We start from the raw sequence: 72089 nt of genomic DNA on the forward strand, positions 1-72089 counted from the left end.
AATGAATAATACACCTTGAAGTTGTACTTTTTTCAAAACCCTCACTAAAAGGATCCAAAGGAACTTCTCTCTGTCCTTATATAAAGCCATCTTTCTGTTTCTTCTCCTTTTCCTCCCACCTTCCTTCTCCTTCTGCTTTTCTTTTTCACCATCCTTCATCTCGTCTCTGTTTTATATGCTCTCTTTCTCTCCTTTTTTTGTTCCTAGAAGTTTATTTTTAAGAAGCTGGCAATGGTGATCGCAAGTTGGCAAATCAAATGAGAGGAAGATTATGGAGAAATCGGTGCAATCTAGGCTATGACTATATGAGGAAAATATTTCTTACTTGGTTTTATTTTTCTGTGTTTCAAAATGCATTTCTTTGTTTTTGTCTAGGTGATATTGTCACATAGACCAAAATCCAAAACCAGAGAAGGGAATATAGAGAAAAATCTTCCTCCCACATCTACCCTTTAGCTATTCAGTTTCCTCTGGTCAGAAAGGCAAGATCAAGTTTCCCCTGTGTCCTTCCAAAGATATTTTCTGCCTATACATATAAACACTCACTCATACACTCACACACATATATTCTTTTTCTCTTATTTTACATACATGGAAACACATATATTGCACCTTAATTTTTCTGCATGTTGGTTATTTTAATTTTTTGATGGCTGTAAGGCATTCCATCATGTGAATATATTCTAATGCATTTAGCTAGTTGCTTAAGATTTTATTTATTTATTTATTTATTTATTTATTTATTTATTTATTTAAGAGAGAGAGAGAGCATGAGTGTGGAGCCCAATGTAGGGCTTGATCCCATGACCCCCAGATTATGACCTGAGCTGAAACCAAGAGTTGGACACTTAACACACTGAGCCACCTAGGTGCCCCCAGCTAGTTACTTATTGATGGACATTTAGGTTATTTCTAATATCATGTTGTTACAAGTTATGCTAAATAAATTACCTTGTCCATATGCTATTTCACGCATGTTCAGGTATTTCCATATTCAAAGATAAAGAACTTTTGATCAAAAGAAATGTATGTTAATAATTTTCATAGATGCCAAAGTGCCCTCTGCTCTCCCTATCTTACAGTAGACTTTTAAACTTTTTGATAACTCCTACTCTGACTCATGGGGTTTCTATAAAGCATAATTATTTTTTTATTAAATATTCCATTACCTAATTCTTAAGATAAAAAGCATTTGCTTTTAGTGCTTTTATAATGTTTAAATTTTAATAAAGTAATCAAATGAAAGAACTGAATCTATATTGGAGACCGTGTCCAAAGAACTCATTGAAAAGTAAAAAAGATAGGATTCAACGAGTTATTTTGTTTACATAATCCTGAACCATTAATGTGAGGCTTTTGTTTTACTGACTTGGCAAACTTAACTGACCATTTAGGCTTAGACTGAAGTTCTTAATTTCACAGTAGTCCCAAAAAAATATCATTTTATATCTATTTATTTTCACAGTTATTTTCTATTTAATTCAATAAATATTTACTATCTAAAATGTGTTAGACAAGATTGGGAGATTCAGGACAAATATGACGGTCTGCCAATTCAGGGGTTCAGAGTCTAATAAGTGACATTGAAATAGACTTCCAAAACTTACTGTAGTCAGGAAATACTGAAAGCACTTGCTTGTAATTTTAAAAATGGCTATTAAGGAAACCACTGTTATAAGGAGGTGAAAAAAAATCTCAACCAGAAAATCATCTCCATTTCAATTGACCAATTGATAAGTATTCATGATTCTCTTCCTGATGCTGAGGCAAATTGCATCACTTCTTGCCACAGAGCAACATGAAATAAAAGCTATAAAATGCTTCACCCCTTTTGACCTGGTAATTGCTATAATTAGGCAATTTTCTTATAGTTTGGAAGTAGTTGGTCAATCTAGCCCGGTCAATGCAATTATCTACTTTTAAAGGACAAAACAACCAATTGAAAGATCAATGTTTGCAATTTTCATGGGGTAGCCTTGCACTGACCCTGCACCATCTTATCCTTGAGTTAATATTTATTGTATGATTAGATTATAAACAGAATCATGAACACTTGAAATTTACATATTACACAACACAAATTGTATGATGTTGGTCTACTTAATGAAGTTTTTGTGAAATTCCTGTTTCTTGATTAAGCAACATTAGATCTTATGCAATGAACAATTTGTTCCATCTTGCTTGGTAACAGTTTTGTCCCATGACTATGTTTTAAGTAGAAATTACAATCGGTTTAATTATTGTTGTCTGCCATTGTTAATGTTGTGCAACTTTGATCTTAGTACTGTGATCTAATAGGGCCAGTTCAGCCTTATTTCAAAACTCATGCATTGAACAAATACTAATTAGCACTTATTATATGCCAAAATGATACCTGGATATTAAGATAATAGCTGGGTTTTAGGATGTAGAACTTTTGGCATGGCAGAGAAGACAAAATAAACAGCTGGATGAATAAGATAATTACAAATTTGGATAACTATTTTGAAGCCAACAGCTAAGAGATGAGAGAGAAAGTACTTGAAGTAACCAGTAGCAGTCAGAGAAGGCCTCTGAGGAGTTCACAGTTGACCATGGACCACAAGTTCGAGAATGAATGGGTTCTACAATTTTGGGAAGAGTAGTCTAGGCAGAGATAATAAATGTTAAGCCAAGAAAGAGAGCTTGACCTTTTCTGGGAGAAAGATGACAGTACATGACTTTTCTGGAAACACTCAACTAGTTAGTGCTAGAAGACATAGGGCTCACTTTGTGTAACATCATCAAACATATCTGATAGAAGGTAGAAGAGATTCATCATTCACCCCTTCATTTATTTAATATGTTCCACTGGAAATACAAAAATCAAAACAGCAAAACCACTGCCTTGACATCCGATATTTTCAGGAGTTAAATTACCTTTTAATAAGTTTATATTCTTACTGTTTTCTTCATATTGAAATATTCACTTTTTGAAGTATAAAGCACACGATGAAATCTTTAAGTTTTGCATGATATTAATCCTGGGTACAAAGAAGATTCCAATTGCTAATAGGTCATAAACTCCGACTTTTTAAAAGATTAATATGAAAAAATTTAAAGATTAATATGTAAATTGGACATCACTCTACAAATTATGCTTTTCTTAGCCCCAGCTGAACCAGAGGTGGACATCTCATCCATGATGGGCCAGGCAGACTATCACATGATGAATGGAACCTAAACTGAAAGATTCAGTAGAGGGGGTGAGAGCCTTTGCATGCCAAAGCCACAAACCATGTAAAATTTAGGTAGAACCATATAAAGCACAGAGAGCCAGTTTGAAGAAAGTGGCAAGAAAATATGGCAAGGGATCCCTGGGTGGCGCAGCGGTTTAGCGCCTGCCTTTGGACCAGGGCGCGATCCTGGAGACCCGGGATCGAATCCCACGTCTGGCTCCTGGCATGGAGCCTGCTTCTCCCTCTGCCTGTGTCTCTGCCTCTCTCTCTCTCTCTGTGTGACTATCATAAATTAAAAAAAAAAAAAAAAAGAAAGAAAATATGGCAAAAATGCAAAGAAGCAGCACTAAGACCATGTGCCTCATTGAGAAATAGAGTTGTGTGCTTCCAGATCTTCCAAACTTCATGTGTAGGATTGCTGTAAGATTGACAGAAAAGGTCAATAAAAGGTCCTGCCATGGACCATTTAAAGTATGTGGGGTCCACATATTACAAACTCACACAAGGAAAATTACGTCACTAGAGAACTCAAGGGCACTTCTAAAATTCAGTAGCCAATACTCCACATTGGCACAGCAAGACCCTAAATTCTGAACATTCAGTCTTGTGACTAACACAACTAATGCTTCAGTCCTAATAGAAATGCTTCTCTGTATCTTCTGCCCTGTGTCTTTGAAAACAAAAGCAGTGGTACCAGTTGTTGTGTCTCTTTGATGTCAGAGACAGGCATTGCTTCAAAATACAGGGCATCCTGGGGCAGGTAGAGGCTTTTGAGTAAGAGAAAAGACTGGCTTACTTGTCAAATGTTTGTCTAAACCAGCATGAGTGCAATAGGATTGTTGCACAAGAAAATGTCATTTACAATAGTGCAGGATGTATATTTTTTTGTTTTTTTCAAATGTTCCAATTTGTGACTCCAGAGGAATTCACAAATTAGCATAGTATTAGAATAGTTGTACATGGTGGAAAAGGATCATTTTATAATATTAAACAATTCATATCATTTATAAATGTATATAAATGTGTTGTAACATACATAATACTATTTTTTTATATAACTAAGAGGTTCTAGATATTGTAAAAAGAGTTGAAATATAAATTTTACAGATTGATATGAAATTAGTATATTTTGTAGTATTTTTTGTGGAGTAATAATTTTCATATGCAATCTTAAATTTTAAGTTATGGGATATAAAATCCTTGGTTTACTTCTGAGTTATTGACAATTCCCGTTGCCACTGCCTCATAAGAACAATGGTTGTCCAAGTTGAAACAAACAAATATATTATTTAAGAACTACAGTGACTCAAGTGTGGTTTGTCTAATTAAGCATTACCATCGATAAAACATATTAAGTGAATATTTAATAATAATAATAAAAAACAAAACTGCTGATTGTGTTGTCATAAAGTTGACAACATAATCAGCAGTTTTGCTGGAACAAAAGCAAGAATTAATTTTTTAGAGTAAATGTTATTTATTGTTTATATACATTTTAGTAGTCATCCAAACATCTGCTGACCAGCAATAAACCCAGATATGTATAATAATAATTAAATTCATTTATATGTGATATCTTGCTAACTTTCAGTCATAATAGACCATAGGTTTACATTTAAAAAGTTATCAGGTTTGTCTACTAGAAAGAGCAAATATATCTTACTTAACAAATATATTAGTATTTTGACTTACCACTTTTAAATATTTGCTCATATGGTGTATAAATCTTCATTGTACTCTTGTGCCATGTGCTACAGATATCAGGGGTGGGCCTGCTTCTGACCAACTTTTACTTTTATTCTGTTTGAGATCCCTGTTGTGTCATTTCTATGAGACTCCTTTGTATCCTTTTAACAACACTGCAAGTTTTTGACTTGGGCTAGTTTGAGTAGGTTTCGGTTTTTTGCATGAGAGTTCTATCTAAGCAATCATAGAGGCCCATTTCATTTCTCATGGAGGTGAAAAATGGTTCTCACATGAATAAAAATCATAATCTGATCTTTATTTAATTTGATCTTATCAAATTATGATCTTTATCTTGAGCCTTTTTAAGAAATCAGGACTTTTGAAAAAGACCAATGATTCTGCCAAATTTATTAGTACATGTACTTCAGTTTCTCTGGATATTTGGATTGATTTTAAGTGTACTATAGAAATGAAACAGGCAAAAAAATAACAATTTTATTTTTAATTAAGCTCCATTATTTTATTTTTTATTTTCTTAAAGATTTTATTTATTTATTCATGAGAGACAGACAGAGAGAGAGGCAGAGACATAGGCAGAGGGAGAAGCAGGCTCCATGCAGGGAGCCTGATGTGGGACCTGATCCTGGAACTCCAGGATCCTGCCCTGAGCCCAAGGCAGACGCTCAACCACTGAGCCACCCAGGCACCCCAAGCTCCATTATTTTAATAGAGAAAACAGCTTGATGTATTATAAAATATATTAAAGAGCAAAATGATATTAATGGTATTTGACTTCAGACAGAAAACTAAACAATAATAGAGAAGAACTTTGTGTAAAATATAAACACTATTCAAAAAGAAATCTAAAACAAGAAAAGAAATCTAACTCTGTTTTATTTTGTTTTGTTTGTTTGTTTTAATTTAAGCACAAATTTCAAAGTGAAAATCCAAGAGAAACATTTCCTCTATTTATTTTCCTGGTTAAAACCAAATTGTTCACTGTTTGGAAAATGTTCTCTAATTTAGAGTCAGAGAATTCTTAGATCTGAAAAGATCTTTATACAGTTCTCTAAGTCCACCCTGAGCTTAGAATGCTATACTGATTTGGCCAATGTTACCCAGACCATAAAGGGAAACTTAAAATATGTTTGTATTTGGATTATTAAGTATACTCTTTGTACTTTGGTTAAATTTTAAAAAAAAAGTGATTATTAGAGAGAAGAAAGAGGGTTAATGACCAATTTTAGAATCCATTTCTGCTCTTGTTACTCATGAGGGCACTGCTGTGATATTGAGAAGGGAAAGTTTAAAGAAAGGAAAGATACATGGCATTAAATTTAGATTTAAATATATTTTGATTCCACCTAGTTCTGTGCATTCATTCAGATGTGATGCCGATATTCAGATCCTGTCATTTGGTGCCTGAATGCATGGAGAGCTAATCTTGGTATGAAAAGGGGTAGAATTGTTGATGTTCTATGAAGCTTTATTTTTTGTAGAGTCACTATTTCAACTCCTTTCTTTTCCCTTCCTCCTCAATGGAGTTAACCATTTTAATGAACTATTTTATTACTTCCTTCCTTCTAAGGTGAATCCTTGCTCTTATATTCTGAAATCCCTCCATGTGTAACTTTTCAGGGACCTCTCTTTTTACATACTTTCTTCTTATCTCTCTCTAGAAGGTCTTTCCCATCAATATTTAAATGTCTTTATATTTCTCCCATCATTAAACGTAAGCAAGCAATCAACCTCCTCTATCTCACCAAATGGATATTCCCTTCCCTCCAATTCCCTTCCCTTCTTCTCAGGGCCATGCTAACCACTTGCTCATGCCCCATTCATTCCTTAATGAATTTCATCTCAGCTTGACACTCCCTGACTCACCTAACTCTTACTCCTTATCCCAAATTCCTTCACAGAAATTGCTCTCTAATGAATTACCACTGGCTGCCTACCTGCTAAATCCCAAGGATATTTTTCAGTCCTTACCTGTCTTGGTCTCTAGTGTTTCCTAGAGTGTTACATCTAGGAAAAATCTTCTACATCATCTCCTCTAGCCCCCTCCAATCAATCATACAAAAACTGGAGATGTGAGTCAAGACATCCTCCTTCCCCATCACTCTCAGCAGTGCTTCTATAGTGAAGGGAAAGAAATGAAATGTCATGTTGCCAAAAGACTTCACTATTCATCTGCCCATCTCCCTACCAGGAGAAATAAGTGAAAATTCATGATAGTGAAAGTGAAATGCTTTCAACAGGAGGTCAGGGAGAAAATGACTTTGGTCTGCCTGTCTAATGAGTCTCATTTATGAACTTTATGGGAGCTAGGTTTTTTTAAAAAGTGTGTACTTCTATAATTTTGAAATTAATTTATTTTTACAAAGAAAAATAGATATTAAAGAATCAAGAAAGATCTTGGGATCTGGAGAGTGGCTGGGGGGGCCGAGCAGGCAGCCGTGGACACCAGGTCTGTTCTCAGAGCGATGGGCCTTGGAGACTGAGCTGCTGCCATGATTGGAGGCTTATTCATCTATAATCACAAGGGGGAGGTGCTCCTCTCCCAGGTCTACCGAGATGACACCGGGAGGAATGCAGTGGATGCCTTTCGGGTCAATGTTATCCACGCCTGGCAGCAGGTGTGCAGCCCCATCACCAACATCGCTCGCACCAGTTTCTTCCATGTTAACCGGTCCAACATCTGGTTGGCAGCTGTCACCAAGCAGAATGTCAATGCTGCCATGGTCTTCGAATTCCTCTATAAGATGTATGATGTAATGGCTGCCTACTTTGGCAAGATCAGTGAGGAGAACATCAAGAACAATTTTGGGCTCATATATGAGCTGCTGGATGAGAATCTGGACTTTGGCTATCCACAGAATTCAGAGACAGGAGCACTGAAAATCTTCATCACTCAGCAGGGTATCAAGAGCCAGCATCAGACAAAAGAGCAATCCCAGATCACCAGCCAGGTGACTGGGCAGATTGGCTGGCAGCGGGAGGGCATCAAGTATCGCCGGAATGAGCTCTTCTTGGATGTGCTGGAAAGTGTGAACCTCCTCATGTCCCCACAGGGGCAGGTGCTAAGTGCCCATGTGTCAGGCCGGGTGGTGATGAAGAGCTACCTGAGTGGCATGCCTGAATGCAAGTTTGGGATGAATGACAAGATTGTCATTGAGAAACAAGGCAAAGTCACAGCTGATGAAACAAGCAAGAGCGGAAAGCAATCAATTGCCATCGATGACTGCACCTTCCACCAGTGTGTGCGACTCAGCAAGTTTGACTCTGAACGCAGCATCAGCTTCATCCCACCAGATGGAGAGTTTGAGCTAATAAGGTATTGCACCCCCAAGGACATCATCCTTCCTTTCCGGGTGATCCCACTAGTGCGAGAACTGGGACACACCAAGCTGGAGGTCAAGGTGGTCATCAAATCCAATTTCAAACCTTCTTTACTGGTTCAGAAGATTGAGGTGAGGATCCCAACTCTACTGAATACAAGCGGGGTACAGGTGATCTGCATGAAGGGGAAGGCCAAGTGCAAGGCCAGCGAGAACGCCATCGTGTAGAAGATAAAGCGCATGGCAGGCTTGAAGGAATCGCAGATCAACGCAGAGATTGAACTTCTGCCCGCCAATGACAAGAAGAAATGGGCTCGACCCCCCATTTCCATGAACTTTGAGGTGCCATTCGCACTCTCTGGCCTCAAGGTGCGCTACTTGAAGGTGTTTGAACCGAAGCTGAACTACAGCTACCATGATGTCATCAAATGGGTGCACTACATTGGCCACAGCGGCATTTATGAGACCCGCTGCTAGCTGCCTAGTAGCAGTGAGCCTGCCTCCCTACCCGCCCTTTTCCACAGGTCTGGGTGCCCTGGGCCACCACACTTCAGTGTCTCCTACCTCCTGCTTTGCTGCCTTCCCTTTGCACCAGCCCTTGAGTCTAGGTCTGGACCAATCACGTTGCAAGAGGGACTGGTGGAACAGTCCCTGGGCTCCCTGGGCTCACTGGGCTCCCTGGGCTCCCTGGGCTCCCTGGGCAGGGTGGTTTCTGGGGCTCCTACTCCACCATCCATCTGTCAGCCCGGGCCCAGTGCCAGGCTCTGTGTTCTGTGACCAAAGCCAGGTGGGCTCCCTCTCCTCCTCTCCCCTGTGGCCACATCTCTCTGGAGCAGGAGGGTTGGCTGCCCCTCACCTCAGAGCTCCCCCAAAGGCCAGTAACGGATCCCCAGCCCTCAATCCCTATTCTGCTTTGGGATAGTGTGAGCTTCATTTTGTACATGTGTGACTTTGTCCAGTTATAAACCCAATAAACTCTGTAGAGCAGGAAAAAAAAAAGAACCAAGAAAGATTTGACACCAGTAAAATCCCTTTTTTAGTACCAATGAATGTCTAAAGTTGGCAATGCTGATATGTCTGCATGTATGAATTGTAATTACTTACACAGTAAAGAAGTAAAAGATGCCTCTTGTTGCAGATGTGATCTATCAGCCAGCTAGATAGCTTTGTGCTGGAAGAAGGAGCTGTCTTGTCTGCTTCCTTCCTCTCTCCTCATACAGATGCTATTTTTGAACTTTTACTCTGGCCAGCCTGGATCTCCTCCTGTTCCAACTCAAGTACTTTTAATTTTCACTCATCTGGTGTTTCTCAGCTTCAGGAATTAGGTCAGCATTTAAATATAGAGCAACTCCTTATTTAAAAAGTTGGGAAGCTTTGGAATCATGTCAAGCCTTGACTCCATGAAGCATTCTGACTAGTTGTTACTAGCACTATTTGATTAATATTATTTGAAATGTCCTTAGCACTTGTGTAATCATTTTGTACCACAGGTCAGATGTCTGCTCATATGTTGTCTTGGAACTCTTATGTAGTTTTTTTTTTTCTCTCTCTCTCTCTTTTTTTTTCGTATGTTTCCTTGTCCACTCAGCTGGTCATTCCCACAAAGAATTTGGAGTCTACCCAAATAGATGAACTAATACAGGCAATTTACTTATCTTTCCTAAATCTTATCTCCTCATCTCTCCAATGGGAGTACTATTACCTGCTTCACAGAATTGTTGTGAAGATTTCATGTTCCTAGTGTGCTTGGCACATGGCAGGAATCTAACACATATTGATTTCTTATCATCCTCATTTCTTCTCTTCTCTCTCTTTCTTCTTTGCACCACCTCTTGCCAAATCACCTGTTAAAAGATGCTTCTTTTTACATTCTCATTAAGCAAATGGGTATTACCATGGGCAGGTGAAAGTGGGGACTTATTTTGCATGGTTAACACCGAACACTATATGTGTAACTTGGGATGTGTTATTCTTTATGGTTCAGCTGACTAGGTATATTATGCAACCTTTTCAAATAATACAATAAATTATTAATCCAAATTATAGAGTGGTAGACTGGAGCCCTGGATTCATTCCCAGAGAAGGCTCTGCCTTCTGCTCTGACCACATTATAGGCATGTGGTCAGAATACATGGCTGGGACGATGACTTTTTGTACATGTGCCAACTAAAATTTTAAAATGTCTGTTGACATTCTGTCCTTCCTTTGTTTCTCTATTATTGGATGACTTTACTGTTCTATCTTTGTGTGTTTGTGTGTGTATGTATATATTTTATCCTAGCCAAGTAAAACATTGCTGAGAAAATAAGCAAGATAAAGGAGCAGGTGTACCTTGTTAGATGATTTTGTTAATGTTAAAGCTGAATCCCTCTATGTGCTGTCCATGAATAGAGATTCACAACCTTTTAGTGAGGGCCCAGTTTTGTTTCCACTGATGTTTACAGAATATCAAATAATCATCGAGGCAGAATCTGTGCATATGTGGAATGTATTTTCGGGGGTTCAGGAAGATACTGTCAGCCCTCCCATGCAATAAATATCTGCCACTCAGCTGCCAGAAGGCTGCCTTCCTTATATATCTGGTTTAGAATTCCTGGTACTGAAATCCTCAGTAGATTGCTAGTGATAAGTAATATGTATTTATAATAATGTGTATTCATCAGCCCTATAAATAGATCACATGGCTAATGATCTAATTTCTGGACAAAAGATTAGAAGGATGAATGAATCTTCTCAAATATGCCCATACATTAATATTTTTGGTTAAAATTGATGCTACTGGGCAGCCCAGGTGGCTCAGCGGTTTAGCGCCGCCTTCTGCCAGGGCCTGATCCTGGAGATCCAGGATCGAGTCCCACATCAGGCTCCCTGCATGGAGCCTGCTTCTCCCTCTGCCTGTGTCTCTGCCTCTCTCTCTCCCTCCCTCTCTCTCTCTCTCTGTCTCTCATGAATAAATAAATGAAATATTTAAAAAATTGATGCTATTTTCTTAAAAATACTTTTCTACTTAATAAAGTATATAATGTGGTCTAAATTATAAGAGCATATATTTTGACTACTGAAGTTAATTCAGTTATTTTCAGACGAACTGGAAAAATAAAAGGAGTCTATAAACATTTTTTTGTTTTCTCAAATAAACCTTCATGCCAGTTGCTTACCATGTAGTACACCACTTTATGAAGGCCACACTGAAGCAGATATATGGGGGAAATTTTATTTTTTAAATCTCTTTCTGGACACATTTACCTGGTTAATGGAACAGACAAGTGAGCTGCCACTTTGGACTCCTTAGGGGGATCAGATAAAAGGAATGATGAGCTTCAGCAGAGAAGGAATGAGCAGGGTCACAGCAGGAAAGGTTTTGTGAGGGCCTGGAAAGGGCAACTGAAACAAGGAGAGACAAACAAGATCGGCTTTGCTCAGGCACAGTTATATGAGGGGACTGTTCCCTGCATCAGAGGAGCCCATCTCCTGGAAACTGGCATATGGTGGTATAATAGTAGAATGGAAAGGAAACTTATCCAAAACGCAGGATTTATGGCTTGATTTGGGCTTTGCCTTAATCGGCTCTGATTTTGGGTAAGCCATTATTTTGGATAAGGACTCTATCCTCATTACAACATAATGGACTCAGACCACTTAGGCCAACCTTTGTACTCTTAACATTCTGTGATTCTAAGATTAGCTAATTCTTATACCTATCCTTTATATAAAACAATCATTTCCCAAATCCCTATGTAGAGCTGCGGAAATATCCACAGTTGTTTTTTGAAGATTGATGAACTTTACTTTCAATTTCTGATTTTGTATTTCCAAGCTGACTAGTAGCTCTCTGTCAACTAACTTGTATATACCTCTGCACTGATGAGACATGATATGAGGGCATCAAATGTGATTTATAAATATATTCAGAAACATACTACATAACCCTAAAATACCTCTAGTTTGATAAATAGAAAATGTATATAGGTCACTATTAACAATGATAAATTCTGACCTCAATATTCTTAAAAAAAAGATTGCTAAGTTATTCTTACTATATATTACATTATACTTTCTTTTAACCTCTTAACTCTTGTTTTCCCAAAAGTGCTGATAGAATAATATGGTTATACTATAACAAAATTTTGAAACAAACTTTTTTTCTTGTCTTATGGTTATTATGTTGCTTGTTTCTTCTGTTTCTTTGGTTTTATTAAATAAGTATTGCTCGGAGGAGGGGAAGATGGCGAAAGAGTAGAGTCCCCAAATCACCTGTCCCCACCAAATTACCTAGATAACCTTCAAATCATCCTGAAAGTCTATGAATTTGGCCTAAGATTTAAAGATAGAACAGCTGGAATGCTACAGTGAGAAGAGTTCCCACTTCTATCAAGGTAGGACGAGGGGTGGGGAGAATTAAAGAAACAAAGGCATCCAAGGGGGAGGAGTCCCGCGAGGAGCCGGGCTAAGGGGGGGCGAGTGCCCCCAGGACAGGAAAGCTCAGTCCCAGAGAAGCAGGAGCTTCACCAACCTTCCCGGATGGAAAGGCGCTCACAGGGAGGTGGAGCAGGACCCCAGGAGGGTGGGGATGCCCTCAGGCTCCCGGGGACACTAACAGAGCAACTACGCACCAGGGAGAGTGCACCGAGCTCCCTAAAGGACTGCAGCACGCATTGACCCGGGAGGAACTCGGAGGGGCTCAGGCGGTGGCTCTGCAAGAGGGGGCTGCTCGGCTGGGAGCGCAAATCCAACAGCGCAGGCCCGGGAGCACAGGGCGCTGGAACACAGCCCAGGATCCGGCGTCCCCGCGGGACAGGCAGAGGCCGGGAGGGCCCAGGACAGCAAGGACGCTCCTGCCCCGAGCTGAGCAGATCAGCGGCCCCGCCCCGGAGCCTCCAGGCCCTGCAGACCAGAGCTCTGGAGTTACTGCGGGGGCTGACTCCAGGGCTCCAGAGCTGGCCCCGCCACTGCGGTTGTTCCTCCTGGAGCCTCACGGGGTAAACAACCCCCACTGAGCCCTGCACCAGGCAGGGGCACAGCAGCTCCCCCAAGTGCTAACACCTGAAAATCAGCACAACAGGCCCCTCCCCGAGAAGACCAGCTAGACTGAAAAGTTCCAGGGGAAATCAAGGGACTTAAAGTACACAGAAGCAGAAGATACTCCCCCGTGTTTGTTTGTTTGTTTGGTTGGTTTTTCTTTTTTGTTTTTTTTGCTTTTTGATTTCTGTTTGCTTCCCCCACCCTTTTTTTCTTTTTCTTTCTCTTTTTCTTTGCTTTTTTCTTTTTTCTTCTTTTTTTCTTTTTCTCTTTTCTTTCCTTCTTTCTCTCCTCTCTTTTCTCCTTTTCCCAATACAACTTGTTTTTGGCCACTCTGCACTGAGCAAAATGACTAGAAGGAAAACCTCACCTCCAAAGAAAGAATCAGAAACAGTCCTCTCTCCCACAGAGCTACAAAATCTGGATTACAATTCAATGTCAGAAAGCCAATTCAGAAGCACTATTATACAGCTACTGGTGGCTCTAGAAAAAAGCATAAAGGACTCAATAGACTCATGACTGCAGAATTTAGATCCAATCAGGCAGAAAGTAAAAATCAATTGAATGAGATGCAATCCAAACTAGAAGTCCTAACGACAAGGGTTAATGAGGTGGAAGAACGAGTGAGTGACATAGAAGACAAGTTGGTGGCAAAGAGGGAAACTGAGGAAAAAAGAGACAAACAATTAAAAGACCATGAGGATAGATTAAGGGAAATAAACGACGGCCTGAGGAAGAAAAACCTACTTTTAATTGGGGTTCCCGAGGGCACTGAAAGGGCCAGAGGGCCAGAATATGTATTTGAACAAATTCTAGCTGAAAACTTTCCTAATCTGGGAAGGGAAACAGGCATTCAAATCCAGGAAATAGAGAGATCCCCCCGCTAAAATCAATAAAAACCGTTCAACACCTCGACATTTAATAGCTAAGCTTGCAAATTTCAAAGATAAAGAGAAGATCCTTAAAGCAGCAAGACACAAGAAATCCCTGACTTTTATGGGGAGGAGTATTAGGGTAACAGCAGACCTCTCCACAGAGACCTGGCAGGCCAGAAAGGGCTGACAGGATATATTTAGGGTCCTAAATGAGAAGAACATGCAACCAAGAATACTTTATCCAGCAAGGCTCTCATTCAAAATGGAAGGAGAGATAAAGAGCTTCCAAGACAGGCAGGAACTGAAAGAATATGTGACCTCCAAACCAGCTCTGCAAGATATTTTAAGGGGGACTCTTAAAATTCCCCTTTAAGAAGAGGTTCAGTGGAAAAATCCACAAAAACAAGGACTGAATAGATATCATGATGACACTAAACTCATATCTGTCGATAGTAACTCTGAACGTGAACGGGCTTAATGACCCCCTCAAAAGGCGCAGGGTGTCAGACTGGATAAAAAAGCAGGACCCATCTATTTGCTGTCTACAAGAGGCTCATTTTAGACAAAAGGACCCCTAGAGCCTGAAAATAAAAGGTTGGAGAACCATTTACCATTCAAATGGTACAAATGATACAATCAACAAAACTAAAAGACATCCTACAGAATGGGAGAAGATATTTGCAAATGACGTATCAGATAAAGGGCTAGTTTCCAAGATCTATAAAGAACTTTTTAAACTCAACACCAAAGAAATAAACAATCCAATCATGAAATGGGCAAAAGACATGAACAGAAATCTCACAGAGGAAGACATAGACATGGCCAACATGCACATGAGAAAATGCTCTGCATCACTTGCCATCAGGTAAATACAAATCCAAACCACAATGAGATCCCACCTCACACCAGTGAGAATGGGGAAAATTAACAAGGCAAGAAACCACAAATGTTGGAGAGGATGTGGAGAAAGGGGAACCCTCCTGCACTGTTGGTGGGAATGTGAACTGGTGCAGCCTCTCTGGAAAACTGTGTGGAGGTTCCACAAAGAGTTAAAAATAGACCTGCCCTACGACCCAGCAATTGCACTGTTGGGGATTTACCCCAAAGATACAGATGCAGTGATACAGATGCCGGGACACCTGCACCCCGATGTTTCTAGCAGCAATGGCCACAATAGCCAAACTGTGGAAGGAGCCTCGGTGTGCATCAAAAGATGAATGGATAAAGAAGATGTGGTTTATGTATACAATGGAATATTACTCAGTCATTAGAAATGACAAATACCCACCATTTGCTTCAATGTGGATGGAACTGGAGGGTATTATGCTGAGTGAAATAAGTCAATCAGATAAGGACAAACATTATATGTTCTCATTCATTTGGGGAATATAAATAATAGTAAAGGGAATAGAAGGGAAGGGAGAAGAAATGAGTAGGAAATATCAGAAAGGGAGACAGAACATGAAGACTCCTAACTCTGGGAACCAAAGAGGGGTGATGGAAGGGGACGAGGACAGGGGGTGGGGGTGAATGGATGACGGGCACTGAGAGGGGCTCTTGACGGGATTAGCACTGGGTGTTATTCTGTATGTTGGCAAATTGAACACCAATAAAAATAAATTTATTATAATAGATAAATAAATAAATAAATAAATAAATAAATCTCACCTGAAAAAGTAAAATAAAAAATAAAATAAATAAAAATAAAAATAAATAAATAAATTAAAAAAAACTGTTCTCTTGTATCAAAGATCAATTGACTCTCTCTGTGGGAGTCTATTTCAGGGCTCTGTATTTGGCTCCATTAATCTATTTGTCTCCTGTTTCATCAACACCACACTGCCTGCATTACTGTAGCTTTATACAGAGTTTTAAAGTTGGGTAGAATCAGTGCTTAGATTTTGTTGTTCTTCAGTATTCTGTTAGCTATTGAGTCTTTTTGCCTTTCCTTTTTTTAAAAAAGATTGATTGATTGATGACACAGAGAGAGAGAGAGAAGCAGAGACACAGGTGGAGGGAGAAGCAGGCTCCCTGCAGGGACCTGATGAGGAGTCCATCCCAGGACACCGGGGTCATGTTGGGGGCCGAAGGCAGGCGCTGCACGGCTGAGCCACCCGGGCGTCCCTCTTTTGCCTTTCCTTAACAAACTTTGGAATCTGTTTGTTGATATCTACACATTTTGACAACTTGGATATTAACCTCTATTTAGTTAAAACATTTAAGAGTTTTTCTTGAGATGTTCTTTTAACCATTTGTCCTTTACATGTGTATTGTTTAATCTCCAAATATTTTGGGATTATCTAACTTTCTGTTATTGATGTCTAGCTTAATTTCACTGTGATTTGAGACCATGTTTTGTATTATTTCTATCCTTTTAAAGTTGCTGAGATGTGTTCTATGGCTCAGAATGTGGTTTATTTTGATGACTGTTCCATGAGAGCTTGAGAAGATTATAGGTTAATATATAGCATGTTTGCAACCGTTTTTCATTCATTGCATTTGTTCCTTTAAAAAAAAAATCTTTTCCAGGGTGCCTGACTGACTCAGTCTGGAGAGCACGGGACTTTGGATCTCAGGGTGATGAATTCAAGCCCCACATTGGTCGTGGAGCCTACTTTAAGAAAGAGAAGAAAAAAGAAAAGAAAAGAAAAGAAAAGAAAAGAAAAGAAAAGAAAAGAAAGGAAAGGAAAGGAAAGGAAAGGAAAGGAAAGAAAAGAAAAGAAAAGAAAAGAAAAGAAAAGAGAAAAGAAAAGAAAAAAAGTCTTTCCCTGTTTCTGCCTTCTCTAGTTTAACTGAACATCTTATTTAATTTCAATTTCTATTTAGCATATCATTTATACTTCCTTGAAAAATATTTTAGCAGTTGCAATATATATTTACAGCTAGCCTGAGCCCCTTTCAAGTAACTCTGCTTCATAGGAAGTGCGGATGCTTACAACCAGCGTCCCTGGTCGTCTCCCCAGCCCCCGACACCGCTGTCATTCATGTTATTCATCCATGTGCTGTAACAACCCGACATACTATTGCTGTTGTTACTTTGAAAAACAATAATCTTTTGGATTAGTTAGAAATAAGAAAAATAAAAGATTTTGTTTCACTCTCTCTTTAAAAAAAAAAAACCAAAAAAACCAAAAAACCAAAACCAAAACAAAAACAAAACTCTTGTTTGTTAGCTGAAGAAGAATAAGAAAAACTTTTATTCCCTTATTCATTCTTTGATGCTCTTCCTTTCTTTAAATCAAGTTTTGACCTATATCATTTCACCTCTCCTAAAGATCTTTAAGATTTCTTGCAAGGCAGGCTTACTGGCAACAAATTCCCTCCTTTTTTTTTTTTTTTTTTTTTTGTTGTTGTTTGACAAGGTCTTTATTTTTCCTTCACTTTCAAAGGATAATGTCACAGAGTATAGAATTCTAGGCTAGTAAGGGGGTTTCTTCTCAATATTTTCATATTTCACTACACTCTCTTCTTGCTTGCATGTTTTCTAAGTAAATATCTGATATAATTCTCATCTTGGTTCCTTTGTAGGTAAGGTATTTTTCTCCCTGTAGCTTCTCTCAAGATTTTTTTTTCCTTACCCTTGATTTTCTGTAGTTTGAGTATAATATTCCTAAATGTAGCTTTTATTACTGTTATTATTTTTACATTTATTGTTTGGTGTTCTCTGAGATTCCTGGATTTGTGGCTGGATGTCTAATATTAATATGGAGAAATTCATTATTATTTCAAATATTTCATTTGTTTCTTTCTCCCTTCTTCTCCTTCTGGTATTCTCATTACTTGAACATTACACCTTTGTACTTGTCCCACAGCCCTTGGATATTCTGTTTTATCTCTTTACAGTCTTTATTTTCTTTGGTTTGAAGTTTTGAAGGTTCCTATAAAGATATCCTTAAGCTCAGAAAGGAGGGGAAATGAGTGGGAAAAAATAGAGAGGGAGACAAACCATAAGAGACTCCTAACTCTGGGAAATGAACAAAAGGTTGTGGAAGGGGAGGCAGGAGGGGGAATGGGATAACTGGGTGACAGGCACTGAGGAGGACACTTGATGGGATGAGCACTGGGTATTAAACTATATGTTGGCAAATCAAACTTCAATTAAAAGAAAAAAAGATATCCTTAAGCTCAGAGATTCTTTCTTCAGCCATGTCCAATCTGTTTATAAGTCCACCAAAGGCACTCTTCATTTCTCTTTCAGTGTTTTTTGTTTTGTTTTGTTTTTTAACCTCTAGCAATTCTTTTTGGTTCTTTCTCAAGATTTCCATCTCTTATAGTGCCATCTGTTCTTGCATGCTGTCTCCTTTGTTCATTAGAGCCTTTAGTATTTTAATAATGGTTGTTTTAAATTCCCATACTTGTTTTAGATTCCCATAGTTGCTTTAATTCCATGACTGGTTCTAATGCTTGCTCTTTCTCTTGAAACTGTATTTTTTGCCTTTTGATTGTCTTATATTTTTAAAAAAAGATTTTATTTATTAGTTTGAGAAAGAGAGAGAGAGAGCATGAGGTGGGGGTTAGCAAGAGAGAGAGAGAGAAGCAGACTCCCTGATGAACAGGAAGCCAGACATGGAGCTTGATCCCAGGACCCTCAGATTATGACCTAAGTTGAAAGCAGATGCTTAACTGATTGAGCCACCCAGGAGCCCATGTAGTTATTTCCTAATAGCTGGATATGTGTACCGAATAAAAGGAACTACTATAAATAGTCCTTTAGTATTGTGGTAGAAAAGTGTGGGGGAAAAGGAGGCATTCTATACTCCTATGATTAAGTCTCAATCTTTTAGTGAGCCTATAACCTCTGGACTATGAACTTCACAAGTATTTTTCAGAGTTTCCCCCCCCCCCCTTTTAGGTGGAAGAGGCTGACTGGAGTAGGCTGGAGTATTTTCCTTCCCCCACATTAGTTAGTCTCTGATAACATCCCAGCAAGATAGCCTCCGGTTAACTAGTTTCTCCTGAGGGCAGGGCTTGTTAAGAAAACTTAGTGTCATGAGTCTGTTCCAGTGAGCTAGGACTCCTTGTATTCACCTGTCTTTTCAGTTTGGGGATTTGACCTGTGTCCTCACTTCTCTTAAGAATTCAAGAATTGATTTTTCAGCCTGTTCAGCTTTTACTTGTTAGGACGGGGTGGCAATTTCCAAGCTCCTTACATGCAAAAGCCTCAGTTGTCCTTTAATTTGTTAGAGGTATTCTTTGCATGCAAATAATTTTATTTTTGTGTAGTCAAATGTATCAACTTATTTATTTCCTCTAGATTCTGAATATTTTTAAAAGGCTTTCCCAATACTGAGGTTAACAGAATAATCTACCTGTGTTTGCTTCTATTATTTGTATGGTTATCTATTATTATCCCTGTTCCATTTATTCTTGTGTACAGTATGTTTAGATTAGTATAGCAGCTTATTCTTGTGTATAGCATAAAGTCTAAAATCTGATTTTGTTCTTTATTTTGTTACCCAATTGTCTCAACACCATTTACTATAAAATCCATCTTTCCTGTGGTAATTTGAGATGCCACTTTTATCTTATACTAATTTCATATGTGCTATGTCTAGTTTTGGATTTTTTTTCTAGTTCTATTCCTTTAGTCTGCTTGTCTATTCAAGAGGCAGTACCGGATTGATTTAATTATGGTGACTTTGGAGTGTGTGTGTGTGTGTGTGTGTTTTATGATAGTCACACACACAAAGAGAGAGAGAGAGAGAGAGAGGCAGAGACACAGGCAGAGGGAGAAGCAGGCTCCATGTACCGGGAGCCTGACGTGGGATTCGATCCCGGGTCTCCAGGATCGCGCCCTGGGCCAAAGGCAGGTGCTAAACCGCTGCGCCACCCAGGGTTCCCTGGAGTGTGTTTTAATGTAGAGCTAGTCCATCTCATAATTTTACCTTTTAGTGTTTTCATGGCTACTTTTGAGTTTTTTAATATAAACTTTAGAACCAATTTGTCAAATCCATAAACTATTTGCTGGATTTTTATTGAATTGAATTAAAATTATAATTTAGGGAATCCTGAAAACTTCATGATGGTGCATCATCTTACCAAGAACAGGGGATATTTTTTTCTTTTGCCCAAGTCTACCTCTGTGTCTTTCAAGAGAAATTCACTCATACCTACAAAGCCATGTAAGTGTATACTCATTTAGCAAGTCAAAGACAGCAATCTGTCCAATCCAGATTCCTATTGTTTATATTCTGAGACCCAGGGCCCAATAAAAAACCATGCATGGGCCTCAAAATGATAATGAATCCCTTAAAATTACATATAAAACTCGTGTGTGTGAGTGCTTTATTATTTTTTTTAAAAGATTTTGTTCATGAGAGACACAGAGAGGCAGAGACAGACATAGGCAAAGTGAAAAGCAGACTCCCTGTGGGGACCCCAATGTAGGACTCAGTCCCAGGAACCCAGAATCACGACCTGAGCTGAAGGCAGATGCTCAACCACTGAACCACCCAGAAGCCCCATGAGTGTGGTTTAAATGAAATTTTTATTATATGTAGTTTTCTCTGAGAGATCATTATGGATTTCCTCTGCATTCTCATTCAAGTATAAACTTTCTAGTCTGTAATTTCCCCAACAGTAGCAATCTCATGTTTACAAAGAAACAAATACACATGACTTTTTTGTTGTTGTTAGTGCTTCTAAGTACAATGACCCAAGCAACAAATAGTTTCTCTCTACCCAAAATTGAGCCAAGCAATATGATAGAAAAGGATATTAGAATGATTTTTATACTCAAAAAAAAAAAAAAAAAAAAAAAAAAAAAAGAGCAAGGCAGACTTATTTGGGACAAAGCACTAAAATCAAGTAGAGAACCATAATAGTCACTTGCAACCTAATTCAATAAAAAATACAACAAAGAAGAGATCATAGAAGCATACTGTCAGTGTTGTGCCCAAGATTGCGAATCTGAGAAACCACCAAGGAGCCAACTCTGATGCTCGAGCTTGGGTCCAGGTATACCCGACACAGCAGAGCAGGGACTTGGACCCAGAAGTGGGTTACAGCTGGGTTTTTTTATAGGCTGGTCTAGGGGATTTTCAGAAGGGGTGGAGGAATTTCTCAAGTTCTGTTTACATTCTGATAGGGGGCTTTCAAGGGCATTGAGCTCTCTTCTCATTCTAATATGGGACTTTCTACCATGGGGTGGGCTCTGTTGTTTTTCTGATATGGGATTCTCTGCCTAGGGCAATTCTGAGCTCTGTTTTCTTTCTGATATGGGATTCCCTGCAGTTTTTCCCATAAAGTTCAGCTCTTATTCACAGGGGCCTAAGATGGCTGTACTTGTGCTAATACTAAACTTTAGGTGGGATGGCCTTAATTTTTCCCTGGCCTCCACAGTCAGCAGAGATTCCTTAAACTTTGCCCTTACCATCTGGGTAGAGGAGAAAAGATAGTCTAGATAGCATGATGTAAGTTATAAAAACATGATTGTGTTATTTCTTACTCCCAACAGTTATCCACATTCAGGATTTTCATTTCTCAACAGTGACCACAGAGTCACTGTTTCTTCTTTTTTCAATGGAGCAATTGTCTTCATTAAATTTTCTAGATGCAGTGACAAGTAGAATTAGCAGGATCCCCACAGGTGACACTCTATTTTTCTGTCTTCTTCCCAGATTTATAGTCTGTATCTTCTACACTCTCTTTCTTCTTTTTCATTTTTTTCTTTTGTGTCTCCCTCTCCCCCTCCCCCCCACCCAGGATTATGCCTACATCTTTCCCTAGAGTTAAGAATGTTGTTTATCTCCAGTAAAGGTTTTTACATTTATTATCTTCCTGGTTGTCTAGATCAGTGGTTCTTAATCTTTTCTGTGCCCTAGAATTGCACAGAGCACTTATTAACAACCACTGACACCCTTCTGTTGAGTTGGTCTGGGTGGAGCCCTTGCTATTATTCAGAATTCTCCCCAGTGAACCAAATCAGAAGCCAGGGTTAATAATAGTGAGCCAGAGTTACAATCCATCTACAAACTAGTTCTGTGCAAGAGCCAGTAAGTTAGCTTTTCATAAGGAATGAAAACCATCTCAACCTATATCTTTCACCAGTTAAACTTGCAATTACTTTCCCCCTTACTATGTAGTTCTATATGGCAGTTGTAGAATTTTAAAATTGTAGTGTCCATAAAGATTATCCAGCTCAATGCCCAGAGAGGAAACAAAACAAACCTTCCCCATGATCACACATCTTATAAATAAAGTACCAAGACTATATTATGTAACTCCTTTTAAATTATGGGTTTGCCACTTCATTTTTTTCAGATAGCCCTAGATATATATTCACTTGTTAGCTTCCTCTACCTAAATCTCTATCTTCCCTTTTGCTTCTCTGCTTGTATGCTTCCCACCCTGTGATAATAAGACTATGACCTTCTATTTGTTGGAAGAGCTTTTAGATGTGTCCTTTCTTTCACCTTGTATCACAAATTCTTCCTCACCCAAAATTTTATTCCTTCTAGCACTTTCACTCCCAAACTCTACCAACATCTGTAAAATAAACATAAGAAATTATTAGGTAAAGTCCTGGTAGCCCAGAGGACCATCCTAAAAATGGCAGAACATGAAACATCAATGTTGCTTTGACTTCATTTTTTTTTAATTTATTTTTTATAGGTGTTCAATTTACTAACATACAGAATAACCCCCAGTGCCCGTCACCCATTCACTCCCACCCCCCGCCCTCCTCCCCTTCTACCACCCCTAGTTCGTTTCCCAGAGTTAGCAGTCTTTACGTTCTGTCTCCCTTTCTGATATTTCCCACACATTTCTTCCCCCTTCCCTTATATTCTCTTTCACCATTATTTATATTCCCCAAATGAATGAGAACATATAATGTTTGTCCTTCTCCGACTGGCTTACTTCACTCAGCATAATACCCTCCAGTTCCATCCACGTTGAAGCAAATGGTGGGTATTTGTCATTTCTAATAGCTGAGTAATATTCCATTGTATACATAAACCACATCTTCCGTTGGACACCGAGGCTCCTTCCACAGTTTGGCTATCGTGGCCATTGCTGCTATAAACATCGGGGTGCAGGTGTCCCGGCGTTTCATTGCATTTGTATCTTTGGGGTAAATCCCCAACAGTGCAATTGCTGGGTCGTAGGGCAGGTATATTTTTAACTGTTTGAGGAACCTCCACACAGTTTTCCAGAGTGGCTGCACCAGTTCACATTCCCACCAACAGTGTATGAGGGTTCCCTTTTCTCCACATCCTCTCCAACAGTTGTTGTTTCCTGCCTTGTTAATTTTCCCCATTCTCACTGGTGTGAGGTGGTATCTCATTGTGGTTTTGATTTGTATTTCCCTGATGGCGAGTGATGCAGAGCATTTTCTCATGTGCATGTTGGCCATGTCTATGTCTTCCTCTGTGAGATTTCTGTTCATGTCTTTTGCCCATTTCATGATTGGATTGTTTGTTTCTTTGGTGTTGAGTTTAATAAGTTCTTTATAGATCTTGGAAACTAGCCCTTTATCTGATATGTCATTTGCAAATATCTTCTCCCATTCTGTAGGTTGTCTTTGAGTTTTGTTGACTGTATCCTTTGCTGTGCAAAAGCTTCTTATCTTGATGAAGTCCCAATAGTTCATTTTTGCTTTTGTTTCTTTTGCCTTCGTGGATGTATCTTGCAAGAATTTACTATGGCCGAGTTCAAAAAGGGTGTTGCCTGTGTTCTTCTCTAGGATTTTGATGGAATCTTGTCTCACATTTAGATCTTTCATCCATTTTGAGTTTATCTTTGTGTATGGTGAAAGAGAGTGGTCTAGTTTCATTCTTCTGCATGTGGAGGTCCAATTTTCCCAGCACCATTTATTGAAGAGACTGTCTTTCTCCCAATGGATAGTCTTTCCTCCTTTATCGAATATTAGTTGCCCATAAAGTTCAGGGTCCACTTCTGGATTCTCTATTCTGTTCCACTGATCTATGTGTCTGTTTTTGTGCCAGTACCACACTGTCTTGATGACCACAGCTTTGTAGTACAACCTGAAATCTGGCATTGTGATGCCCCCAGATATGGTTTTCTTTTTTAAAATTCCCCTGGCTATTTGGGGTCTTTTCTGATTCCACACAAATCTTAAAATAATTTGTTCTAACTCTCTGAAGAAAGTCCATGGTATTTTGATAGAGATTGCATTAAATGTGTATATTGCCCTGGGTAACATTGACATTTTCACAATATTAATTCTGCCAATCCATGAGCATGGAATATTTTTCCATCTCTTTGTGTCTTCCTCAATTTCTTTCAGAAGTGTTCTCTAGTTTTTATGGTATAGATCCTTTACCTCTTTGGTTAGGTTTATTCCTAGGTATCTTATGCTTTTGGGTGCAATTGTAAATGGGATTGACTCCTTAATTTCTCTTTCTTCAGTCTCATTGTTAGTGTATAGAAATGCCACTGACTTCTGGGCATTGATTTTGTATCCTGCCACGCTACCGAATTGCTGTATGAGTTCTAGCAATCTTGGGGTGGAGACTTTTGGGTTTTCTATGTAGAGTATCATGTCATCGGCGAAGAGGGAGAGTTTGACTTCTTGTTTGCCAATTTGAATGCCTTTAATGTCTTTTTGTTGTCTGATTGCTGAGGCTAGGACTTCCAGTACTATGTTGAACAGCAGTGGTGAGAGTGGACATCCCTGTCTTGTTCCTGATCTTAGGGGAAAGGCTCCCAGTGCTTCCCCATTGAGAATGATATTTGCTGTGGGCTTTTTATAGATGGCTTTTAAGATGTCGAGGAATGTTCCCTCTATCCCTACACTCTGAAGAGTTTTGATCAGGAATGGATGCTGTATTTTGTCAAATGCTTTCTCTGCATCTATTGAGAGGATCATATGGTTCTTGGTTTTTCTCTTGCTGATATGATGAATCACATTGATTGTTTTACGGGTGTTGAACCAGCCTTGTGTCCCAGGGATAAATCCTACTTGGTCATGGTGAATAATTTTTTTAATGTACTGTTGGATCCTATTGGCCAGTATCTTGTTGAGAATTTTTGCAACCATGTTCATCAGGGATATTGGTCTGTAATTCTCCTTTTTGGTGGGGTCTTTGTCTGGTTTTGGAATTAAGGTGATGCTGGCCTCATAGAACGAATTTGGAAGTACTCCATCTCTTTCTATCTTTCCAAACAGCTTTAGGAGAATAGGTATGGTTTCTTCTTTAAACGTTTGATAAAATTCCCCTGGGAAGCCATCTGGCCCTGGACTCTTGTGTCTTGGGAGGTTTTTGATGACTGCTTCAATTTCCTCCCTGGTTATTGGCCTGTTCAGCTTTTCTATTTCTTCCTGTTCCAGTTTTGGTAGTTTGTGGCTTTCCAGGAATGCGTCCATTTCTTCTAGATTGCCTAATGTATTGGCGTATAGCTGTTCATAATATGTTTTTAAAATCGTTTGTATTTCCTTGGTGTTGGTAGTGATCTCTCCTTTCTCATTCATGATTTTATTAATTTGAGTCTTCTCTCTCTTCTTTTTAATAAGGCTGGCTAATGGTTTATCTATCTTGTTAATTCTTTCAAAGAACCAACTCCTGGTTTTGTTGATCTGTTCCACAGTTCTTCTGGTCTCGATTTCGTTGAGTTCTGCTCGAATCTTTATTAACTCCCTTCTTCTCTTGGGTGTAGGATCTATTTGCTGTTTTTTCTCTAGCTCCTTCAGGTGTAAGGTTAGCTTTTGTATTTGAGTTCTTTCCAGTTTTTGAATGGATGCTTGTATTGCGATGTATTTCCCCCTTAGGACTGCTTTTGCTGCATCCCAAAGATTTTGAACGGTTGTATCTTCATTCTCATTAGTTTCCATGAATCTTTTTAATTCTTCCTTAATTTCCTGGTTGACCCTTTTATCTTTTAGCAGGATGGTCCTTCACCTCCACGTGTTTGAGGTCCTTCCAAACTTCTTGTTGTGATTTAGTTCTAATTTCAAGGCATTATGGTCTGAGAATATGCAGGGGACGATCCCAATCTTTTGGTATAGGTTCAGACCCGATTTGTGACCCAATATGTGGTCTATTCTGGAGAAAGTTCCATGTGCGCTTGAGAAGAATGTGTATTCAGTTGAGTTTGGATGTAAAGTTCTGTAGATATCTGTGAAATCCATCTGGTCCAGTGTATCATTTAAAGCTTTCGTTTCTTTGGAGATGTTGTGCTTCGAAGACCTTGATAGAAGCGCAAACTCTTCTCACTGTTGCATTCCAGGTGTTCTCTCTTTAATTCTCAGGCCGAATTCATAGATTTTCAGGATGATTGGAAGGTTTTCTAGGTAATTTGGTGGAGACAGGTGATTTGGGGACCCTACTCTTCCGCCATCTTGCTCCTCCCCCCCGCGACTTCATTATCTATATAAGAAAATTGTGACATTTTTCTCAATGTAAAAATCCTAAAGCAAAAATACAGTGTGAGTGCCATCTCCTGGAGAGAGCATCCCAACTTGAGCATGTGCCCTCCCTCCCTGACATATTGATTGTAGTGTTTTGCTTTTATACTTCATTTTATGAGTTCATTGATTTATTATTGTTCCATAATAGATTTAAGTTAGCTTACAAGATATACAAACAAGATAAAAGTAAAGTAAACATTTAATTTAAAATATCCATTGGAAAAGCAAGTATAGGACCAGGAGGAGAAACAAAACACTGATAACCAAGGTTTCCACACAGCAGCAAAGGAGCTATAAATTTAGTAAAGGATCTGGAAAGTATAAATAATGAGTTTATTTTATTCTCTAAATTTGAGCTGCCTGTAAGAATCCATGAAGAGCTTTCAAGTGTGTGCTGTGTGTTTAAAGCTCATGAGATAAAAAAAAAAAAAAAAAAAAGCTCATGAGATAGATCTGAGAGAGGAATATAGATTTGAAGGTGATCAGTATGTGGTCGCTGAAGCACTGGGCTGCATAGCATTGCCCAGAGTGTGGAGAGAAAGAATAAAATAAGATCCAGCACAGAGCCCCGAGGAATATTGATATTTAAGGGATGGTCTCTTAATCCCTGTTCCTCTACTGAATAGGAATAACATTTAAGCACAGTGGGAAAAAAATATTTTAGAATTGGTTTAGTATATAACTTCATCATGTTAAATTGACTTGGAGGGTTGGTTGGTTTGTTTGTTCTTAAATCTTACTCTAATCAACAATTCCTAAACACTTTGGGACTGCTATTCCTTATACCTAAAACTCTGATCTCTGACCTGGGAGGAGGGTAGACTAGAAGACAGAAAATAATTGTCTCATTATCTGTGTTTCTAAAGGTGGATGTCAGCAGGGCTGACTGCCTTTCTGTCCTTCTCCACCTATCTTCCAGGCTGTAGAATCCTCGGTTGGGAAAGGAGCAGAGGCCTCAGCAGTTTTTCCTGTCCACACTTGCCTTGGTCACCTTCTTAGCTGTAATTTGACTTCCTGCTCTTAAGCAGGAACGTGGAAAGGATTGCTATGATTTTTTTGGCTACATCTTATTTTCTTAGAATTATTTAGAATGCTTTTCTCTTCACTCTTTTTAAATATCTCATGTGATTATAAATGTTGCTTGTTTCAGCAAAAATCTCATTTCAATTATTTTCCATTGTGAACCAGATGAACTTTTTCACTGAAATAGGCACACTGTCTCATTGAATTTCAGGTCACTTGCAATTTCTTTTTTCTTAATTCCACAGAGAGAAGAGGACTGAATTCCTAAAAACTGCCCTACTCTCACACACATTCCCCTGGTAGAGCTCCATTTCAATTGAAATCCCCACACGTTAATTCTTTTCAGGAGTGTAGTTAAAGGAAATGTCTTCTGTATGGCCCAGAAATGTGGCTAATGGTTCTGTCACTCTTTATGACCAATTCCTTTAGCAATTCCTCTCTCAGAACTCTGTAATAATTTCTACCAAGGTTAAAAAAATGGGTTTTACATTTCCTTAATCTACTGGAATGTTCAGTGCCTTTGACTACTTAAATCTATTAGAAAAATATGACCTCTCTTTCCACCTGTGCCAGTAGCATAACCAGTTGCTGGTGTTTCTTCCAGTCTAGGAAACTGTAGCATTTTCCTCTAGCACTTTCCATATGTTCCCTTCATGTAGGTCTCTGAATCTATTTCAGATCTCTTTTGATTCAATTCTATACCGAAATGATGCATTTCATCTCTAAGATAATATTTGTTATGTATACTCTGAATTTTCTTGTTTAAATTGGGGATAGTTTTTACTGTGGCATATATCATTCAAGCAGACTTGGGGATTGCATATAAATTCTTTTTTTAAAATTTTTTTTTGGAGTTCAATTTGCCAACATATAGCATAACACCCAGTGCTCATCCCGCCGAGTGCTCCTCTCATTGCCCATCACCCAGTCACCCCAATCCTCCGCCCACTTCCCCTTCCACTACCCCTTGTTCATTTACCACAGTTAGGTGTCTCTCATGTTTTGTTACCCTCACTGATATTTTCACTCATTTTCTCTCCTTTCCCTTTATTCGCTTTTACTAATTTTTATATTCCCCAAATGAATGAGACCATATAATGTTTGTCCTTTTCCGATTGACTCATTTCACTCAGCATAATACCCTCCAGTTCCATCCACATTGAAGCAAATGGTGGGTATTTGTCGTTTCTAATGGCTGAGTAATATTCCATTGTATACAAAAACCACATCTTCTTTATCCATCATCTTTCGATGGACACCGAGGCTCCTTCCACAGTTTGGCTATTGTGGACATTGCTGCTAGAAACATCGGGGTGCAGGTGTTCTGGCGTTTCACTGCATCTGTATCTTTGGGGTAAATCACCAGCAGTGCAATTGCTGGGTCGTAGGGCAGATCTATTTTTAACTCTGAGGAACTTCCACAGTTTTCCAGTGTGGCTGTGCCAGTTCACATTCCCAACAACAGTGCAAGAGGGTTCCCCTTTCTCCGCATCCTCTCCAACATTTGTTGTTTCCTGTCTTGTTAATTTGCCCCATTCTCACTGGTGTGAGGTGGTATCTCATTGTGGATTTGATTTGTATTTCCCTGATGCCCAGTGATGCAGAGCATTTTCTCTTTTTTTTAATAATAAATTTATTTTTTATTGGTGTTCAATTTGCCAACATACAGAATAACACCCAGTGCTCATCCTGTCAAGTGCCCCCTCAGTGCCCACCACCCAGTCACCCCCACCCCCTGCCCTCCTCTCCTTCCACCACCCCTAGTTCGTTTCCCAGAGTTAGGAGTCTCTCATATTCTGTCTCCCTTTCTGATATTTCCCACCCATTTCTTCTTCTCATGTGCTCGTTGGGCATGTCTATGTCTTCCTCTGAAATTTCTGTTCATGTATTTTGCCCATTTCATGATGGGATTGTTTGTTTCTTTCCTGTTGAGTTAGGTAAGTTCTTTAAAGATCTTGGATACTAGCCCTTTATCTGATAGTTCATTTACAAATCAGAACTCCCATTCTATAGGCTTTTAGTTTTGTTGACTGTTTCTTTTGCTGTGCAAATGCTTCTAATCTTGATGAAGTCCCAATAGTTCATTTTTGCTTTAGTTTCATTGCCTTCATAGATATCTTGCAAGAAGTTGCTGTGACCAAGTTCAAAAAGGGTGTTGCCTGTGTTCTCCTCTAGGATTTTGATGGATTCTTGTCTCACATTTAGATCTTTCATCCATTTTGAGTTTATCTTTGTGTATGGTGAAAGAGAGTGGTCTAGTTTCATTCTTCTGCATGTGGATGTCCAATTTTCCCAGCACCATTTATTGAAGAGACTGTCTTTCTTCCAATGGATAGTCTTTCCTCCTTTATCGAATATTAGTTGACCATAAAGTTCAGGGTCCACTTCTGGATTCTCTAATCTGTTCCATTGATCTATGTGTCTGTTTTTGTGCCAGTACCACACTGTCTTGATGACCACAGCTTGTAGTACAACATGAAATCTGGCATTGTGATGCCCCCAACTATGGTTTTCTTTTTTAATATTCCCCTGGCTATTTGGGGTCTTTTCTGTTTCCACACTAATCTTAAGATAATTTGTTCCAACTTTCTGAAGAAAGTCCATGGTATTTTGATAGGGTTTGCATTAAATGTGTAAATTGCCCCGGGTAGCATGGAGATTTTCACAATATTAATTCTTCCAATCCATGACCATGGAATATTTTTCCATCCCTTTGACTCTTCCTCAATTTCTTTCAGAAGTATTCTGTATTTTTTAGGGTATAGAATCTTTACCTCTCTGGTTAGGTTTATTCCTATATATCTTATGCTTTTGGGTACAATTGTAAATGGGATTGACTCCTTAATTTCTCTTTCTTCAGAGTCATTGCTAGTGTATAGACATGCCGCTGATTTCTGGGCATCGATTTTGTTTCCTGCCACACTGCCTAATTGCTGTACAAGTTCTAGCAATCTTGGGGTGTAGTCTTTTGCATTTTCTAGGTACTGATACTGTATCTGCAAAGAGGGAGAATTTGACTTCTTCTTTGCCAGTTTCAATGCCCTTTATTTCTTTTTGTTGCCTGATTGCTGAGGCAAGGACTTCTACTACTCTGTAGAATAGCAGTAGTGAGAGTGCTCATCCCTGTCCTGTTCCCAATCTTCGGGGAAAGGCTTCCAGTGTTTCCCCATTGAGAATGATATTTGCTGTGGGCTTTTTGTAGATGGCTTTTAAGATGCTGAAGAATGTTCCCTCTCTCCCTACACTCTCAAAAGTTTTGATCAGGAACGGATGCTGTATTTTGTCAAATGCTTTCTCTGCATCTATTGTAAGGATCATATGGTTCTTGTTTTTTTCTCTTGCTGATATGATCAGTCACATTGATTGCTTTATGAGTGTTGAACCAGCTTTGCATTTCAGGGATAAATCCCACTTGGTCATGGTGAATAATTTTCTTAATGTATCTTAATCTTCCAATGATCCTATTGGCTAGTATCTTGTTGAAAATTTTTGCATCTGTGCCCATCAGGGATATTGGTTTGTAATTCTCCTTTTTGGTGGGGTCTTTGGTTTTGGAATGAAGGTGATGCTGGCCTTAAAGAATAAGTTTGGAAGTATTCCATCTCTTTCTATCTTTCCGAACAGCTTTAGTAAAATAAATATGGTTTCTTCTTTAAATGTTTGATAGAATTCCCCTGGAAAGCCATCTGGCCCTGGACTTTTGTGTCTTGGGAGGTTTTTGATGACTGCTTCAATTTCCTCCCGGGTTATTGGTCTGTTCAGGTTTTCTATTTCTTCCTGTTCCAGTTTTGGTAGTTTGTTGTTTTTCAGAAATGTGTCCATTTCTTCTAGATTGCCTAATTTATTGGCACAAAGCTACTCATAATAAGTTTTAAAATCGTTTGTATTTCCTTGGTGTTGGTGGTGATCTCTCCTTTCTCATTCATGATTTTATTAATTTGAATCTTTTCTCTCTTCTTTTTAATAAGGCTGGCTAATGGTTTATCTATCTTATTAATTCTTCCAAAGAACCAATTCCTGGTTTTGTTAATCTGTACCACAGGTTTTCTGGTCTCTATTTCATTGAGTTCTGCTTGAATCTTTATTAATTTTCTTCTGCTGTGGTTAGGATTTATTTGCTGTTTTTTCTCCAACTCCTTTAGGTGCAAGGTTAGCTTTTGTATTTGGGTTCTTTCCAGTTTTGGGATGGATGCTTGTACTGCAATGTATTTCCCCCTCAGGACTGCTTTCTGTATCCCAAAGATATTGAACGGTTGTATCTTCATTCTCATTAGTGTCCATTAATCTTTTTAATTCTTCCCTAATTTCCTGGTTGATCCTTTCATCTTTGAGCAGGATGGTCCTTAACCTCCATGTGTTTGAAATCCTTCCAAACTTCTTTTGTGATTTAGTTCTAGTTTCAAAGTGTTATGGTCTGAAAATATGCAGGGGATGATCCCAATCTTTTGGTAGCAGTTAAGACCTGATTTGTGACCCATTCACCCCCACCCCCCGCCCTCCTCCCCTTCTAGAGGAGATAAGCAAAAAGTATGTAAAAAGAGAGGTCCCTGAAAAGTTCCACATCTGTCACGCATCGAACCTAGGCCTGTTAGAAGCAAAGTGTACATGCAGTCATGATGTGGGAGGTATAGGCCATAAGCTCAACTCTCGGAAGTGTGTAAGCCTTGGAGGCAGATATCTGCTAGCCACTCATTTATGGGAGTTAGAAATTAGCACCACTTTAATTGAACAAGGCTGTTGGACATCGACCTGTTGAACGCAGATACATGTGAGTACAGGCCTGACACTTCCACATGCTTTCCACGCAACGTCTTCCAGGTCCTAACATAAGGATGTTAGGTGATATGTCTACAGGCAGTCAGAATGTGGGAGGGTCCTGCCTTGTGGTCAGCTCACCCAAGGATTCATGCATAGTGGCCAGCTTTCAACAAGCTGTGTTCTTACTGCAGTGAGAACGTAGCATCCATCATTCTACGTAGGGAGTTTCCCTGCATAACACTCTTCAGCACCTGGAGACACACATTTGAAGCCAGCATTTTTCCACTTGATTCCCATGAGCTTCTGACAAACATCTCTAGTGAGGATGTTCGAAACTCAAACTGCAGGCAGTGTGGAACAGTGAGGGACTGCATGCCAGCTCAGCTCTCAGAAGCAAGTTACCCTTGAACACTGTGTTCACCTAGCTTCTCATGGATGGAAGTTAGTATGTAGCACCAATCTAAGAGAGGAATTCCTCGGGAATCACTGGATTGAGCTTGGAGACACTAGGCTTGTGGGCCTGCACCTTCCATTTTCCTCTCACACCACTTCTGTCACGCATCGAACCTAGGCCTCTTAGAAGTGAAGTGTACATGCAGGCAGGATGTGGGAGGTATAGGCCATAAGCTCAACTCTTGGAAGTGTGTAAGCCTTGGAGGCAGATGTCTGCTAGCCTCTCATTTATGGGAGTTAGAACGTAGCATCTCTCTAATTGAACAAGGCCGTTCGACATCGCTATGTTGAACGCAGATACACGTGAGTACAGGCCTGACACTTCCACATGCTTTTGACCCAACATCTTCCAGCTCCTAACATTATGTTAGGAGCTATGTCTACAGGCAGTCAGGATGTGGGAGGGTCCTGCCCTCAGCTCAGCTCTCACAAGGAAGCATCCCTAGAAGCCAGCTTTCTACTAGCTGCATTCTTATGACTGTGGTACCATCTAACGTAACCTATACTTGGTCACTCCAGTCCCCAACTGGGCCTCAGCTGGACCTGGTGCCCCTGGTACTTAGCTTGATCTCACCTGGACCAGGTGACTGTGTTCCCACCTGGACCTCAACTGGTCTTATGACTTTTGTCCCCACCTGGGCCTCACCCAGACTAGGTGACTCTGTTCCACCTGGGCCTCACCTGGACCTGGTGATTCTGGTCCCCTCCTAGGTATCACCTGGACCTGGTGACTCTGGTCCTCACGTGCGCTTCACCTGGACCTGGTGACTCTTGTACCCACCTGGGCATCATTGGGATATGGTTACTCTGTTTCCCAAGTGAGACTCTGGAACATTTAACTTTGGTCCTCACCTGGGCCTCACCTGGACCTGGTGAATCTGGTCCCCATATGGGCCTCACCCAGTCCTGGTGACTTTGGTCCCCACCTGGGCCTCACCTGGACCTGATTGTTGTGGACTCCTTCTTGGCCTCACCTGAAACTGGTGACTCTGATCCTATCTGGGCCTCACCCAGACCTGGTTCTCACCTGGGCATCATTGGGGCCTGGTTACTCTGTTCCACACCTGAGCCTCACCTGGACATGATGACTCTGGAACCCCTTTGGGCCTCACCCTGACCTGCTGACTCTGGTCCTCATCTGGATGTCACCTGGACCAGGTGATTCTGGTACCCCTCTGGGCCTCAACCAGAACTGGTGACTCTGGTCCTCAACTGGGCCTCACCTGGACCTAGTGAATATGCTCCCCACCTGGGCCTCATCTGGACCTGGTGACTCTGGTCCCTCCCTGGGCATTATCAGGACATGGTTACTCTATTCCCCACTGGGACTCACCTGGACCTGGTAACTCTGGTCCTCACTTTGGCCTCTTCTGTACCAGGTGACTCTGGCCCCACATGGGCCTCACCTGGAACTGGTGACTCTGATCCTCAGCATGGCCTCACCTGACCTGGTGACTGTGGATCCCACCAGGACCTCACCTGGACCTCATGTCTCTGGTCCCCACCTGGGCCTCACCTGGACCTGGTGTCTCTGGTACCCACCTGGGTAGCATCAGAACATGGTTACACTGTTCCCTAACTGGGACCACCTGGACTTGTTAACTCTGGTCTTCACCTGGGCCACACCTGGACATGGTGACACTGGTTCCCACCTGGGTCTCACCTGGACCTGGTGAATCTGGTCCCCACCTGAGCCTCACCTGTAACTGGTGACTCTCGTTCCCACATGGACCTCATGTGGACCTGGTGGCTGTAGTGTTTCTAGCTACTCATGTACCTGATGACTCTGGTCCCCACCAGGGCCTCACCTGGACCTGGTGAGGGTGGTTGCCACCTGCACCTCACCTGGACCTGGTGATTCTGGTCCCCACCAGAGCCTCACCCATACCTGGTGGCTTAGGTAAACATGCGGGCCTCACTTGGACCTGGTGAATCTGGTCCTTACCTGGTCCTCACCTGGACCTGGTGACTCTGGTCACCATCTGTGCCTCACCTGGCCCCGGTGACTCTGGTCCCCACCTGGACCTGGTGACTGTGGTCCCCACCTGGGCCTCACCTGGACCTGATGACTCTGATCCCCACCTGGGCCTCACCTGAGTCTTACCGGGACCTGGTGACTCTGGTCCTCAGCTTGGCCTCACCTGGATCTGGTAACTGGTCCCCACCTGGGCCTCACCTGGACTCGGTGTCTCTGGTACCTATCTAGGCATCATCAGGACAAGATTTCTCTGTTCCCCACCTGGGACACACCTGGATCTGTTAACTTTGGTCTTCACCTGGCCTCACCTGTACCTGGTGACTCTGGTCCCCACCTGGGCCTCACCTGGGCCTAGTGACTCTTGTCCTCTGCTTGGACTTACCTGGACATGGTGACTGTGTTCCTCACCTGTGCCTCACCTGGATCTAGTGAGTGTGTTCCCCACATGGGCCTCACCCAGACCTGGTGGCTCTAGTCCCCACTGGGCCTCACCTGGGCCTAGTGACTCTGGTCCCCATCTGGGCCTCATGTGGACCTGGCAACTGTAGTCCCCACCTTGGCTTCACCTGGACCTGGTGACTGTGGTCTCCACCTTGACCTCACCTGGACCTGGTGACTCTGGTCCCCACCTGGGCCTCACCTGCACATGGTAGCTGTGGACTTCATCTGGACCTGGTGACTGTGGTCCCCACCTGGGTCTCACCATACCTGGTGACTGGGCTCCTCAGCTACCAATGACTAGGATCCAGGATGGACTCTTAGTTACTACTGACACCGGGACCATCCCCAGGGTTTCACTTGTTCCTGGTGACTATAGTCCTTGTCTGGGCTGACCTGGCTCATCCTTGGCTCTGATCCTCTCCTGGGCCTCCCCTGCTCTTGCAGGTATGGTTCCCCCCTCTCGTGGGTGTGTAGTGTCTATGGTCCCTTCTGGCCCTCACCTGATGGTACTGGGCCATGATATTGGCCCTTTGCAAGGCCAGCAGGGTCTCCGAGTCCTCCTGCATGGTGCTGCAATCCAAACACATCCAAGAATGACGGTGCATGAAAACCTTCCGAGGACACATGGGTCAGGGTGCTCCCTATGGGCAGGTCCCCCTCTGTCTGACCAGAGCTGGAGACAACCCCATAACCCCAAGGGGCACAGGCTGGGCTGGAACATCACATATAGGCCCTCACTGCCTGTCTGTCACTCGCCCACCTACAGTCCACCTTCCTAGCCACTGTCCCAGGACACACTGTCATGCTGGGATCACAGAGCGCTCCCACTCTGGTATCAGGAGCACACGGGTGGGGGACCCAGGAGGCTCTGGTGAACTGCCGATCTGATGCTCGGGGTGATGTCTCCCAGCCCGGGGGATATCGAAGGTTTCTCTTAGATTCCACAAACACAACAACCAGGGGGAGAAAGCAACGGACTGGACTTCATCAAAATTAAAACCTGATGCCAGCAAGAGTGCGACCAAACTCCCCATCCTGAGGGCAAGGATGGGTGAATAGCCTGAGGGGGGTCTGGGGGGAGCACGAGGGACTCCACGTTCCAGTGCGTGAAGAGCAAGCCTGCTCACAGGCCAGGGGGACCCAGCAGGCCCTGACCGTCCTCCCCTGACCACAGGGTGGGGCGGGGGGTATCACCCCTGTCGGGGTCCATGCGTCTAGGACGGGCTGGAAAGGTCATATATTGGGTCTCCCTGCATCCCTGCATAGCACAGGCCTTACAGGGGAGCGGGGGTCCCGGGGGAGCTGTCGAACTCCAGCTGCAGCCTCCTTCCCTAGATGGGGTCTTAGGGGGCTGCCCTCACCTCGTGGGGCTGTGGAAGGGCTGCAGGAGCTGCTCATGGTCATCGCATTGGGGTCAGGGTGTTTTGGACCCCAGCCCGGGAGGCCAGCACCCCCACCCGGACCCACAGGCCCAGAGAGGCCTGCGGGGAGCAGGCATCAGCGGCCAATCACCTGTGCAGGCATCAGTAGCCACTCACCTGTGACCTATCACTGTGTGAGCGCCTCCTCTTTATGCACCGGGGTACTGGGGAGAGTGAGAGAGTTGGGGAACTGGGGAGAGTGGGAGAGTTGGGGTACTGGGGAGAGTTGGGGTACTGGGGTACTGGGGAGAGCGGAAGTACTAGGGTACTGGGGAGAGCGGGAGAGTCGGGTCGCTGTGAGCCAGATCCAAAGCACGAGTGCTTCCAAAGGTCTGCGGACGCACAGTGGGCGCCAGGCAGCGGTGGAACCCTGGGGCGGCACAGTTCCGCCCACAGTGGGGTCCTGCATCATGACTGTGGGCGGGCGGGGTCCAAACAGCACTTAGCCCTTCACCTTGAAGGCTGAGGGTCCCGGGGGAGGGTCCTGTCCCCACGCCTGGTGGGAAGGGGATGCAGGCACCCTCCCACATCCTCAGTTCCCATCCTCGGGCCCTACGGGCCTTCCGCCCTTCTAGGCAGACTGGGGGGTCACAGATGTTCCCCCGACCCCCAGAGTTCACAGCATGGGGTTGCATTTAAGAACATTTGAGGGGCTCCTGGGTGGTTCAGTCGGTTCCACGTCAACTCTTTAGTTTGGCTCAGGTCAGGATCTCGAGGTTATGGCGTGGAGCCTCGTGTGGGGCTCGGGCTCCGGTGGGTGAGGAGTCCCCTCCAGGTTCCCCCTCTCCCACCGCCCCTCCCCGCTGCACCCTCTCTCAAGTAAATCTTCTAAAAATTAACATGAAGACATGTTAGGCTCAGGCGCTACAGGAGGCCATGCAGGAGGCGGTGCTCCCACGCCAGCCCAGGCCCGGACCAGAGGGCGCGCGTGTACAGGAGGCCTCGTCCGTCTGCACTAACAGGAGCCCGTCTGCACTCTGGAGGCCTGAGGAGGACTTGGGGCCGCGTCCTCACTGACAGGAGCCCCTGGGCCTCCTCAGGACCCGTGGTGAGTTTTCAGGATGAAGTGGGGCTGCGTCCACGCTGACAGGAGCCTGGCCTCCTCAGGACCCTCGGGGAGGCTTCCGGAGGATGTGAGGCATAGTCCACAGTGACAGGACCCCCCTCGTCCTCAGGACCCGCTGTCTATGACTCAGGAACACATGGGGCCACGTCCGCCATGACAGGAGTCCGGCTTCCTCAGGACCCGCTGGAGGACCCTGGAGGCGCTGTTCAGAGTCACATCCACCTCAGCAGGGCTACTCAGAACGACAAGGTAAGTGAACGGGGAGAATTGAGAGTAGGGTTAGGGTTTAGGGTGAGCAATAGGTGGTTAGAGTTAGGTTAGATGTTATGGATTAGTGATCATGCTTATGTGTACGAGTTACTGGTTAGGGTGAGGGATGGGGTAAGGGACAAGAGTTAGGAGTTAAGGTCGGTATTAGGGACTAGGAAACTGAGTTAGGGTCTGGATTAGGGTTATGTTCCAGATAGCTTATAGGGTTGAGGGTTAGGGGATAGGGGGGAGGGAATAGGGTTAGAGCTAGAGTCAGAGATAGGGTTAGAGTTTAGGGTTAGGGGTTAAGGCAGGGTTAGGGTTATGGGTTAGGGTTAGGGCTAGGGGTTTGGGCTAGGCTTAGGGTTAGGGTTAGGGATTAGGGTATGGGTTAGGGTATGGGTTAGGGTTAGGCATAGGGTTATGGTTAGGGTACGGGTTAGGGGTTAGGGGTTAGCGTTCAGGTTAGGGTTAGGGTACGGGTCAGGGTACAGGTTAGGGTATGGGTTAGGGTTAGGGTTAGAGGTTAGGGTTAGGGTTTAGGGTTAGAGTTTGGGGGTTAGGGTCAGGGTTTAGGGTTAGGATTTTTAGGGTTAGGGTTGTTAGGGTTAGGGTGTTAGGGTTAGGGTTAGGGTGTTAGGGTTAGGGTTAGGAGATTAGGGTTAGGGTTAGAGTGTTAGGGTTAGGTTTAGGGTAGGGTTGTTAAGGTTAGGCTTAGGGTTGTTAGGTTTAGGGTTAGGGGTAGGGTTGTTAGGGTTAGGGCTAGGATTGTTAGAATTAGGTGCTTAGGGTTAGGAGATTAGGGTTAAGGGGTTAGATAAGGCAAGGTTTAGGGTAGGGTTGTTAAGGTTAGGCTTAGGGTTGTTAGGGTTAGGTTTAGGGTTAGGGCTATTAGGGTTATTTGTTGCGGTAGGGTTAGGTTTTCGGGTTAGGGGTAGGGGTTAGGGTAAGGTTAGATGTTATGGTTAGGGGTTAGGGTGAGGGTTAGGGTGAGAGTTAAGGGTTATGGTTATGGTTACGGTTAGGGTTAGGGTTTAGGTTTAGGGTTAGGGTTAGGGTTGGGTTAGGATTAGGGTTAGGACTTAGGGGTAGGATTAGTGTTAGGTGGTTAGGGTTAGGGCTTAGGATTAGCCTTAGGGTTAGTTTTAGGGTTAGGGGTTAGGGTTAGGGTTAGGTTTAGGGTTGTTAGGGTTAGGGTTAGGGTTAGGTTTAGGGTTGTTAGTGTTTGGGTTGTTAGGGTTATTTGTTAGGTTTAGGGTTAGGTTTTCAGGTTAGGGATAGGGGTTAGGGTAGGGTTAGGTGTTAGGGTTAGGGGTTAGGGTTAGGGTGAGGGTTAGAGGTAGAGGGAGGGGTAGGGTTAAGATTAGGGGTTAGGGTTAGCAGCAGGGTTAGTTTCAGGGGTTAGAGGATAGGGTTAGGTTTAGGGTTGTTAGGGTTAGGGTTAGGTTTAGGGTTGTTAGGGTTAGGTTTAGGGTTGTTAGGGTTAGGGTTAGGGTTACTGTTGTTAGGGTTTGGGTTGTTAGTGTTATTTGTTGGGTTTAGGGTTAGGTTTTTGGGTTAGGGATAGGGGTTAGGGTAGGGTTAGGTGTAGGGTTAGGGGTAGGGTTAGGGTGAGGGTAGGGGTAGAGGGAGGGTTACGGCTTAGGGTTAGGGTTAGGGGTTAAGCTATCTTTCAACTAGCTGCGTACTTATTGGTGAGAGAATGTAGGAGCATTCTCAGTGAGGAGGTTCCATGAATACTGCTCTACTGCACCTGGAGACATACCTTCCAAGCCTGCATTTTTCTGGTTGCATCACATGAGCTTCTGACAAACATCACTAGTGAATATGTTCAAAACTCCATCTGCAGAAGAGGGGCAATTTGGGGGAAGAGAAGGGTCCCCAAATCACCTGTCCCCACCAAATTACCTAGATAACCTTCAAATCATCCTGAAAACCTATGAATTTGGCCTGATATTTAAAGAGAGAACAGCTGGAATGCTACAGTGAGAAGAGTGAGCGCTTCTATCAAGGTAGGAAGACGGGGAAAATAGAAATAAAGAAACAAAAGGCATCCGAGGCGAAGGGGTCCCACAAGGAGCCGGGGTAAGGCAGAGGCGAGTGCCCCCAGGAAAGGAAACTCCGTCCCAGAGAAGCAGGAGCTTCACCAATCTTCCCGGGTGGAAAGGCTCTGGCAGGGAGTTAGACCAGGACCCCAGACATGTGGGGATGCCCTCAGGCTCCCCCGGGACACTGACACCTGTGCCCCAGGGAGAGCGTGCCACACCCTGCGGCTGAGCTCCCTAACAGGCTGCAGCAGGCACACAACTGGACCTGGGAGCAGCTTGGAGGGGCTGGGGCGGGTGCTCTGCGGAGGAGACTGCATGGCCTGGAGCGTGAATCCAACAGCGCAGGCCCTGGAACCCAGGCATGGGGGGACACAGCCCAGGATCCGATCTTCCTCCGGGACCAGCAGAGGCCAGGAGGGCCCAGGACAGCAAGGAAGCTCCTGCCCTGAGCTGAGCAGATCAGCGGCCCTGCCCCGGAGCTTCCAGACCCCTGCAGATGGAGAGCTCTGTAGTTACTGTGGGAGCTGAATCCAGGGCTCCAGAGCTGGCCGCCGCCACTGTAGTTGTCCTCCTGGGGCCTCACGGGGTAAACAACAATCCCCACTGAGCCCTGCACTATGCAGGGGGCTGAGCATTTCCCCCAAGTGCTAACACCTGAAAATCAGCACAACAGGCCCCTCCCCGAGAAGACCAGCTGACAGAGAAGATCCAGGGGAAGTCAAGGGACATAAAGTACACAGAATCAGAAGATATTCCCCGGTGTTTTTTGTTTGTTTGTTTGTTTGTTTGTTTGTTTTGCTTTTTGATTTCTGTTTGCTTCCCCCACCCTTTTTTCCCTTTCTTTTTTTCTTTCTCTTTTTCTTCTATTTTTTTCTTCCTTTTTCATTTTCTCTTTTCTTTCCTTCTTTCTCTCTCTTTTTCTCCTTTTCCCAGTACAACTTGTTTTTGGCCACTCTGCACTGAGCAAAATGAATAGAAGGAAAACCTCACCTCAAAAGAAAGAATCAGAAACAGTCCTCTCTCCCACAATGTTACAAAATCTGGATTACAATTCAATGTCAGAAAGCCAATTCAGAGGCACTATAATAAAGCTATTGGTGGCTCTAGAAAAGAGCATAAAAGACTCAAGAGACTTCATGACTGCAGAATTTAGATCCAATCAGACAGAAATTAAAAATCAATTGAGTGAGATGCAATCCAAACTAGAAGTCCTAACGATGAAGCTTAACGAGGTGGAAGAAAGAGTGAGTGATATAGAAGACAAGTTGATGGCAAAGAGGAAAACTGAGGGAAAAAGAGACAAACAATTAAAAGACCAAGAGGATAGATTAAGGGAAATAAACGACAGCCTGAGGAAGAAAAACCTACGTTTAATTGGTGTTCCCGAGGGCGCCGAAAGGGACAGAGGGCCAGAATATGTATATGAACAAATCATAGCTGAAAACTTTACTAATCTGGGAAGGGAAACAGGCATTCAGATCCAGGAAATAGAGAGATCCACCCCCTAAAATCAATAAAAACTGTTCAACACCTTGACATTTAATAGTGAAACTTGCAAATTCCAAAGATAAAGAGAAGATCCTTAAAGCAGCAAGACACAAGAAATCCCTGACTTTTATGGGGAGGGGTGTTAGGGTAACAGCAGCCCTGTCCACGGAGACCTGGCAGGACAGAAAGGGCTGGCAGGATATATTCAGGGTCCTAAATGAGAAGAACATGCAACCAAGAATACTTCATCCAGCAAGGCTCTCATTCAAAATGGAAGGATAGATAAAGAGCTTCCAAGACAGGCAGGAACTGAAAGAATATGTGACCTCCAAACCAGCTCTGCAAGAAATTTTAAGGGGGACTCTTAAAATTCCCCTTTAAGAAGAAGTTCAGTGCAACAATCCACAAAAACAAGGACTGAATAGATATCATGATGACCCTAAACTCATATCTTTCGATAGTAACTCTGAACGTGAACGGGCTTAATGACCCCATCAAAAGGCGCAGGGTGTCAGACTGGATAAAAAAGCAGGACCCATCTATTTGCTGTCTACAAGAGACTCATTTTAGACAGAAGGACACCTAGAGCCTGAAAATAAAAGGTTGGAGAACCATTTACCATTCAAATGGTCCTCAAAAGAAAGCAGGGGTAGCCATCCTCATATCAGATAAACTAAAATTTACCCCGAAGACTATAGTGATAGATGAAGAGGGACACTATATCATACTTAAAAAATCTATCCAACAAGAGGACGTAACAATACTCAATATATATGCCCCGAATATGGGAGCTGCCAAATATATCAATCAATTAATAATGAAAGTTAAGACATCCTTAGATAATAATACACTTATACTTGGTGACTTCAATCTAGTGCTTTCTACACTTGATAGGTCTTCTAAACACAAAATCTCCAAAGAAATGAGAGCTTCAAATGATACACTGGACCAGATGGATTTCACAGATATCTACAGAACTTTACATCCAAACTCAACTGAATGCACATTCTTCTCAAGTGCACATGGAACTTTCTCCAGAATAGACCACATACTGGGTCACAAATAGGGTCTGAACCGATACCAAAAGATTGGGATCGTCCCCTGCATATTCTCAGACCATAATGCCTTGAAATTAGAACTAAATCACAACAAGAAGTTTGGAAGGACCTCAAACACGTGGAGGTTAAGGACCATCCTGCTAAAAGATGAAAGGGTCAACTAGGAAATTAAGGAAGAATTAAAAAGATTCATGGAAACTACTGAGAATGAAGATACAACCGTTCAAAATCTTTGGGATGCAGCAAAAGCAGTCCTGGGGGAGGAAATACATCGCAATACAAGCATCCATTTAAAACTGGAAATAATTCAAATACAAAAGCTAACCTTACACCTGAAGGAGCTAGAGAAAAAACAGCAAATAGATCCTACACCCAGCAGAAGAAGAGAGTTAATTAAGATTCGAGCAGAACTCAAGGAAATTGAGACCAAAAGAAGTGTGGAACAGATCAACAAAAATAGGAGTTGGTTCTTTGGAGGACTCTGGAGGCGCCGTTGGGGGCCACATCCACATCAGAAGGGACTACTCACAACCACCAGGTAAGTGAATGGGTAGAATGAATGTTAGGGTCAGGGGAGGGGAGGCAGTTGGTGGTTAGGTTTAGGTGAGATGTTAGGGGTTAGTGATTATGCTTATGGTTATGGATTAGAGGTTAGGGTGAAGGAAAAGGGTAAGGGTCGTGGTTAGGAATTAGATGGGGGTTAGGGATTAGGGAAAGGGGTTAGCATTAAAGACAGGATTTAGAGTTAGGGTTAGGGTTTAGGCTTTAGGGATTAGGGCTGGAGGTTAGGAGTTGGGGGTTAGGGTTATGGTTAGAGTTAGGGTTGGGCTTAGGTTTGCAGTTAGGGTTAGGGGTTAGGGTTAGGGGTTAGGGTTAAAGTTAGGACTAGGTTTAGGGTTACGGCAAAGGTTAGGGTTAGGATAGGGGTTAGGGCTAGGGTTAGGGTTAGTGTTTGGTTAGGGGTTAGGGTTAGGGTCAGATCAGGGTCAGGGTACGGTTTTGGAAAAGGGTAAGAGATAGGGTTAGGGAGTGGGTTAGGGGTTAGTTTTAGGGTACGGGTTAGGGTACAGTTTGGGGCATGAGATAGGGTTAGTATTAGAGGGTTAGGGTTAGGGTACAGGTTAAGTTTAGGAATAGGATTTGAGGACATCAAGTTAAGGTTAGGGTTAGAGGTTAGGGTTAGATTTAAGGTAGGGGTCAGGGTTAAGGGTTTAGAATAGGTTTAGGAGTTAGGGTGAGGGTTGGCAGGAAGGTTCAGTGAATGTGTTTCGGTCTTGGGGTTTGTGTTTGGTTTTCGATTAGTGATAGGACTTGTTTAAGGGTTAGGTTAACATTAGGCTTAAATGTAGGGTTAGGTTTATGTCTGTGTATGGTTAGAGTTTGGGTCTTGGCATGTGCCTGCACTGGGACTCTAGTATCTTGGGCAGTTTAGTTTTATGCCCTCTATTTAGGTTTTGGGTTCAAAGATAGCCTGACTCCACCAAGTCAGTGGCCTCCCCAGAGAATCAAAATCCAGGCTTCTGCTGGGGTGAGAATAGACATGGCAGGCTTCACCCGAGCTGAGCTAAGGAGGGGATTTGTGGCTCTAAATACTCTTTATTTGGATTTTCAGTTGCCTTCCTGATTTTATCTCTTGTGCGCACATGTTTCATCAATACTACCAATTAAAGTTTTACTTGAATTCCTGTTTGTAAACATAGTATGATATAGTTTCAGGTTTACCACATAGTGATTCAACCCTTGGATACAACGCCTGGTACTGGTTACAGGTGCCCTCCACTATCCCCATCCCCTGGTACCCCATTACCCCACCTTCCTCTGGTATTGATTAGTTTATTCTCTGTGGTTAAGAGTGTGTTTCTTGGTTTGCTTCTCTCATCCCCCCGCCTCCGCCGCTTTCCCAGTTTGTTTGGTTTCTTAAAATTCCCATGTGAATGCAATTGTATAGTATTTGGTATCTTTCTCTGACTGACTGAGTTCATTTAGCATAAGTCCCTTCCACTTCTCCCACGTCATTGTAAATGGCTTCATTTCATCCCTTGTGATGACCGAGTGATGTCACAGTGTGTGTATTTACCACATCCTCTCTGCCAATTCATCTGTCGATGGACATCTGGGCTGTATCCACAGTTTGGCTGTTGTTGATAACGCTGCTACGAACACTGGGCTGCGTGTCCCTCTTCGAATCTACTAAACTACTTTTGTTTCCTCGGGGTAAATACCTAGCTGTGCAATTTTGGAATCGTAGGGTAGCTCTACTTTTAACTTCTTGAGGACCCTCCACACTGTTTTCCACAGTGGCTGCACCTGTTTGCATGCCCACCAGGAGTGTAAGGGGGCTCCCCCTTCTCCATAGCCTCACCAACACCTGTTGTTTCTTGTGTTGTTAATTTTAGCCATTCTGACGGCTGTCAGGTGACATCTCATTGTGGTTTTGGTTTGCGTTTCCCTGATGATGGGTGACGCTGAGTGTCTTTCCGTGTGTCTGGCGGCCATCTGGATGTCTTGTCAGAGACAAAGTCCATTTACGTCTTCTGCCCATCTGCAGTTGGATAATTTGTGTTTAGGATGCTGAGATTTATATTTGCTTTATGTATTTTGGATACTAATTCTTTATTGGATGTGTTGTTTACAAATATCTCCTCTCATTTTGTATGTTGACTTTGAGCTTTGGTTGTTTCCTTCACTTTGCGGAAGCTTTTCAATTTGATGAAGTCCCAATAGTATTTTTGCTTTTGTTTCCCTCACCTCAGGGGCATATCTAGAAAGAAGATCCAATGGGCAATGTCAAAGACGTTGCTGCCTATCTTTTCTTCTTTTTATGGTTTCAGGCCTCACATTTAGGTCTTTCATCCATTTTGAATTTATTTTTTATATATATGGTATAAGAAAGTGGTCCAGTTTCATTCTTCTGCATGTGGCTGCCTGGTTTTCCCAACACCATTTGTTCTTATCCTGGGGTCAGGGTTAGGGTTTGTTGAAGAGACTGTCTTTGTGCCATTGGATATTCCTTCCTGCCTTGTTGTCGATTAATGGATCATAGAGTTACAGGTTTGTATCTTCTTTTGACTTCCATTCTGTTCTATTGATCTAAGCATCTCCTGTTGGGAGATTCTTGATTGCTGATTCAATTTCTCTGCTGGTTGTCTGTCTGTTCAAGTTTCTTATTTCTTCCTTTTTCATTTTTGCTATGTTATATATTTCTAGGAATTGATCTATTTCTTCCAGTTCTAGGTTGCTGGCATATAATTTTTCATAATGTTCTTTTATCAACGGTTGTATTTCTCTAGTGTTGGTTGTTATTTCTCTTTTCTCATTTGTGATTTTATTTGGGTCCTTTCTCATCTTTTTATCTTTTTTCTTTTTTAAAGATTTTATTTATGTATTCATGAGAGACACATAGAGGCAGAGGTATAGGCAGAGGGAAAATGAGGCTCCATTCGGGGAGCCTGATGTGGGACTTGATCCCCCAGGACCCCGGGATCATGACCTGAGCCAAAGCAGATGCTCAACCACTGAGGCACCCAGGTGCCTTGCTGATTCAATTCCTTAGCTAGTTATGGGTCTCTTCACATTTTCTATTTCTTCCTATTTCAGTTTTGCTCATTTGCACATTTCTAGGGATTTTTCCATTTCTTCCAGGTCTCCCAGTTTGTTAGCGTATAATCTTTCATAGTATTCCCTTATGATTGTCTTATTTTTCTGGTTTTGATTGTGATCTCTCTTCTCTCATTTGTGATTTTATTTTTTTTAGATCTTTTCTCTTTTCTCGTTGATAAGGCTGCCTAGGGAATGATCCATTTTATTAATTATTTTGAAGAACCAGCTCTTAGTTTTGCTATTCCATTCTACTGTTTTGTTGTTTCTGTATTGTTTATTTCTGCTCTCATCTTTATTTTTTCCCTTCTTCTGTAGGCTTTAGGCTTTGTTTGCTATTCCTTTTCCAGCTCCTTTAGGTGTAGGGTTAGGTTGTGTATTGGAGACTTCTTGTTTCTTGAGCTAGGCCTGTATTGCTATGTACTTCCCTCTTAGGACTGCTGTTGCTACATCCTAGAGGTTTGGAGAAACATGTTTTCATTTTCATTTGTTTTAAATTTCCTCTTTAATATCCTGGTTGCTCCATTCATTCTCTAGTAGGATGTTCATAATCTCCACGTATTTTTGGTCTGTCCAAATTTTTTCTCACTGTCGACTTCAAGTTTCATGGCGTCGTGGTCCAAAAATGTACAGGGTGTGATATCAACCTTCTTGTACCTGTTGTACCTGTTGAGGGCTGATTTGTGGCCCATGATATGATCTGTTCTGGAGAATGTCCCATGCGCACTTGAAAGGAATGTGTATTCTGCTTTACGACGAAATGTTCTGTCTATATCTGTTGTGTCCCTGTGGTCCAGTGTGTCAAGGCTATTGTATCCTTGTTGATTTTCTGCATAGACGATTGGTCCATTGCCATAAGTGGGTGTTAAAATCCTCTGTCATTGTATTATTATCAGTGAGTTCCCTTACATTTGTTGTTAATTGGTTTCTATATTTCGGTACACCCATGTTGGCAGCATAAATATTTAGTTGTTTGATATTGATAAAGAGTCTTTTTAATTATGAAATAATGCCTTTCTTCATCTCTTCTTACAGTATTTGTTCTTTCTTTTTTGAAATTTAAATATTTTATTTATTTATTCATGAGAGATACACAGAGAAGCAGAGGCAGAAACATAGGCAGAGGGAGAGGCAGGCTCCCCAAAGGGAGGCCGATATGGGACTCGATCCTGGGATCCCAGTATCACACCCTGAGCCAAAGGCACATGCTAACCACTGAGGCACCAGGTGTCCCCCAGGGTTTGGTTTCAAATCTAGTTTTTCTGATATAAGTATGGGTCCTCCAGCTTTCTTTTGATGTCCATTAGCATGATAGATGATTTTCCATCCCCTGACTTTCAATCTGCTGGTGTCTATAGGTCTAAGGTGAGCATCTTGTAGGCAGCATACAGATGAATCCTGTTTTTTTAATAATGATTTTATTTATGAGAGAGTGAAAGAGAGAGAGAGAGAGGCAGAAAATTAGGCAGAGAGAGAAGCAGGCTCCCCACCAGGAGCCCAATATGGGACTCGATCCCAGACTCCAGGATCACACCCTGAGTCAAAGGCAGAGGCTCAACCCCTGAGCCACCCAGGCATCCCGGATCATGTTTTTTAAGCCACTCTGATACCCTATATCTTTTGACTGGAGCATTTAGTCTATCAGCATTCAGAGTGATTATTGAAAGATATGAACTTAATGCCTCTGTGTTAGGTAGAGTTGTTGTTTTTGGTGATGTTCTCTGGTCCTTTCTAGTCTTTGTTGCTTTTGGTCTCTTTTCCACCCCCCCTAGAAGAGTCCTCTTAAAATTTCTTACTGGCCTGGTTTAGTGGTCATGAACTCCTTTATATTTTGCCTGTCTAGGATACTCTTTATCTCTCCTTCTATCCTGAATGACACCCTTGCTGAAGAAAGAATTCATACAAATTGGACTCCAATAAAAAGAAATTTAAAAACATAAAATAAATTTTTGCTATTATGATTGAGGAAAATGGCATTTAGGAGGAAAACCAGAAGCTGAAAGAGAGGAGGACAGATCTTCACCATCTGTAGCCTTCACAGGGACCTGGTGTCCTTTCCTAGGAGGGGTTCCCCCTCCATAGGATGCTTCCTGCCCCTCTGTGCTCCTTGTTGGAACCCAGCAGACACATCTCTGTGCCTCCAGTACCTCTGCAGTCGTGGTTTATAGCGTCTTCCATGTATCCTATTGGGGACCACAGCATCGTGTATGTAACCATCCAGCTGCTGTTTGACAACATTGGGGGGATTCCGACTTTTGTTGGTTTAGGGGTGTGTGTGTGTCTATCACATGCAGCTATCACGTGCAGCTATCTGATCCTCTGGCTGGGTCACCCAAACGCCGAAATGGTTGGCACAACATCATTTCTGGTGCTGGCGCTGGGCGGCTAGCTGGGCTCTCCTGGCTGACCCGGGGCTCGCTCATGCAGTGACTTTCTGCTGCAGGGTCAGCTGAGCTGGAATGTCTGGCTCGGCCACATTCCCATGTCCAGCAGTGGGTCCCACCGAGTGCCGGCTGCTTCTCTTCTCCCCAATGCCTCTCCAGCAGGGGGCCAGACCTCGGGGCCACCCTGGGGGGAGCTTCTGAGGAGCCGGCTGCCCATGGCGGGGAGCCCTCGGGCTGCCTGTGTGTGGGAGTCAGGGTGGGGACGGGGCTGGGGTTCCTTGGTCCCCTGTGCTGCCTGGCTTTCAGGCCGAGCCCCGTGCTCACCCAACCCCTACTCACTAGGGTGAGGAGGGTGCCCTCCACATGCTGGTGTGAGAGATCCAGCACCACAATGTGTGCAGGCTGAGTCCACCTGGTGAGGGTGGCCCAGGTGCATGAGCTGCAAGTGTGAGACCCAGGAAATTTAACAAAACTCCCCTACCCCTGGACAAGAAGAGCAGGACTGATTCCATTTTGTGCTACACCCACCCCCTCCCGTATGACACCCACATGACCTGCTTATTGCTTAAGGTGCTGCCCCACCCTAGTCAAGCTGCTGGGCACACCCTAATCGGAAATCGGCTCATAACAATGTAACCCTGGTTTGTGCCCCACAAAACTGCGCGCAATTCTGACCAAAGTAATAGGCCAGCTCAAATGGATACTATAGGGTAAGGTGTAATTCAATCGGCCTCCTGCGTGTGGACCGACATGACTGCAGCTTTCTGTGTATCCCATGGGCCACTGACCCCTATAAAGCTGCTATGCCTCTTAGTCTCAGGGTCCAAGTCCCTGCTCCGCTGTGTCAGGTGCACTTGGACCCAAGCCCGAGCTTGTAAATAATCCCTCGTGTGTTTGCATTGGTGTCGGCTCCTCGGTGGTTTCTCAGATTTGCAATCTTGGGCGCAACACAAGGGCCTGCTGTCCTGACATCCCTTCCAGGGTCACGCTGACTGCCCTGCAGGCCCTCTGTGCCCCAGGAATACAGGCACGGGGATTCGGGGAGGGGAGGAAGTGCCCCGGAACCCGGCCAGCCCCGGCCCCCTTGACAGAGGGAGCACAGACCTCCCAGGTCGCTTTGCACAGACCCTGGTGACCTGAGGCTCCCTGGCTGTCACTCTGTCCCAGCCCCTCCTGGCCTGCAGGGCACAGGCTGAGTCACAGTAAATTCTGTGGGGTCCTGACCCTGGCATCTGGCGGCCCCTGATAGGCACGTGGGGACGTCAGCTGTGTGTGCCTGGCGGTGCCCCTGTAGGGGCTTGTTGGGGCCTGGGTGGTGCCCCCTCCTCCTCTCTGGGGGTCTCTCCACGCCCCGTGCACAGAGTTCTGGGAGACACAGAAATGTGCTGGCTGTGCATTTTCACACCACAACACTTTAAGGACTTTCTACAGCAAACGGGCTCAGAGCTGAGGGGGCGCACCTTTCCCTGGGGAGGGAGACCTTTCTGTCCTTTAAGGGAGGGCAAGAGTCACCGGAGTGGGGTTGCTGGTGCTGGAGTCCCCCACCTGGAAGCATTTGTGGACTCCGGGTGGGGGCGTGTGTCCTGAGGTTTCAGCTTGAGAGACGGTTCTGAGGACAGCAGAGCTGACCTGGACCTGCAGCTCATGGACTCCTGTGCTGGGGTCCACAGGGCATCTGGATCCCGGCCTCGAGCCCCCTGGGGCCCCAGAACCTGGAGGAGCCTGCCTCCTGGTGTGGGTGTGGGTGGGGCCCACCGGCCTATCCCTGCTCTCCCCAGCCTGGGGTGTCCCGGGATCCCCAGGGCTGCCCTAGGTCAGCGACCTGGATCTGTGGGGCATGCCCAGGGCCCAGGAGGCCACATGCAGCTGTGAGAGGGCTCCCTCAGCCTGGGGCCAGAATCCAGGCCTGGCCAGGGCCATGGGGGGTGGATCCCATTAGTCTTTGTGTTGGGCCTGGGGGGGCTCAAATCATCCCAGCCCCCACAGAGCCCAGGGCAAGGCCAGCCCAGGTCCCTCTGCGTTAGGGTCTGGTGTCCTGTGCAGGGTGTGCTGCCCTCCAGTAGGGACAGTGGGAGGAGGCAGGGCACAGTGCATCCTCTGCTCCACCCACCTGCACCCACCCTGTCGGGGGCTCCCTGCCTCCTGCAACCCCTGGGTACTCTATGGAACACCAGTGCTTCTGATGGGAGCAGGGTATCCAGAGAACCACAGGGAGGCTGAGCATGTCCCACAGGGGCAGCTGCACTGGGTCCTTGTTGGGGGCCAATGGTGTGGGGGTGGATGGTGTGGGGGCAGGGGTATGATGGTGGTGGAGTGTGGGGGATGGTGTAGGAGGGATGGTTTGGGGTATAGTGTGGGTGGGGATCGTGTGGGGCTGTGTGGGTGTGAGGGGGATGGTGTAGGGGGGATGCCATGGAGGATGATGATGTAGGGGGATGATGTGGGGGTGGGGAATGAGGGGGATGGCGTGGGGGGGCCTGCGGACACAGGGCATCCTCTTTCTCTAAGATGCACACGGAGACGTCTACAGATAAAGGCGACCCCAGTCTGGGGTTTGCTGTGACACCTGCCCCTGGGGCCCCGTGTGGGCAGTGCAGGGCCCTGGCTGGACCGGGGGCATTATCTGGGGCCCATGATACTATGTATGTTTACAAATTGCAAATTGTCTCAAATAAAATGCATAGAATTTAGAAATATATAAAGCACCAAGGGTGGGTGTCACCCTGACCCATCCGACCCTAATCGGATTGATGTGTGTCCTGATCCAGCCACGGCCATGCCGCCTGGCCCCCAGGTCCTGTTACTGCCCCCCACGGCCCCCAATCCAGCCCCCTGCTTTTCAGGGGGCCGTTCCTCATCCCTTAGGGGTTCGGATCACATGTCAATCCCTGGAGGCCCCATCCTAGTGACCTCCTTATCACTGAGATCCTGGGGGTGGGGGCACGGGGGTCATCCCCAGCACCCTACCATACAGTCGTGTGTTGTTGGTTACTGTTGCTTCCCCTGGCCTCAGAAGCCCCCTGTTCCCTACCCAGAAGCCCCCGGGCCTCCCCCCGGGGTCGGATCCCCCCTGGCCCCTCAGCCTCACCGGACCCTGTAGCAGTCCCAAAACATGATATGGCTGCTGAACGTCCTGTTGAGGTCCCGGTCTATCTGTGTGATGTCGCTGGTGGAGACCAGGGCCTCCTTCATTTTCTGCGGGAAAACCGGGGACGAGGAGCCCGCGTCAGGGACACAGACCCCGACCTGTCACCAGCTGCCATCCTGGGCAGGGAGCCCTGGGGCCACCATGGGAGTGTGTCCTGCCGAAACCTCCTTCCTTCCCCTGGGAGTCCAGGTATGGCGGGAGTGCCCACCGTGCTGGTGGGACCTGTGTGAGGGCCTGTGCCCAGCTGCTGTGGGCGGGGAGGTGACTGAGGGTCAGCCTGGGTGGGAGGGGACATGGGGGTGTTGTGCCCAAGATTGCGAATCCTAGAAACCACTAAGGAGCCGACACGGATGCAAACACACGAGGGTTGATTTACAGCCTAGAGCTTGCGTCCAAGTACACCCGACACAGCAGAGCAGGGACTTGGACCCCAGGTGGGTTTTAGCTTAGTTTTAAGGGCTGGTCTCAGGGACCTCCAGAAGGGCTGGAGCAATTCCTCAAGTTCTGTTTACATTTTGATATGGGGCCTTCAAGGGCATTGAGCTCTGTTCTCATTCTAATAGGGGCTTCTTGCCCTTGGCCTGGGCTCAGTTCTTATGCTAATGTGGGGCTTTCTAGGACATTAAGCTGTAAACTTTTGTTATTTTCCTGTAACTGAAGTAATGTAAGTTTCAGCTCTTCTTAGCAGGGGCCTGGGATGGCTGGACATGTGCTAATGCTGAACTTAAAGTGGAATGGCCTTAATTGTCTGGGCCTCAACGGGTCCGGTCCCATCCTATCTAGATCCTTCCTCCTTCCCCAGAGCTCCTAAGGGAGCAATTGCAAATGACCTCTGGTGGCAGCGTCTGTTGGCAGACAGACCCAGGGATTTGGGATCAGGAAGTCCTGGAGCGCCGGTGATTCAATTCTATTCGATTCTTTTCGATTCGATTCTTTGTGATTCGATTATTTTCTATTTGATTCGATTCGATTAGATTTTTTTCTATTCGATTCGATTCTTTTCTATTTTATTCAATTTCATTCGATTAGATTCTTTTCTATTCTATTCTATTCGATTCAATTCGATTCTTTTCTATTCGAATCAATTTGATTCATTTCTATTCGGATCGATTTGATTCGATTCCATTCTTTTCTCTTCTATTCCATTCGATTCAATTCAATTCTTTTCTATTTGATACGATTTGATTCGATTCGATTAGATTTTTTCTATTCTATACGATTTGATTAAATTCGAATCGATTCTTTTCTATTCGATTCGATTAGATTCTTTTCTATTCTATTCAATTCGATACGATTCTTTTCTATTCTATTCTATTCTATTCGAATGTATTCTATTCTATTCTATTCGATATTTTTCTATTCTATTCTATTCTATTCGAATGTATTTGATTTGATTCGATTCGATTCTTTTCTATTCTATTTGATTCGATTAGATTCTTTTCTATTCGATTCGATTCAATTCTTTTCCATTAGATTCAATTCTATTCGATTCTTTTCTATTCGATTCGATTCGATTCTTTTCTATTCAATTAGATTCCATTTGATTCGATTCTTTTCTATTCAATTCGATATGATTTGATTCAATTATTTTCTATTCTATGCAATTAGATTTGATTCTTTTCTATTCGATTCGATTCGACTCTTTTCTATTCAATTCGATGCGAGTCAATTCGATTCTATTCAATTCGATTCAATTCTTTTCTATTTGATTCGTTTCCCTTGATTCGATTCAATTCTTTTCTATTCTATTCAATTCGATTTTTTGATCGATTCAATTCGATTCTTTTCGATTCGATTCTTTTCGATTCGATTCGCTTCGATTCTTTTCGATTTAATTCGATTCAATTCGATTCTTTTTTATTCGATTAGATCCTTTTTGCTTCATTTCTATTCAATTCTTTTCGATTTCATTGGATGCGATTCTTTTCATTTCGATTCGATTCGATTCAATTCGATTCAATTCTTTTCTATTCTATTCAATTCGATTTTTTTGATCGATTCGATTCGATTCTTTTCGATTTGATTATTTTCCATTTGATTCGATTCAATTCTTTTGGATTCGATTCGATACTTTCGATTCGATTCTTTTCAATTCAATTCGATTCTTTTCGATTCAATTCTTTTCAACTCCATTCGAATTGATTTGATTCTTTTCGATTCGATTCGATTCGATTCTTTTCGTTTCGATTCGATTCTTTTCGATTTGATTCAATTCGATTCTTTTGGATTCGATTCGATACTGTTCGATTTGATTCTTTTCGATTCAATTCGATTCGAATCTATTTGATTCTTTTCGATTCGATTAGACTCAATTCGATTCGATCCTTTTTGATTCAATTCGATACGATTCGATTCGAATCGATTCGATTCGATTATTTTCGATTCATTTTGATTTGATTCTTTTCGATTCGATTCGTTTTTTCTTGTTTCGATCAATTCGATTCATATCTTTTCGATTCAATTCTATTCGATTTGATTCTATTCTTTTCTATTCAATTCGATTCGATTCAATTCTATTCATTTCTATTCTTTTCGATTTGATTCTTTTCCCTTCCATTCGATTTGATTCTACTCGATTCATTTCGATTCGATTCGATTGTTTTTGATTCGATTCTATTCGATTCTTTTCGATTATATTCGATTCGATTCTTTTTAATTCGATATGATTCGATTCGATTCTTTTCGATTCGTTTCGACTCTTTTCGATGTGATTCGATTCATTCGATTCTTTTCGATTCGATTCGATACGATTCTTTTCAATTAGATTCGATTCAATTCTTTTCGATTCGATTCAATTCTTTTCTATTCCATTAGATTGTATTCGATTGTTTTCGTTTCGATTCCATTCTTTTCACTTCGATTCTTTTCGATTTGATTAGATTCGATTCTTTTCGATTTGATTCGATACTGTTCGATTTGATTCTTTTCGATTCAATTCAATTCGATTCGATTCTTTTCTATTCGATTCGATTCGATTCTTTTCGTTTCAATTTGATTCTTTTCGTCCTGATTCGATTCGATTCTTTTCGATTCGATTCGATTCATTTCGATTCAATTCAATTGGTTTCTTTTCGATTCAATTCGATTCCTTTCAATTCTATTTGATTCTTTTTAATTCGATTTGATTCGATTGGATTCTTGTCAATTAGATTAAATTCGATTCGATTTTTTCAATTTGATTCGATTCTCTTCAAATGGATTCGATTTGATTCGATCTTCTCGATTCGATTCTTTTCGACTCAACTCGATTCAATTCGATTTGATTCTTTTCGATTCGATTCGATTCGATTCTTTTCGTTTCGATTCGATTCTTTTCGATTCGATTCGATTGATTTCGATTTGATTTGATTCTTTTCAATTCGATTCGATTCTCTTCAAATTCATTCGATTTGATTCGATCTTCTCGATTCGATTTGATTCTTTTCGATTCGATTCTATTCAATTCAATTGTTTTTATTCAATTCTATTCTTTTCAATCTGATTCTTTTCAATTCGATTCTTTTCGATTTCATTCGATTTGATTCGATTCGATTCAAATCGATTCGATTTGATTATTTTCGATTCAATTCGATTCAATTCCATTCGATTCTTTTAGATTTGATTCGATTCAAATTTTTTCGATACAATTTGATTCTTTTTGATTCGATTCGATTCATTTTTTTTATTCGATTCGATTCCTTTCGATTCGATTCGATTCTTTTCGATTCGATTTGATTCGATTGGATTCTTTTCGATTCGATTTGATTCGATTGGATTCTTGTCGATTCGATTAGATTCGATTCGATTTTTTCAATTCGATTCTATTCTTTTCAAATTGATTCGATTCGATTCGATCTTCTCGATTCGATATGATTCTTATCGATGCTATTCTATTCGATTCTTTTTGATTCGATTCTATTCTTTTTGATTTCATTCTTTTCGATTCGTTACTTTTCGATTTGATTTGATTCAATTCTTTTCGATTCGATTCGTTTAGATTAGATTCAATTCGATTCGATTAGATTCTTTTAGATTAGATTCGACTTGATTCTTTTCGATTCAATTCGATTCTTTTCGATTCGATTTGATTCGATTCTTTTCGATTCGATTGATTTCGATTCAATTTGATTCTTTTCAATTCGATTTGATTCGATTGGATTCTTGTCGATTCAATCAGATTCGATTTGATTTTTTCAATTCAATTCGATTCTCTTCAAATTGATTCGATTCGATTTGATCTTCTCGATTCAATTTGATTCTTTTTGATTCTATTCGATTCGATTGTTTTTATTCGATTCTATTCTTTTTGATCTGATTCTTTTCGATTTCATTTGATTTGATTCGATTTGAATCGATTAGATTTGATCCTTTTCAATTCGATTCGATTATATTCAATTTGATTCGATTCAATTCCATTCCATTCAATTCTTTTAGATTTGATTGGATTCAAATTTTTTCGATTCAATTTGATTCTTTTCGATTCGATTCGATTCGTTTTTTTATTCGATTTGATTGCTTTTGATTCAATTCGATTCTTTTCGATTCAATTTGATTCGATTGGATTCTTGTTGATTCGATTAGATTCGATTCGAGTTTTTCAATTCGATTCTATTCTTTTCAAATTCATTCGATTCGATTCGATCTCGATTCGATATGATTCTTATCGATTCGATTCGATTCATTTCTTTTTGATTCGATTCTATTCTTTTCGATTTCATTCTTTTCGATTCATTACTTTTCAATTTGATTTGATTCGTTTCGATTCGATTCGATTCGATTCTTTTCGATTCGATTAGATTGAATTCGATTTGATTTGATTCTTTTAGATTTGATTAGATTTGATTCTTTTCGATTCAATTCGATTCTTTTCGATTCGATTTGATATGATTCTTTTCGATTCAATTTGATTCTTTTTGATTTGATTCGATTCTTTTCAATTGGATTTGAATGGATTCTTTTCGATTCGATTCAATGCGTTTCTTTTCAATTCGATTTGATTCGGTTCGATTCTTTTCGATTCGATTCGATTCTTTTCGATTCTATTCTTTTTGATTTGATTTGATTCGATTCGATTCAATTTGTTTCTTTTCGATTCGATTCTATTCGATTCCTTAGGATTGGTTTTGATTCAATTTATTTCTTTTCGATTCGATTCGATTCGATATGAATCGATTCGATTCTTTTCGATTTGATTCGATTCTTTTCAAAGTCATTCGAGTATATTCGATTCTTTTTTTTTTAATTTTTATTTATTTTGATAGTCACAGAGAGAGAGAGAGAGAGGCAGAGACACAGGCAGAGAGAGAAGCAGGCTCCATGCACCGGGAGCCCGACGTGGGATTCGATCCCGGGTCTCCAGGATCGCGCCCTGGGCCGAAGGCAGGCGCCAAACCGCTGCGCCACCCAGGGATCCCTATTCGATTCTTTTTGATTTGATTTGATTCGATTCGATTCTTTTCGATTCGATCGATTCAATTCGATTCTTTTCGATTCCATTCTATTCGATTCCTTAGGATTGGTTTTGATTCGATTTAATTCTTTTTGATTCGATTCGATTAGATTCGAATCGATTTGTTTCTTTTTGATTCGATTTGATTCGATTCCTTTTGATTCAATTCGATTCGATTTGATTCTTTTCGATTTGATTCCATTCGATTCTTTTCAATTCGATTCAATACGATTCGATTCGATTCAATTCTTTTAGATTCGATTCGATTCGATTCGATTTGTTTCTTTTCTTTTCGTTTCGATTGGATTCTTTTCGATTCGATTCTTTTCTATTCGATACGATTCGATTCGTTTCTTTTCGATTCGATTCTTTTTTATTCTATTCTATTCTTTTCGATTCGAATCGATTCTTTTCGATTTGACTCGATACGATTCGATTCTTTTAGATTCGCCTCAATTTGATTCGATTCAATTTTTTTATTTGATACTTTTTGATTCGATTCTTTTTGATTCTATTTGATTTGATTCTTTTCAATTTGATTCGATTCTATTTGATTTTTTCGATTCGATTCGATGAGATTCTTTTCAATTCGTTTTTTTTTTATTCGATTCTTTTCGTTTTGATTCGATACTTCTCGATTCGAATCTTTTCGATTTGATTCAATTCGATTCTTTTCGATTCATTGTATACTGTTCGATTTGATTGGTTTTGATTCCATTCGATTCAAATTGGTTCGATTCTTTTCGATTCGATTCAATTCTTTTCGATTCGATTCGATTCTTTTCAATACGATTCTTTTCTATTTGATTCGATTCGATTCATTTCGATTTGATACTGTTCAATTTGATTCTTTCCAATTCAATTCGATTCAATTTGATTCTTTCCTATTGGATTAGATTCATTTCGATTCGATTCTTTTCGATTCTTTTTGTTCGATTCGATTCCATTCTTTTCTATTTGATTTGATTCGTTTTGATTTGATTCTTTTCAATTTGATTCAATTCAATTCTTTTTGATTTGATTCTTTTCGCTTCGATTCTTTTCGATTCGATTCCATTCAATTCAATTCTTTCGATTCAATTTGTTTCAATTTGATTCTTTTCGATTCAATACAAATCTTTTAGATTCGTTTGACTCAATTTTTTTCAATTCGATTCTTTTCTCTTTGATGCGATTCAATTCTTTTCGTTTGATTCGAATCGATTCTTTTTAATTAGATTCGATTCGATTCGATTCTTTTCACTTCAAATCGATTCGATTAGATTCTTTTCGATTCAATTCGATGCGATTCGATTATTTTTGGTTCGATTTGATTCGACTCTTTTCAATTCGATTCGATTCAATTCTTTTTTATTAGATTCGATTCGTTTCTTTTCGGTTCGATTCGATTCAATTCAATTTGATTCTTTTCAATTCGATTCGATTGTTTTCGATTGGATTCGATTCGATTTGATTCGATTTGATTCTTTTCGGTTCTATGCTTTTTGATTCGATTCAACTCTTTTCGATTCAATTCACTTCGCTTTGATTCTGTTCAATTCGATTCCATTCGATTCAATTTTTCTATTCAATTCTATTCGATTCAATTCTTTTCGATATGATTCTATTCCATTTGATTCAATTTGATTTGATTCTTTTTGATTCGATTTGATGCATTTTTTATCGATTCGATTTGATTCGATTCGATTCTTTTCTATTCGATTTGATTCGATTCTTTTCGATTCGATTCGATTTGATTCTTTTCCATTTGATTCGATTCTATTTGATTCTTTCAATTTGATTCAATACTATTTTTTTCAATTCGATTTGTTTTGATTCTTTTCGATTCGATTTGATTCGAATCTTTTCGATTCGACCTATTCGACTTTTTTTATTCGATTTGATTTGATTATTTTTGAATCGATTCGATTTGATTCTTTTCATTTCAATTCTATTCTTTTCGATTCAATTCCATTCGATTTTTTATGATTCGATTAGAATTGATTCTTTTCGATTCGATTCTTTTGAATACGATTCAATTCGATTCCATTTTTTCAATTCGATTCTATTCTTTTCAATTCGATTCTTTTCGACTCAATTGTATTTGATTCTTTCGATTTGATAATTTTCGATTCGATTCTTTTCGATTCAATTCGATTGTTTTCGATTCGCTTTGATTTTTTCTATTCAATTCGATTCTTTTCGATTTGATTCGATTCGATTTGCTTCAATTCGATTTGATTCGATTATATTCAATTAGATTCTTTTGAATGCGATTCGATTATATTCCATTATTTTCTATTTGATTCGATACGATTCTTTTCCATTCAATTCTATTTGATTCTTTTCGATTCGATTCTTTTCCATTCGGTTCAATAAGACTCGATTCTTTTCAATTCAATTCGATTCTATTCGATTTTTTTCTATTGGATTCTTTTCTTTTTTTTCTTTTTTTTATGATAGTCACAGAGAGAGAGAGAGAGAGGCAGAGACACAGGCAGAGGAAGAAGCAGGCTCCATGCACCGGGAGCCCGATGTGGGATTCGATCCCGGGTCTCCAGGATCAGGCCCTGGGCCAAAGGCAGGCGCTAAACCGCTGCGCCACCCAGGGATCCCTATTGGATTCTTTTCGATTCGATTCGATTCATTTTGATTGATTCGATTTGATTCAATTCTTTTCAATTCGATTCTTATCAATTTGATTCGATTCGATTTGATTCTTTTCGATTCGATTCGTATCAATTTGATTCTTTTGGATTCAATCCGATTCTTTTCGATTTGATTCCATTCGATTCGATTCTTTTCGATTTGATTCGATGCATTTCTTTTCGTTTTGATTTGATTCGATTCGATTTGATTCATACTTCACGATTCAATTCGTTTTGATTCGGTTCGATTCAATGTGATTCGATTCGAATCGATGTGATAATTTTCGTGTCGCTTCGATTCCATTCGGTTCGATTCTTTTCGTTTGGATTCGATCCTTTTCATTTTGATCTTTTCGAGTCGATTTGATTTGATTCTTTTCTATTTGAATCGATTTGATTCGATTCTATTCTTTTTTATTAGATTCGATTCTATTCTTTTCGATTCGATTCGATTCTTTTCCATTCGATTCGATACGATTCGATTCTTTTTGATTCGGTTTTTTCGAGTCGATTCGATTCAGTTCTTTTCGATTCGAGTCTTTTTGATTCTATTTTCGATTCAATTCGATTCTTTTCATTTCGTTTCTTTTGATTCAATTATTTTCGATTTGATTCGATTCAATTCATTTCGATTCTTTTCGAATCGATTCGACACTGTTCGAATCGATTCTTTTCGATTCAATTTGATTCGATTTGATTCTTTTCTATTCGATTCGATTCAATTCAATTCTTTTCGATTCGATTCATTTTGATTCGATTCGGTTGGATTCAATTCTTTTCGATTCGATTCGATTCTATTATTTTAGATTCGATTTGATTCGATTTTTTTGATCGATTCAATTTGATTTGATTTTCAATTCGATTATTTTTGATGTGTTTCAATTCGATTTTTTTCGATTCGATTCGATACTCTGATTCAATTCTTTTTGATTCAATTAGATTCGATTTGATTCTTTTCACTTTGACTCAATTCAATTCTACTCAATTCATTTCTATTTGATTCGATTCTTTTTGATTCGATTCGATTCGATTATTTTCGATTTGATTCAATTCTTAACGATTCAATTCGATTCTTTTCCATTCGATTCGGTTCTTTTCGATGCGATTCTATTCATTTGATTCTTTTCTATTCGATTCGGTACGATTCTTTCCAATTCAATTCGAGTCGATTCTTTTTGATTCGATTCGATTCGATTTGATTCCTTTAGATTCTTTTCTATTCGATTCGATTCTATTAGATTCTTTTCATTTCGATTCAATTCATTTTGATTCGATTCTTTTCGATTTGATTCAATTCGATTCTTTTCGATTCAATTCGATTCGAATCGATTCGATCCTTTTTGATTCAATTCGATTCAATTCGATTCTTTCAATTTGATTCAGTTCGATTTGATTTTTTACTCGATTCGATTCGAATCGATTCAATACTTTTCGATTCAATTCGATTTGATTCAATTCTTTTTGATTGAATTCAATTCGATTTGATTCTTTTCGATTCGATTCGATTCTTTTCGTTTCAATTTGATTCTTTTCGATTCGATTCGTTTCATTTCAATTCGATTTCAATCGATTCAATTCTTATCGATTCAATTCGATTCGATTTGATTCTTTTTGATTCAATTCGATTTGATTTGATTCTTTTTGATTCAATTCGATTTGATTTCTTTTTGATTCAATTCGATTTCATTTGATTCTTTTCCATTCGATTCAATATGATTTGATTCTTTTCGATTTGATTCGATTAGAGTTGATTCGAATGTTTTTGAATCGATTCGATTCGGTTCATTTCGATTCGATTTGATTCTTTTTGTTGCGATTCGAATCGATTCAAATCTTTTCGATTCAATTTGATTCTATTATATTCTTTCGATTCAATTCGATTTGATTCAATTCTTTTTGATTCAATTCGATTCTTTTGGATTCTTTTCAATTCGATTCAATTCTTTTTGCTTCACTTCACTTCGATTCCACTCTATTCATTTTAATTCGATTCGATTTTTTTATTCTATTCTATTCGATTATTTTGATTCAATTTGATTCTTTTCTATTCGATTTGATTCTACTCGATTTATTTCGATTCTACTTGATTATTTTGATTCGATTCTATTCCATTCTTTTCGAATCGATTCGATTCGATTGGATTACTTTCGATTCGATTCGATTCAATTCTTTTCGATTAGATTCGATTCGATTTTATTCTTTTGAATTCGATTCTTTTCAATGCAATTCGATTCTATTCGATTCTTCTTGATTCGATTCAATACGATTCTTTTCAATTCGATTCGATTCTTTTCTATTCGATTTCGATTCGATTCTTTTCGATTCGATTCTTTTCGATTCTATTTGATTCTATTCGATTCTTTTTGTTTCGATTCAATCCTTTCGATTCAATTGTTTTCAAAATGATTCGATTTGATTCTTTTTGATTCAATTCAATAGTGTTCTATTCGATTCTTTTCGATTCGATTTGATTCTTTTTGATTCACTTCAAGTATATTCTTTTCGATCCGATTCGATTCGATTCCTTTCGATTCAATTCAATTCGATTTTATTCTTTTCGAGGCGATTCGATTCGATTCTTTTCGATTCGATTCTATTCCATTAGATTCTTTTCGATTCGATGCATTTCTTTTTGATTCGATTCTATTCCATTCGATTCTTTTCGATTCGATGCATTTCTTTTCAATTCGATTCAATTCGATTCGATTCTTTTCGATTCGATTCAATTCTTTTCGATGCGATTCGATTCGATTTGATACGATTCTTTTCAATTCGATTCGATTCTTTTCAATTCGATTCGATTTGATTCTTTTCGATTCGATTCGATTTGATTCTATTCGATTCTTTCATTTCGATCAATTCTTTTCGATTCGATTCTTTTCGAATTATTTCTATTCGATTGTTTTTGATTCGATTCGATTATGTTCGATTCGATTCTTTTCGATTCAATTTGATTCTTTTCAATTCGATTCGATTTCATTCTTTGTGATCTGATTCGATTCGAATCGTCGATTCCTTTCGATTCAATGCAATTCGATTCCTTTCAATTCAATTAGATTCTTTTCGATTCGATTCAATTCAATTCGATTTGATTCTTTTCGATTTGATTCGATTTGAATCGATTCGATTCTTTTGGATTCAATTCTATTCTTTTTGATTCTTTTCAATTCGATTCCATTCTATTCTATTCTTTTCTATTCAATTCGATGCGTTTCTTTTCGATTCGATTCGATTCGATTCGATTTGATTCTTTTCAATTCGATTCAACTTTTCGATTCAATTCGTTTTGATTGGGTTCGATTCGATGCGATACACTTCGCTTTAATTCGATTCGATTTTATTCCGTTCGATTCTTCTCAATTTCGATTCTTTTTGATTTGATCTTTTCGATTCCATTTGATTTGATTCTTTTCAGTTAGATTCGACTTGATTATTTTCCATTCGATTCGATTCTTTTAGACTCGATTCTACTTTTTTCGATTCAATTCGATTTTTTTATTCTATTTGTTTCGATTCTTTTCTATTCGATTCAATTCGATTCTTTTCGATTTGATTTGATTCGATTCGATTCTTTTCGATTCGATTCGATTCTTTTCGAGTCTATTCGAATCGATTCTTTCGTTTCGATTCGATTCTATTCTTTTCAATTCTCTTCGATTAGATTTTTTTTATTCGATTCAACTCGATTCTTTTCGATTCATTTCAATTGGCTTCAATTCTTTTTGATTCGATTCCATTCGATTCAATTCTTTTCGATTCAATTCGATTCCATTCGATTCTTTTGGATTCGATATGATTCTATTCCATTTGATTTGATTCAATTCTTTTCGATTCGATTCTTTTCGATTTGATTCGATACGATTCTTTTCAATTCGATTCGTTTCATTTCGATTTGATTCTTTTCACTTCGATTCGATTCGTTTCGATTCTTTTCGATTCTTTTCAATTAGATTCTATTCAATTCGATTCGATTCTTTTCGATTCAAATCGATTCGATTCGTGTCCTTTTCTATTCGATTCGATTCAATTCGATTCTTTTCGTTTCGATTCGATTCGATGGTTTTCGATTTGAAACATTTTTTATTCGATTCTTTTCAATTAAATTCGATTCTTTTTGATTCAATATCGATTCGACTGTATTTTTTTATACGATTCCATTCGATTCTTTTCGATTCGATTCGAATCGATTCTTTTCGATTCGATTCGATACGATTCTTTTTTATTCGATTTGATTCTTGTCGATTCAATTCCATTCGATTTGATATTTTCAATTTGATTCGAATTGATTCGATCAGATTCTTTTCGATTTGATTCGTTTCGATTATTTTTCATTTGATTCAATTTTATTCTTTTTGTTTTTATTCGATTCATTTTAATTCGATGCTTTTCGATTCGATTAGATTCTTTTCGATTCAATTCGATTCTTTTCGATTCGATTCGATGCATTTCTTTTCGATTCAATTTGATTCGATTCTTTTCGATTCGATTCGATTCCATTTTTTTCGATTCGATTCGATCTTTTCTATTCAATTCTTTTCGATTTGATTCGATTCTTTTCGATTTGAATCGATTCTATTCAATTCGATTTTTTATTCGATTCGATTTTTTTCGATTCGATTCTATTCTTTTCGATTTGATTCGATTCGATTCTTTTCAATTCGATTCGATTCGATTCTTTTCGATTCAATTCGATTCTTTTCAATTCGATTCGATTCGATACCTTTCAATTCGATTTGATTCGATTTGATTTGATTCTTTTTTATTCTATTCGATTCTATTCGAATCTATTTGATTTGATTCTTTTCGATTCGATTCGATTCCTTTCGATTCGATTCGATTTTTTTCTATTCAATTCGATATTTTTTATTCCATTTGTTTCGATACTTTTCGATTCGATTCGATTCTTTCTTTTCGATTCGATTCGATTCTTCTCAATTCGATTCCATTCTTTTTTATTCAATTCGAATCGATTCTTTCGTTTCAATTCGATTCGATTCTTTTCGATTCAATTCAATTCACTTCGATTCTTTTTCGATTCCATTCCATTCTATTCAATTCTTTTCGATTCAATTCGATTAGATTCTTTTCAATTCGATACAATTCTATTCCTTTTGATTCGATTCGATTCGTTTCTTTTCGATTCAATTCGATACAATTCGATTCGATTCGATTCATTTCGATTTAATTCGTTCCATTCATTTCTTTTCATTTCTATTCAATTCCTTTTGATTTGATTCAATTCCTTTCGATTCGATTTGGTTCTTTTCAATTCGATTTGATTTGATTGGATTCTTGTTGATTCGATTCGATTTTTTCAATTCGATTTGATTATTTTGAAACTGATTCGATTCGATCTTTTCAATTCGATTTGATTCTTTTCAGTTCAACTCGATTCGATTCTTTTTGATTCTATTCGATACCTTTTGATTCGATTTGATTCAATTCGATTCGATTCTTTTCTATTCGATTTGATTCGATTCTTTTTGATTCGATTCGATTGTATTCGATTCGATTCCTTTTCATTTGATTCGATTCGATTGATTCAATTCGATTCCTTTAGATATGATTCGATTCGATTTATTTGATTGGATTAGATTCTTTTCAATTCTATTTGACTCTTTTTGATGCGATTTTTTTATTCAATTAGATTCTTTTTGATTCGATTTGATTCAATTCTTTTTTATTTGATTCGATTCGTTTTTTTATTCGATTCGATTCAATTCTTTTCGATGCGATTCTTTTCGATTCAATTCGATTCTTTTTGATTCGATTCGATTCGATTCTTTTAAATTTGATTCAATTCGATTCAATTCTTTTCGATTCTATTCTAATCAATTCTTTTCCATTTGATTCTTTTCCATGTGATTTGATTCTTTTTGATTCGATATGATTCTTTTCAATTCGATTCATTTAGCTTCTTTTTTATTCTATTTGATTCGATTCTTTTCGATTCGATTCTATTCGATTTTTTTCGATTCGATACAATTTGATTATTTTTGTTTCAATTCGATTCGATTCTTTGCATTTCGATTCGATTCTTTACAGTTCAATTCTTTTTTATTCGATTTGATTCGATTCTTTTCGATTCGATTCTATTCTTTTCGATTCGATTCTATTCTTTTCGATTCGATTTGATTCGATTCGATTCAATTCGATTCTTTTACATTTGATTCGATTCGATTCTTTTCGATTCAATTCGGTTCTTTTCGATTCGATTCGATTCTTTTCGATTTGATTTGATGCGTTTCTTTTCGATTTGATTTGATTCGATTCGATTCGATTCTTTTCGATTCGATTCTTTTTGATTCGATTCAATTGGATTTGATTCTTTCAATTCGAACTTTTCGATTCGATGCTTTTCGATTCGAATCGATTCCGTTCAATTCAATTGTTTCGATTCCTTTCATTTTTTTCGGTTCGATTCGATTCTTTTTGATTTGATTTGATTCGATTCTTTTCCATTAGATTCGTTTCTTTTCTATTCAATTCAAATCAATTCTTTCATTTTGATTCGATTCGATTCTTTTCGATTCTCTTCGATTCAATTCTTTTCGATTCGATTGGATTCTTTTCGCGTCGCTTTGATTCGATTCGATTCGATTCGATACCTTTCGATTCAATTTGATTCGATTCGACTCGATACCTTTCGATTCGATTTGATTCGATTTGATTCGATTTGATTCGATTCTTTTCGATTTGAGTCGACTCTATTCGAATCTATTCGAATTGATTCTTTTCAATTCGATTCTTTTCGATTCAATTTGATTCTTTTCAATTCAATTCGATTTTTTTATTCCATTTTTTTCGATTCGATTCAATTCGATTCTTTTCTATTTGATTTGATTCGATTCGATTCTTTTCGAGTCGATTCAATTCTTTTCGATTTAATTCAAATCGATTCTTTCGTTTTGATTTGATTCGATTCTTTTTGATTCTCTTCTGTTCGATTCTTTTTGATTCGATTCTTCTCTTTTTTATTTTATTTTTTTAAATTTATTTTTTATTGGTGTTCAATTTACTAATATTCAGAATAACCCCCAGTGCCCGTCACCCATTTCCTCCCACCCCCCTTCCCCTTCTACCATCCCTCATTCGTTTCCCAGAGTTAGCAGTCTTTACGTTCTGTCTCCCTTTCTGATACTTCCCACACATTTCTTCCCCCTTCCCTTATATTCCCTTTCACTATTATTTATATTCCCCAAATGAATGAGAACATATAATGTTTGTCCTTCTCCGATTGTCTTACTTCACTCAGCATATAACCCTCCAGTTCCATCGACGTTGAAGCAAATGGTGGGTATTTGTCATTTCTAATAGCTGAATAATATTCCATTGTATACATTAACCACATCTTCTTTATCCACTCATCTTTCAATGGACACCGAGGCTCCTCCACAGCTTGGCTATTGTGGCCATAGCTGCTATAAACATCGGGGTGCAGGTGTCCCGGCGTTTCATTGCATCTGCATCTTTGGGGTAAACCCCCAGCAGTGCAACTGCTGGGTCGTTAGGCAGGTCTATTTTTAACTCTTTGAGGAACCTCCACACAGTTTTCCAGAGTGGCTGCACCAGTTCACATTCCCACCAAAAGTGTAAGAGGGTTCCCTTTTCTCCGCATCCTCTACAACATTTGTGGTTTCCTGCCTTGTTAATTTTCCCCATTCTCAAGGGTGTGAGGTGGTATCTCATGGTGGTTTTGATTTGTATTTCCCTGATGGCAAGTGATGCATAGCATTTTCTCATGTGCATGTTGGCCATGTCTATGTCTTCCTCTGTGAGATTTCTCTTCACGTCTTTTGCCCATTTCATGATTGGATATTTTTTCTTTGGTGTTGAGTTTAATAAGTTCTTTATATATCTTGGAAACTAGCCCTTTATCTGATATGTCATTTGCAAATATCTTCTCCCATTCTGTAGGTTGTCTTTGAGTTTTGTTGACTGTATCCTTTGCTGTGCAAAAGCTTCTTATCTTGATGAAGTCCCAATAGTTCATTTTTGCTTTTGTTTCTTTTGCCTTCATGGATGTATCTTGCAAGAAGTTACTGTGGCCGAGTTCAAAAAGGGTGTTGCCTGTGTTCTTCTCTAGGATTTTGATGGAATCTTGTCTCACATTTAGATCTTTCATCCATTTTGAGTTTATCTTTGTGTATGGTGAAAGAGAGTGGTCTAGTTTCATTCTTCTGCATGTGGATGTCCAATTTTCCCAGCACCATTTATTGAAGAGACTGTCTGTCTGCCAATGGATAGTCTTTCCTCCTTTATCGAATATTAGTTGCCCATAAAGTTCAGGGTCCACTTCTGGATTCTCTATTCTGTTCCATTGATCTATGTGTCTGTTTTTGTGCCAGTACCACACTGTCTTGATGACCACAGCTTGTAGTACAACCTGAAATCTGGAATTGTGATGCCCCCAGATATGGTTTTCTTTTTTAAAATTCCCCTGGCTATTCGGGGTCTTTTCTGATTCCACACAAATCTTAAAATAATTTGTTCTAACTCTCTAAAGAAAGTCTAAAGGTATTTTGATAGGGATTGCATTAAACGTGTATATTGCCCTGGGTAACATTGACATTTTCACAATATTAATTCTGCCAGTCCATGAGTATGGAATATTTTTCCATCTCTTTGTGTCTTCCTCAATTTCTTTCAGAAGTGTTCTATAGTTTTGAGGGTATATATCCTTTACCTCTTTGGTTAGGTTTATTCTTAGGTATCTTATGCTTTTGGGTGCAATTGTAAATGGGATTGACTCCTTAATTTCTCTTTCTTCAGTCTCATTGTTAGTGTATAGAAATGCCACTGATTTCTGGGCATTGATTTTGTATCCTGCCACACTACCGAAGTGCTGTATGAGTTCTAGCAATCTTGAGGTGGAGACTTTTGGGTTTTCTTTTTTTTTTTTTAATGATGTTTTTTTTATTTTTATTTTTTTAATTTTTATTTATTTATGAGAGTCACAGAGAGAGAGAGAGAGAGAGAGAGGCAGAGACATAGGCAGAGGGAGAAGCAGGCTCCATGCACCGGGAGCCTGATGTGGGATTCGATCCTGGGTCTCCAGGATCACGCCCTGGCCCAAAGGCAGGCGCAAAACCGCTGCACCACCCAGGGATCCCGAGTTTTGGGTTTTCTATGTAGAGTATAATATCATTGGCAAAGAGGGATAGTTTGACTTCTTCTTTGCCAATTTGAATGCCTTTAATGTCTTTTTGTTGTCTGATTGCTGAGGCTAGGACTTCCAGTACTATGTTGAATAGCAGTGGTGAGAGTGGACATCCCTGTCTTGTTCCTGATCTTAGGGGAAAGGCTCCCAGTGCTTCCCCATTGAGAATGATATTTGCTCTGGGCTTTTTGTAGATGGCTTTTAAGATGTTGAGGAATGTTCCCTCTACCCTCTGAAGAGTTTTGATCAGAAATGGATGCTGTATTTTGTCAAATGCTTTCTCTGCATCTAATGAGAGGATCATATGATTTTTGGTGTGTCTCTTGCTGATATGATGAATCACGTTGATTGTTTTACGGGTGTTGAACCAGCCTTGTGTCCCATGGATAAATCCTACTTGGTCATGGTGAATAATTTTCTTAATGTACTGTTGGATCCTATTGGCCAGTATCTTGTTGAGAATTTTTGCATCCATGTTCATCAGGGATATTGGTCTGTAATTCTCCTTTTTGGTGACTCTTTGTCTGGTTTTGGAATTAAGGTGATGCTAGCCTCATGGAATGAATTTGGAAGTACTCCATCTCTTTCTATCTTTCCAAACAGCTTTAGTAGGATAGGTATGGTTTCTTCTTTAAACATTTGATAGAATTCCCCTGGGAAGCCATCTGGCCCTGGACTCTTGTGTCTTGGGAGGTTTTGGATGACTGCTTCAATTTCCTCCCTGGTTATTGTCCTGTTCAAGTTTTCTATTTCTTCTTGTTCCAGTTTTGGTAGTTTGTGGCTTTCCAGGAATGCGTCCATTTCTTCGAGATTGCGTATAGCTGTTCATAATATGTTTTTAAAATCCTTTGTATTTCCTTGGTGTTGGTAGTGATCTCTCCTTTCTCATTCATGATTTTATTAATTTGAGTCTTCTCTCTCTTCTTTTTAATTCGGCTGGCTAATGGCTTATCTATCTTATTAATTCTTTCAAAGAACCAACTCCTGGTTCTGTTGATCTGTTCCACAGTTCTTCTGGTCTCGATTTCGTTGAGTTCTGCTCGAATCTTTATTAACTCTCATCTTCTCCTGGGTGTAGGATGTATCTGCTGTTTTTTCTCTAGCTCCTTTATGTGTAATGTTAGCGTTTGTATTTGAGTTCTTTTCAGTTTTTGAATCTATGCTTGTATTGCGATGTATTTCCCCCTTAGGACTGCTTTGGCTGCATCCCAAAGATTTTGAACGGTTGTATCTTCATTCTCATTAGTTTCCATGAATCTTTTTAATTCTTCCTTAATTTCCTGGTTGACCCTTTCATCTTTTAGCAGGATGGTCCTTCACCTCCACGTGTTTGAGGTCCTTCCAAACTTCTTGTTGTGATTTAGTTCTAATTTCAAGGATTATGGTCTGAGAATATGCAGGGGACGATCCCAGTCTTTTGGTATCGGTTCAGACCCGATTTGTGACCCAGTATGTGGTCTATTCTGGAGAAAGTTCCATGTGCACTTGAGAAGAATGTGTATTCAGTTGAGTTTGGATGTATAGTTCTGTAGATATCTCTGAAATCCATCTGGTTCAGTGTATCATTTAAAGCTCTTGTTTCTTTGGAGATGTTGTGCTTAGAAGACCTATCGAGTATAGAAAGAGCTAGATTGAAGTCACCATGTATAAGTGTATTATTATCTAATTATTTCTTCACTTTGGTTATTAATTGATTTATGTATTTTGCAGCTCTCACATTCGGGGCATATATATTGAGGATTGTTAAGTCCTCTTGTTGGATAGATCCTTTAAGTATGAGATAGTGTCCTTCTTCTTCTCTCACTACAGTCTTTGGGGTAAATTTTAGTTCATCTGAGATAAGGATGGCTACCCCTGCTTTCTTTTGAGGACCATTCGAATGGTAAATGGTTCTCCAACCTTTTATTTTCAGGCTCTAGGTGTCCTTCTGTCTAAAATGAGTCTCTTGGAGACAGCAAATAGATGGGTCCTGCTTTTTTATCCAGTCTGAAACCCTGTGCCTTTTGATGGGGTCATTAAGCCCGTTCACGTTCAGGGTTACTATTGAGAGATATGAGTTCAGTGTCATCATGATATCTATTCAGTCCTTCTTTTTGTGGATTGTTCCAATGAACTTCTTCTTAAAGGGGAATTTTAAGAGTCCCCCTTAAAATTTCTTGCAGAGCTGGTTTGGAGGTCACATATTCTTTCAGTTCCTGCCTGTCTTGGAAGCTCTTTATCTCTCCTTCCATTTTGAATGAGAGCCTTGCTGGATAAAGTATTCTTGGTTGCATGTTCTTCTCATTTAGGACCCTGAATATATCCTGCCAGCCCTTTCTGGCCTGCCAGGTCTCTGTGGAGAGGTCTGCTGTTACCCTAATACTCCTCCCCATAAAAGTCAGGGATTTCTTGTGTCTTGCTGCTTTAAGGATCTTCTCTTTATCTTTGGAATTTGCAAGCTTCACTATTAAATGTCCAGGTGTTGAACGGGTTTTATTGATTTTAGTGGGGGAATCTCTCTATTTCCTGGATTTGAATGCCTGTTTCCCTTCCCAGATTAGGAAAGTTTTCAGCTAGAATTTGTTCATATACATATTCTGGCCCTCTGGCCCTTTCGGCGCCCTCGGGAACACCAATTAAATGTAGGTTTTTCTTCCTCAGGTTGTCGTTTATTTCCCTTAATTTATCTTCATGGTCTTTTAATTGTTTGTCTCTTTTTTTCCTCAGTTTCCCTCTTTGCCATCAACTTGTCTTCTATGTCACTCACTCGTTCTTCTACCTCATTAACCCTCGTCGTTAGGACTTCTAGTTTGGATTGTATCTCATTCAATTGATTTTTAATTTATGCCTGATTAGCTCTAAATTCTGCAGTCCTGAAGTCTCTTGAGTCCTTTATGGTTTTTTCTAGAGCCACCAGTAGCTGTATAATAGTGCTTCTGAATTGGCTTTCTGACATTGAATTGCAATCCCAATTTTGTAACTCTGAGGGAGAGAGGACTGTTTCTGATTCTTTCTTTGGAGATGAGGTTTTCCTTCTAGTCATTTTGCTCTGTGCAAAGTGGCCAAGAAGCAAGTTGTATTGGGAAAAGGAGAAAAAGAGAGGAGAGAAAGAAGGAAAGAAAAGAGAAAGAGAAAAAGAAGAAAAAAAAAGAAGAAAAAGAGAAAGAAAAGAAAGAAAGGGGAAAAAAGGCGGGGGAAGGAAACAAATCAAAAAGCAAAGCAAAACAAAACAAAACAAAAAATCAAAAAACAAAAAACCCACGGGGGAGTATCTTCTGATTCTGTATACTTTAAGTCC

At 40.6% G+C, this 72089-nt stretch overlaps 1 long non-coding RNA gene and 1 pseudogene across 1 annotated transcript; one reads left to right on the forward strand and one right to left on the reverse strand.

Annotated features, from left to right (window-relative positions):
* The first annotated feature begins 7301 nt into the window (after positions 1-7301).
* LOC140603578 (AP-2 complex subunit mu pseudogene) lies at positions 7302-8881 on the forward strand (annotated as a pseudogene).
* Positions 8882-9724: 843 nt separating this feature from the next.
* Positions 9725-36886, reverse strand: LOC140603579 (uncharacterized). Its single transcript, XR_012006509.1, has 3 exons — positions 36677-36886; positions 11468-11605; positions 9725-10065 (listed from the first exon to the last, which is right to left on the reverse strand). It is a non-coding gene; the product is annotated as an uncharacterized lncRNA (long non-coding RNA).
* Between the last annotated feature and the right edge of the window lie 35203 nt (positions 36887-72089).

Source organism: Canis lupus, chromosome 14, assembly GCF_048164855.1.
Source record: "Canis lupus baileyi chromosome 14, mCanLup2.hap1, whole genome shotgun sequence".
Lineage (NCBI taxonomy): Eukaryota > Metazoa > Chordata > Mammalia > Carnivora > Canidae > Canis > Canis lupus.